The 72,089-nt window shown below is 34.0% G+C and overlaps 2 non-coding genes across 2 annotated transcripts; both read left to right on the top strand.

Annotated features, from left to right (window-relative positions):
- Positions 1 to 7,300: 7,300 nt before the first annotated feature.
- On the top strand, positions 7,301 to 7,407 carry LOC126026676 (U6 spliceosomal RNA). The gene has a single exon (XR_007501900.1). It is a non-coding gene; the product is annotated as a U6 spliceosomal RNA (small nuclear RNA).
- A 41,413-nt stretch (positions 7,408 to 48,820) lies between these two features.
- On the top strand, positions 48,821 to 48,927 carry LOC126026665 (U6 spliceosomal RNA). The gene has a single exon (XR_007501889.1). It is a non-coding gene; the product is annotated as a U6 spliceosomal RNA (small nuclear RNA).
- Positions 48,928 to 72,089: the final 23,162 nt, after the last annotated feature.

Below are 72,089 nucleotides of genomic sequence, written 5' to 3'. Positions count from 1 at the left end.
CCCCTGAGCATCACAGGGTGTGGCCAAAAAAAAAAAAAGCAAATAAAAACAGGTATCTCATTGTAAATCATTTTAAGTTTTTATAAATGAACATGCTGCAGTGAAGTTATATAATTTTCAGGAGGATATTTAGATAAAACTAACCTTGTAGAATTGAAGATATTGCATGAATCTGAGAGACTAGTCTTTAAAAAGTAACTATATACTCTGTCATTATATGTAGGCTAATAATAATACAAAAACAGGGAAGGTATTTTATTACTAGCTTGAGGATTTCTCCCTCTTTTGTGGTCCTAAATTAATAAGGCAAAACTCCAAAGCACAGAAAAATTCTATAAGTTAAAAGTGTAATTGGATTAATTTCATTAAAAAAAAAAATCCAGAAGACATTTAACTTAATGGGCTATAGGGACACTACAGCCGGTAGGACACTTGCCTTGCACATGGTCCACTGGATTGGATAGAGGTTAATTCCTGACTCAGAGCCCTAATCACCTCGGGCTGTGGCCAAATCCAAAACAAAATAAAAATAACTTATATTGAAAGGGAGTACTTAAACAAATTTAAGTATGCAGCAGGAATTTGGAAAATAATAGTGTCATTTATTATATTATTCTTTTTTTATTTGGGGGGGCATGTTGGGGTAGTGGAAATGGAACAAACCTGGATGATTTCAGAGCTTATTCATGACTGTACTCAGGGACCTCTCCTAACAATGCTCACGGGTCATGTGTGATGCCAGGCATTAAAATCAAAACCAGATGCATGCAAGGCGAGTGCTTTAAACCCTGTTCTAAATCTAGCCCCAATTATACTATTCTTAAGCTGTTCTTATGTTACAGTTTTACAATTAATAGGTAGATGTTTGCACTAAATATTCTTTGACAGTGGCAAGTAAAAGAGAAAGAGAAGAGGATACAAAATCTAAATTGGTCTTAGCTTACTTCCTCTCTACTTTGATAAGCAATGAATTCACAGGTTTCATTTGTTTTGCCATTGTAACTTAAGTGCTCCAAATTAACATAGGAAAATTAATAAGGGCAATGCAATTTTTGTTGTTGATTTTTTGGGCTACAACTGGTGTTGCTCAGGGGTTTCTTTTGGTTCTGCGCTCAGAAATCATTTCTGGCAGACTCGGGGGACCATATGGGATGCCAGGGATCAAACCTAGGTCTGCCATGGGTCAGAAACATACTAGGCAGAAGCCCTACAGTTGTGCTACCACCCTGAACCGGCTCAATCTCATCTTATCTTGGAAGCTAAGCAGGGTCAAGCCTGGTTAGTACTTGGATGGGAGGACAATGAAATATTGAGAAAAGCATTAGAGATAGAGCTACAGACTGAGAAAGGTTTATTTAAAGAAGGTGGAATGAAAAGATGGCTTGAAAACATGAAAGAGAGATGGAATAGAGAGGCTTAAAAAGCATGAAAAATTTAGAGTGATATTTGGGCTCAGTTCCACCTCACCATTATTAACTGTGCATACCCCATTAATTAACATCTGGATCTATTTCTTTTTTATAGTTATTGCTATATATGTATATTTTAATCTTGAAGAAAAGATAAAGAAAAATTATATCTGTGAATCACATAAAAACCTTCATCATAAATCATTAAAAGCCTATTCTTATTTCCTTTTCTAAAGTATAAGGGTTGATTGACACTAGATTCCAAATAACAATATCTCATTTCTAAGTATTCCTCTCCACAGTTAGATTATTTTCAATGAGAAGCATTAATGTTCTTCCCAAATTTACAGATACCATATGTTCTAGTTATTATTAAATGTGCATGCATGGAATATACCATTTTTAGTTTTCTCTCTGAGGTTTTCTTTAGGTTAGCTGGAATTTACAGAATTTAAAAACAGATGTTGTATATTTTTTTAAAAATGTAGCAGCATTCTTATTTTTCTCTTATGTCTGACTGTCTTCACTTTTGTTTACATAAGGAAATGAGTAAGCATATTTTAAAGAGGAATATTTTGGATTAGTTTCTGCACAAAGAATCTTTGGATATACAAACATCTGTGATGTAAAATGTCCTGTCATATCAGGGGAAAATAAAAACAACATTGTTTAAAGGCTGTATTTTGAAATAAAGTTTAAAAAGCTTGCTTGCTATATTATATTTGGCTGGAGCGATGGCGCAGCAGTAGGGCATTTGCCTTCCACGCGGCTGACTTAGGACAGACCGTGGTTTGATCTCCTGGATTCCACATGGTCCCCCAAGTTAGGAGCAATTTCCAAGGGCAGAGCCAGGAGTAACCCCTGAGCGTAACCAGGTAAGGCCCAAAAACCAAAAACCAGAAAAAAAAAAAAAAAACCCTCAAAAACTTGTAACCTGAAAAAAACAGTTATAGAACCATACAAACAAAATTTAGCAGAAAATGACATTATAGATGAGTGATTTCATCATTTTTAGTTTTTTTCTAATAAGGTAATCATTTAATAGTTAAATCTGGAAATAAGGTGTGTGTATCTTGATTTCCCCTTCAGAATATCTTTTTTTTGTATTATTGTAAAGTTTCTTATACAACTATGTCACTTTTACCCACTTTCAATTTGATTTAAATTATTTTTATTTTATCATCTTTTATTAATAGTTTTTATTTTGACCAAAGTGGTTTACAAATCACTCACAGTAGTATTTGAGGTACATAGTGACATTGAATCAGGGGCATTCCCACCACCAATGTTGTCCTCCCTCCACACCTGTATTTTATCATTTTTATAAGTTTAAAATATTAAGCAATTTTAGGAGCACACTTTGACTTTTGTATGGGTATATGCTTTATCAGACCCACTACCAAAGTTCTATTTTGTATTGATTTTTATTTTTGATGTTAAATTGTGAGTTTTCTTTCTTTCTTTCTTTCTTTCTTTCTTTCTTTCTTTCTTTCTTTCTTTCTTTCTTTCTTTCTTTCTTTCTTTCTTTCTTTCTTTCTTTCTTTCTTTCTTTCTTTCTTTCCTTCTTCTTCTTCTTCTTCCTTCCTTCCTTCCTTCCTTCCTTCCTTCCTTCCTTCCTTCCTTCCTTCCTTCCTTCCTTCCTTCCTTCCTTCCTTCCTTCCTTCCTTCCTTCCTTCCTTCCTTCCTTTCTTTCTTTCTTTCTTTCTCTTTCATTTCTTTGTTTTGTTTTGTTTTGTTTGTTTATTTTGGGGCCACACCCAGGGTTACCCATTGTTCTGCATTCAGAAATCGCTCCTGGCAGGCTCGGAGGACCATATGGGATGCTGGGGATAAAACACAGATTCTTCAATGGTTGGCCGCATGCAAGGCAAACAACCTACTGCTGTTTGTTGAAGTATTTTCTTTTTTTTTTTTTTTTTTTTTGGTTTTTCGGGCCACACCCGTTAGATGCTCAGGGGTTACTCCTGGCTACACGCTCAGAAATTGCCACTGGTTTGGGGGGACCATATGGGACACCTGGGGATCGAACCGTGGTCCTTTCCTTGGCTAGCGCTTGCAAGGCAGACACCTTACCTCTAGCGCCACCTCGCCGGCCCCTGAAGTATTTTCTTTAAAAAAGAAAATCTACTGTGGGCCAGAGTAATAGCACAATGGTAGAGCATTTGCCTTGCAAGAGGATCAATCTGGGTTTGATCCCCGACATTCCATATGGTTCCCTGAGCCTGCCAATCACAGAGCTAGAGTAACTCCTGAGAGCAGTAGGGTGTGGCCCAAAACAAAACAAAAAATCTAGTATATAGCACATTATTCTTAATTATTAAATATTCATATAAACTGTGAGTATTTTACTGATTTGTATGTGTGTTTTAGTTCCAATACCATATTATTTTGACTAATATTGTTTCAGCATAATTTGAAGTAAAGAAGTATGTTATTTCCATCTTCTCTCAGGATTGCTTTACTTATATGTGGTCTTTTGCTTTTCCATGCATATCTCACAATTGATTTCCCTATTATAAATGGAAATTTTTTCTTAATTTTGCTTTCCTCTAACTTGTTTTTATTTAGAAAATCAATTTCTTTTTTATGTTAACTTTATGCCCTGCCATTGTACTACATTCATTACAAATAGGGAAATAAATAAAAGTCCCCGGTATACAGTTTTAAATCAGAGACAATCATTATCTTTAAAAGGTTGCAAAATATAATTGTATTTTTTAATATTTCTCTTTGTTTAACTATGAATTCGTTACTTGAAAAAATCATAGATAACTTTTAATTTCTTTGATATTTTTAGTAAATAATTCATAGGTCATATCTGTGCAAAAGGTTCATATGGGATCATTTTGAAAAAAAAATTTTTTATGGTTTTTGGGTCACACCCAGAAGCTCTCAGGGGTTACTTCTGGCTCTACGCTCAGAAGAAGGCTCGGGGATCATATGGATTGCAGGGATATGAACCGGGATTTGTCCTGTGTTGGTCGCAGTGCAAGGCAAATGCCAAACCACTGTATTATCACTCTGGCCCCTAAATACTATTTTTTTATTGAGAGGTAAGTCAGAGATAGGTAGTTGAATTAATGAAGTAATCACTGTGAAATATCTAACTAATCTGAAGAAAGTGACTCTGTTCTGATCATCTTCATAATCTCATAAATATGATAAAGAACATGATAAGGAATTCATGCTATATTTCTTTAGAGACCTCGAGGAAGCCCATTTTGTCCCAGTTTTTATGTTCTCTAAGTTTCTGAGATCTAAGACTTAGGATCTGCAATTAATTTGGAAAAGTGTTGATCATTAATGCTTAAAATATTTCTACTTCATTTTCTTTCTTCTCCTAGAAGTCCAGTTATGCATATATTAGTATAACTGAGAGCATCCCACTGTTTTTGAGTATTCTGCTCTGTTTTTCTCATTATCTTATTTTTATTTTAGTTTGGTAAGTTTCTATTTACCTAAGCCAGACTGTTATTAAAGGCATTCTTTGTATCTAATACTGTTTTTTATTTTTTTATTCTTTCCTAGATTTTTTTCCACCCCACTGTTTTCATTTACCCATCAATTATTTCCTGTTCTTGACTTTTTCCATTACCGTACCTAATACATTAATCATAGTTATTTAAAATTTTATCTGAAAATTCCAACACTTGTGACTAGTCCTGATGTTTGCTTTGTCTCTTGAGACTGATATTTAGTGTTTTCAATGCTTTCAGCATGTCTTGTAAAAAAAATATTTTTTTGTTGCTTAAAACTGAACAGGATGACAAGCAAGAAGACCTCTGGTGAGAGCATTTGTGTTTATCTGGCCAATAGAACTCTTAGTTATATTGATTATTGGAGTATGGGTCAGAGTCCAAATTATTCCAATTTCCTTTGTTTTACTCTTCCTATTAACTTTGAACTGCCCAAATGACTTCCTCAGAGTTTATGTCTTGCTCTTTTCGTATCTATAAGCTACTTTACTAAAGTCTGTTTATATGGTTTTATAAAAGAATCTTTTTTAATTTTTTAAAATTAAACCCAATTGGTTTTAGTAGGCTATTGTCTTTTATTGTGATTCTTATCTCTTTTAGTTACTTAGTTTTCCTCTTTAGATTAGACAGTGAATTATGCTAGCGGGTAATAGACTAGGAAGAGTAATATACCTCAGAAGACATTAAGGTCTGGTAAAAATCTTTCCTCTGAAAATAGAACTTGCGGAAGGAAACCTTTGGATCTATTTTATAATGATGATTCTTATTAGGTTATGGCCAAATTATGATAATTTTTGAAAGACCACAAAATTGTGCCCTTCCCACTTATTCACATTTTAGGCCTTAGGTACTTTTTACTTTCATGCTCCACTAAGTTTCTGTCAATTTATCAAAATTACTACATGACTTTAACCAGTTCATGGCTCCAGTGGCTTCTATGCCAGATCATTCAGTTTGGAATGTGAGTCTCTGTATTTAAACATTTCATAGTAGAGGTTTGCCCTGTCTAGCAATTCTATCCAGAGTCCAGGAAATGCCATTTATTTTTAATTTGTTCTATTTCTTCTCCTAAGAACAAGAGCGACAACTTCTAAATTCTTTTCATGTTGAAGCCAAAACCAAAAGTCTTGGGGGGAAAATAGTTTGAATGTGAATTGTAAAAATAAGTTAATAAAACTATTCTAGACCCAGAAAAAGTATGAATAGAAACACAATTAAAATACTAAAAAGATTGAAATTTAGGACCAGCGAGATAACACTAAGATTAAAGTGCTTTCCTTGCATTTGCTGTCTCTTATTAGATCTCTGGCTGTACATGTAGTTCCCTAAGCATTTCCATGAGTGATTCGTGAGCACAGAGGTAGGAGTAAGCCTTGGGCACTGCCGGATGTGACAACCCACCTTTCTCGAAATACTGAGATTTAATCATGAAATTAATAATTATTCTATTGGGGCCAGAGAAATAGCACAGTGAATAGGGCATTTGCCTTGTATGTGGCCAACACAGGACCTGCCCCCAGCCCCGTTTGATCCCTCCCCCAAATCCCATATGGTTCCCCTAGGCTACCAGGAGCATTTTCTGAGTGCAGAGCCAAGAGTTATCCCTGAGCGCCACCAGGTGTGGCCCAAAAACCAAAAATGTAAAAAAATATTCTTTTTATTCTATGATTAAAATATAGCTGTCAAAATATTAACATGTATCATGTATATGTTAAATGCAGCTCCAAAGTTGATATAAAACTGCTTATTTGAACTTTATGGTATATTAAGAAAAAATAAGCTATTAAAGCTAATAAAACTAAGCTATGGGGGGCATTGATGACCAGAAGGTTGCACTGGTGAAGGGGGTGTTCTTTTTTATAACTAAAACTCAACTACAACATGTTTGTAATCATAGTGCTTAAATAAAAATATTATCAAAAATAAAAATATAATGATCATTCCACTAGGACAACAGGAATAAACCAAGGCTACAAAAAATAAGTAAATAACTATTTGCCTAGTGAAGGGGGGATCATTAAAATTATACACAAATTAAACCATTGATTTTTATCAATATAGATAGTAAGCATAAATGTAAAAAGAGATATGTACATCTGTAAACTCTTGGCATATAGAAAATGAATTTGCATGAAGTTTGAGTGGTACAAAATGTAATTTTTCCCAATTGAGTGTAACCTGAGAGATGCTGAGCAATGTTTATGTAAAAATTCAGGCTATCAATCTACTACAGTTGGTTTTCATTTGGTTTTTAAGTATAAGTACTAAAAAAATACTGTATTTCAAGCATTTTCATTGAATTCCATGAGAGTTATATCCATTACACAATTAATAGTCAAAGTATATATGATGCAGATTGTATTCAGTATTCCTTTATTAGGCATTAACTTTTTGTCTTTTAAGAATTTAGGAGCAGTGCTCGCTTTGGCAGCACATATACTAAAATTGGAACGATACAGAGAAGATTAGCATGGCCCCTGCGCAAGGATGACACGCAAATTCATGAAGCGTTCCAAAAAAAAAAAGAATTTAGGAGCAAAAGCTGGACTGATAGTATAGCAGAATCTTTGAAACTCTAGACTAGTAGGCAGAAAAATGTCATCATTGTTGGAGACTCACACTCCTGAACTTTTTTTGATGATACCATACCCCCCAAATTAAGAACCAAAACTCTCTACTATAAAAAGTGTAGTGTCTTCTGATTCCATCTTAATTTCCTTCATTACTTAAGAATAGGAGTCATACTTCATTTCGTAGGGGTGGAGTGTTTCACCTTCTTTTTCTCCTTCGTCTCTCAAACGGATGACGAGAGCCTCTAGAAGAATTTTGCTTATTTACGGCGTATTAGACTTTTACCCAGTTTATCACTTTTCTCCTCTTCAAACAAAACCACATAACTTGAACTACCTACTCCTGCCTCCCAATTAGAGGGGAAAATAAAGGAGGCATCAGGACAAAACAGGTGTAAGACTACGAAGTAATAGGATAGGTACAGAGGGGACCACATATTCTAGCAGCCCTGGGGGTGAGGGAAGAGGATATGGGTGGTAGGACAAAAATGGAGGAGTAGGGAAGACAAACCGGTGATGGGAATCCCCTTTGATTTTATGTAAATATGTACCTAAAATATTATTGTCAACAATATGTAAGCCACTATGATCAAAATAAAAATTATGTTAAAAAAAAAAGAATAGGAGTCATGTGAAAATAATCAAGTATTTTTGTTTGTTTTTAGAGGCACACCTGGCAGTGCTCAGGGGTTACTCCTGGCTCTGAGTTCAGAAATCACTCCTGGTGTTTTGGGGATCATATGGGATGCCAGCGATCGAACCCAGGTCATCTGCATGCAAGGGAAATGCCCTACCCATTGTGCAATTGCTCCGGCCCTGAAAAGAATCATGTCTTGAAGAAGTAGAATGAATAGCAGTTAAAACTTTCCACAGTGAATGATCTGGTCAGAATTACTAAATTTATCAAATTCATCTTTCAAACTTCATTTTACTATATTATTTCCTTGTGTCTGTATCTTTTTTTTTAACCAGAAAATTAAGGCTATTAGCCCTTAGTTTATCTAATAACTAGATTCACTTGGAAATTAGTATTCACATCTTCCCTGTTACAGAATGTTTTATTTGCTTGTCAATATTACGTACCCCATTTAGGTATGGGTGGAAAGAAATAGTTTTTAATTTATGCTGATAAAAATATTGAAATATTTCTAGCTCCATTTGTTAGCAAGGAACTGGCAGATAAAGTCAATGAATTGGTGCATTTTAAAGAACAATTTAAAGAACAATTTTAATGTCAATGAATTGGTGCATTTAGAGACATAACTACACTAAAAACTATAATGACAAAGGTAGTGAGAGAAGTCGTATACATGTCTCAAATACAGGCAGGTGGTGGGGGAGGAAGGAGAAGGGGAGCATTGGTGGTGAGAAGGTTGCATTGGTGAAGGGGGGGTGTTCTTTTTTATAACAAAACTCAACTACTATGTTTGTAATCATAGTGCTTAAATAAAAATATTATTTAAAAATAAAAAAATAATAATCATTCCACTAGGACAACAGGAATTAAAAAAGGCTACAAAAAATAAGTAAATAACTGTTTGCCTAATGAAAAGGGGATCATTAAAATTATACACAAAGTTAAGGTCAACACTAAGACAGAGATCAAAACTGAGACTAGAATAAGGATTAGTCCCAGGAGAGTCTCAGTTGTTTCCTGGAGTGGAATAGCATTCAAGTACTGAGAAAACAAGTATTATCCATATTTGGAGGTGACAATATTCATTAAATCAACCTGTTATAAAACAGACACATTTAAAGGACAAAGAATAACAATGGCTACTGAAATAGCTTTCCAAATAAATACCAGATGATGATTATAAGAAATAGATTAATAACACTCTTGAAAAAACACTCTGGTAAGTGTCCTAGAGACACAATTCTGTTTTATCTTCAGTTTGTCAAATAGAAAGAAAATAAATACTACTGAGAAGTTTGATTATTAATATTTACTGGAGCCTAAATTTAATGTAGAAAAATTTTGATAATAAATTGTTATTTCAAAATTATAGTATTTTTATTTTCTTCCCTATCACATTTATAGTCCTTAATTCTAATTACAGAGCAGAATATGCCTTTAGTAAATTCCATATATTTTTTGCCCAGTTGAATAAACATAGTATAAATTTTTGTGTCATAAATTGATTTTTCAAGAAGATTTCAATTATAAAAGAGGAGATGACAATGCCTGTCTTATAAAAAATATTGGACACTCTAAACTACTGTTCAATACTATATCCAACCATATGTATAAAATGTAAAGTAAAATTAAAAATAAAAGATCAAGGAGCTTGGTTAAGGAGTGTTTGGAAATAAACATGGGAAAAGGAGGGGCCACAGTAATGGAAATGGAGGTGAGAATATTGATGTTTTAAAACTCACTGTAAGCAGCCATGTAAACCTTGGTGTCTAAATAAGTTTAAAAAAAAGGAAATAAATCAAAGCAGAAAAAGATAAAAAAATAATATTGGAATAGTTAAAAAAAAATGTTGAGAGACCATAAAAGTCCTTTGTTCTGTGAACTTGTGGTTGTTTTACACTTTTTTCCATACAATTTGAAAACCAAATTCATTATATTCTTTCACTAAATAAGTGCTTTTTTAAAAATAAAACTTGACCAAAATTAGTTGCCAATAAAAAGTCTGTTCATATCAACCAACAAAGCAAGGAAGTTGACCTAAACATCAAAATTAGGAACCAAAAAATTACAGTTTTGAGTTATTAGGTCTGGGAGGAAATTGTGAAGATTTCTAAAAATTTATTGCCTGTGATCACTTCAAAACAGAATCAGCAAAGTCTAACTACTAAAGGAAAGCTGAATTTAATAGCTTCTAAGGGTTTGAAAAGATAGAGAAATACAAAGGAAATAAAATTATGTTTATATCATAGAATAAACTTTTGTTCCTCAAATTGCTTTTCACATAACACACATATTATATTGGTAGAATGTTTTTGTCCTTATTTGCACCCTTTCTAAGTAAAGAAAATTTTCTGCCATAGTTTTTTTAAAGCAAAGCAAAATTATGTTCTCTAACACTGAAAAGAAAAAGACTAGAACAGAAAATTATTTAAAACTATTATAAAACTGGAAATAAAATAGCCTAAATTAAAGAAAAAGTAATTTATGAAAGATATGTTAAAAAAGAGAGAGATAATCATTCATAAGGATATTTCAGGCTAATTTTTTTTTTTACCAAATTTCAAGTAGTTTCCTATGGTCTACAATAATGGGATTACAATCCTGAGTAACCCCAGTTAGAGGTCGAGCTTGTATCCACTAATTATTCCTTTTGTTCATCAAAGGCACAAAAAATTAGTATCTCTCTCCACCCCATTTGTCTTTTCCACTATCCCTGTTATTCTATCCCTTTATCGTTCTCTCCCTCTCTCCCTCTCCACAACAAATTTCTGAAGCATTGTTTAGGGCTCAGTGATAGAGGAAACAGCACTGAGTGGCTCCGCATTCACAGAATTTAGGGGCATAATGATGAGAAGAATAACAAACTCATCCACCATGAGTCACATGACACATGACAACTTCATGCTAAGGATATGCCAATGCTTTGGAAAACTGATGGTTAGATGAAAATTTAAAGTTTAAATAATAAGTTTAAAGTTAAATAATCTTCCAGTGATCAGATTCTAAACCCTATTGAATAAAATTATAAAATTACCTTCAAAATATTTGAAGACAGAATTATCTAGCTATAGCTAGCTATAATCAGACTTTCAACTAATCAACCTATTCATATAAACTACAAAAAACTTTAGAAGCAAAATCTAAAAGAAGAAAATAAGACTTTGTCCTATACATTTGGCAGCAGATTGTACAAATAATGAAAATACAGAGCATTAGTATTCAAACCCAAAGAACAAAAACAAAACAAAACAATCCCAAATAGCAAACATACAAGATAGAAAAAAAACAGATATCATTTGTTAGAAAGATATATCTATTATTTTTCTACTTAATGTATATTTTATTAATTTTATTGAATCACTGTGAATCACAATGTTATTTATAATTATAAACTCATTGTTTATATTTATTTATAAATATATTTATTTATATTATTTATTATTATAAAGTTATTTATAATTAATCTTCAAGCACACAATGTTCTAGCACCAATTCTTTCACCAGTGTCTAATTCCTTCCATTTGGCTCCCAGTTTTCCTAATATATAAACCAACCTGCCTCGTTGGCAGCCACTTCTCCCTTCCACAATTGTCTTAAATGTCTACATTCCTGACCACTTCCATCAGAGTGACAAGCAAGCCTTCTACTGAAAATCAATTCTCAAGCTCTTTGTTTCTCTTACCTCTAATCCTTTGTTATTCCCTATAGCATGTGTATTCTACATATGAGAGGGATCATTCTGTGTCTGTATCTGCCTAACTTCACTCAACAGGATTGAAATAGTAATATGGGAGAGCAGCTATCTATAGGAATTCAATTCCTAATTTTTTGGGAAAATGTCCATATTGTTTTCTTCAAAAGCTTGATCAGTTAAAATTCCCACTAGCAATGAAAAAGGGCTCCTTTATCACCACAGAATATTCAGTATTAATTAAATTGTTTGTACCCATGAATTGTGCTAGCTTGGGGAATGGTAGGAAACTGGGAACAACTGTCGAGGAAATTTTATTGTAGTGGTGGGATTGGTATTAGAGCATTAAGTACCAGAAACAATTGCACTATGAGTCAATTTGTAAACCACAGTTTTTAACTAAAATATCCAATTTTTTTAATAAAAACCAAAACTCAGCAAAAAATTTAATAATAACATCAAAAAGTATAGAAGTAGGTGAACAAATATATTCATAAAGAAGAAATATAAAGGTCAATATACAAATTAAAATATGTTTATTTTAATTTATTATTATGGAAAGTATATCAAAATAGTAATAAGATATCATTTCAGATGCCAGAAAATTGTTTAGTCAAAATGATTCAAAACTACCAGATATGGCCAGAGAGATAGCATGAAAGTAGGGCATTTGCCTTGCATGCAGAAGGATAGTGGTTCCAATCTCGTCATCCCATACGGTCCCCCGAGCCTACAGGAGCGATTTCTGAGCATAGAGTCAGAAAAAACCGCTGAGCACTGCCAGGTGTGACCCAAAAACCAAAAGAAAAACTACTAGGGAGTTGGCAGATATGTGATAAAAAGGAATCTTCATTTACATTTTGTTGTCTTGTAATGTTGTCTTGTTCAGCCTCTATTGAAAGCAATATGGAGCCTGCTCAAAAGATAGAGAATTTCTATGTAACAAAGTGGTTCTACTTCTTGTATATCCCCAAAATAAATAAATAAATATTACTCTTAAAAGACATTTAAAGACCTATATACACTGCACTTTACAGTAAAATTGCTTGGATATAAAAGCAACCAAAATGTTCAGCAACAGATGAACAGATGAAGAAGTTGTGGTATAAAAACATGATAAAATATTATGCAACTATTATAAATGATAAAATGATACTATTCACTATAACTGTATGGCATGTTTTGCAATATACATCAGAGACAGTAACAAAATATCAGATAATCTCTCACCTATTATGTATAAACAAACATAAAAAGATGTTTATCAAACAATATTAAACTGCCCTGAATTGCAACACGGAGAATGCCAAACAAATAGGAGAAAAAGTTAAAGGGAATTATGATATGGACTGTTAGTAGATCAGGAGATTATTGGTAGAGGAACTTGGGCACATTGAAGACAGTGAAGTACTCTATAGTACTAAATAGCATCCTGTACTATTTCTCCAGGCCCAGAGAAGATAATTTCTATCTACTGGAAAGTAAGTAAAGTACATGAACACAGTAAATAGTAAATTTAACTATTAAAGAGTTGAAAGTCCTAGTAAATAAACTACATGAACATAGTAAATAGTAAAATAAACATAGTAAAAAGAAATTTTAATTCAAATAATGAGTAAATACATTTTTAACGTCTCAGTTGAAAATGGTTAGAATAGTCAAGGATTATAAAAAAGATCTAATAAAAATGGTGATCAAAAATGCAAAAGAAAGTAGAGAAATTGGACATTTTTAGTTAGCAAAAGACCATAGAAGACTAGATAGAAGAAGCACTAAATTGCTAAATATAGAGAAAAACATCAATTAGTAAACCCTACAGAGAGAACATAGAAGAGGCTTCTGGGTTATATGATCAAAAGTGTATTTGATTCTTATAAGCAGAATTTTTAATTTTCTTTTGTGAAGTAAATAGTAGTATCATCAAGTGGAAATAAATATCTATGCATGAGGTTGAGAGATAAATCACAGTTTGAAGACAGAATGTAATTCTTGGAATAATCTTCGACAAAGAAAATTTTATCCTAAGAAAGGGTTAAGCTTGTGATTTCAAATAGATATCAATGGGTATGGTTAAAATAAGATGACTGAATTGATTCACTACTAGATTTTTCTGAGATAAAGGGACCAACAAACTCATACTTCTATTAGCATAATTGATCATTAGCATGAACTGATCGTGTCATCTGTCTTGAGGAGGGAAGAAAAAAATGCTAATGAGTAGGTAATTAAAAAATAAAAAAGATAAAATAACTTGAGAGTTCCAAAGGGTAGAATAGTGTCCATATATGAGTAAATTTAAAAGATTCAATATAAATGAGATATTACTTGAAAATCACTTTTCTTAAATATGGTATATATGTTTGCATATATGTGTGTGTGCAAATCACAGAAATATCTGTGATTCATATAGCTTGTCCTCATGAAATTTCAATGTGTTATAGAGGAATACTATGAACCTCAGATCAAAGTCTCAAACAATATAGGTTCATGCATAGATGATGGGTAAAATAAGTGAAAATAAAGTGAAGTCTATATAACATCTAGAATAGTCTTTACTAAAATAGAGAATTATCTGATCGAAATATATGCATGATGATTCTTTGGGTTATCCATTGCAATATATATTCCAAGAAAGCCTATGCAAAGAGGAATTTATCAACACAAATTAAATAGAAAATTTACATATAGATCAATGTATAAGCATGTGACTTCTGTACTACAAAGAATAAAATAAAAATCAAATATGTGCTTTTTTTAGTGATTTAATTTATTTGACATGTACAATATCCGTCTGGAGTCTTCTACTGGCTGGAAACAAGTATTCTGAAAGATTTTTTGTCCAGAAGAACTTGGCTTGAGAAAATTTTTGGCTGTGCTAGAAGTTGAGTAACTGGGACATGAAAGTAGGACTGTTCTAAAGAGGCCAAAGAGCCCAGCCTGCTGCCTTAGGCAATGTGTGTCCCAGTCAGCGTTCTACTCAAGAATTCATGTCATCAGACTTAAGTGGTTTGTTCTTATTGAAGAAGACATTGCTTACAAAAATTTGCCAAATAATGTCCAAAGAAATGAACCAAGGTATAAAATCTGGGCGATTCTTTGAGTTGATTTTGCACACAGGACAAAAGAAGCATTTGTGAGGTGGGAGAGAATATGTGAAGGGAATACTCTCTCCACCCCAATAGACATTTTGGCATTGGCAGAAAGATCACTCAGCAGCACTGGATTTTCATAGCCACATTTTATTTTTTAGTTTGGCCAGGAAATATTTATTCCATAGTCCAACACTGTCTGCTACTAAATTAGGGCAGACAGTTACCATAATTATATGGTATTAGTATTGAAGAAGAGGGGATAAGATTCTGAAGATATACTTTGAAGATATACTAAGCACTTAGTGTATATCCTCAAAAAATATCATACAAATGAGAAATGAGCCTGATCTTGAGATAGCCACAAAGAGCAGGAACCCAAATTCAATCACACAATGGATTCCACTTTGATTTTAAGAACTATCCTCCCCTATCCTAGATCTAAAACCATTTTTAAATTTTTAATCTTACTGATTGGGGGAATATGAGTAGGTTTGTTTGTTTATTTTTTACTGATGACAGGATAAGTTTTTATTCTTTTTATGTTATTTTATTTATTAAAAATAAAATTTTTATTTAAGCACCATAATTAAAAGCATGGTTGTAGTTGGGTTTCAGTCATAAGCACAGTTGAAGTTGGGTTCAGAATAACTAGTGCAACATTCCCATCACCAAGCTTCTTCAACAAGTGGTGTTGGCACAACTGGTTAGCCACTTGCAAAAATATGGACTAAGACTCCCATCTAACACCATGCACAAAGGTCAAATGCAAATGGATGAAAAGACCTTGATATCAGGCCTGAAACTATAATATATAGAGAACAAAACTTAGGTGAAACACTTCATTACATTGAAACAAAAGGCATTTTCAAGGAGGAAACAGCACTCTCCAAACAAGTGGAAACAGAGATAAACAGATGTGAATATATTAAACTGAGAAGCTTCTGCACCTCAAAAGGAAATAGTGCCCAGGATACAAAAGCCACCCACAGAATGGGAAACTATTCACAAATACCATCAGATAAGGGACTACTATCTAAAATATACAAGGTACTGACAGATTTAACAAGAAAAAGTATCTAACCCCAACAAAAAATGGGGAAAAGAAATGAAGACATTTCCTCAAAGAAGAAATACATAATGGCCAAAAGACACATGAAAAATGCTCCACATCACAAATCATCAGGGAGATGTAAATCAAAACAACGATGAGGTATCATCTCACACCACAGAGATTGACACATTATCACAAAGAACAAGAACAATCAGTGCCAATGGGGATGTGGGAAGGAAGGAAATCTGATTCACCGGTGGTGGGAATGTCACCTAGTCCAACCTTTATAGAAAACAATATCGAGATTCCTCAAAAAACTGGAAATTGAGTTACCATATGATCCAGCTGTAAAGCACTCCTCGGGATATACCCCAGGGACACAAAAATCCCTTCCTCACACTTATATTCATTGCAGCACTATTTACAATAGCCAGGCTCTGGAAACAACCAAGATGCCCTTTCACAGATGATTGCTAAAGAAACTGAAGTCATGAATTTTTCCTAGGCATGGATGTACATGGAATCTATTATGCTGAGTGAATTAAGTCAGAGAGAGAAAGAAACAGAAAAAAATTTAAGAAAAATTAAAGACATGATTGTATTAATGCCCAGAGACAATAAAGATGAGGACTGGAAGGACCAACTCACAACATGAAGCTCACCACAAAGAGTGGTGAGTGCAGTTAGGAAAATAACTACACTAACAACTAGCATGATAATGTTAATGAGTGAAAGATAGAATGCCTGTCTAGAATGCAGGGGCAGTTCTTAACCAAAACCAAGGATCAAAAATGATAGAGAGGAGTATCAGTTTGTATGTGTCAAGTTCCATGAACATGAATGTCAAAATGTATTTGTCAAAGCATTTATATTTTATATCACTTTATTATTTTACTATGGTAGTTTTTAATTTCATTTATTTACTTATTTATATTGCATTGGGGCCAACCCTAGTCATGGTCAATTTTATTCCTGACTTTGTGCTGAGGAATAACTCCTGGTAGTACTCAAGTGACCTCATGTAGCTTTGGGAATAGAATTGGGGTCAGCTGTTTGCAATGCAAGTGTTTTATCCCCTGTACTGTCTGGACACAAAATATTTTATTGGTAAATTCATATAGATATAAATTTAAATTTCCATTGCTTGGCTTCCTTTCACTTGATTTGTGTCATTTTACTAAACGTAAAGTTTTCATTATAATGTAGGCAAATCTATTAGTTTAATTTTATCATCTCTTCAATTATATCATCTTAAGTAAATATATTGGTGACAATATTTAGCAGACTTAAAAATCATAAACATATGTTTATCTGTCATAAGTTTTGGTTTTCTTTTCATCTTCAGAATTTTCAGATATTTGACTTATGTAATATTTATTGAAGTCAATTTTGTTATTAAATGTTTCATTTCTGAATCATCATTAGTGTCACGAGCAACCCTGTGTATGGCATCAAAACCAAAACTAAGCAGATAAAAAAATTAGTGTCAGTATACACTAGATTATATTCATCAGTAAATGTTTAATTCTACCAGAGATTTGACTCATTTTTACCCAATTTAACCTTGCCTTTCTTTATTTCTTATAACTGCTACTTCAATATAATAGTATGAGCATTTGTTCTTTTTTAAAATTTACTTTTGATGTTTTATTTTGTTTTGTTGATGTACTTACCCCCATGTGAATATAAGAACAATAAAAAATGTCTTATACCTTTGACTTACTTATAGGACTATGCTACCTTATAACAAATCTGTCTAGGGGCCCGAGAGATAGCATGGAGTTAGGGCGTTTACTTTGCATGCAGAAGGATGATGGTTTGAATCCTGGCATCCCATGTGGTCCCCTGAGCCCACCAGGAGCGATTTCTGAGCAAAGAGCCAGGAGTAACCTTTGAGCACTGTTGGGTGTGACACACAAAAACAAACAAACAAACAAGAATCCAATACCATTTATAGTCATTTTTATTTTGATTTACTTATAATTACTTCCCTCTCATCCATCAATACTTGTGTAATTATTTTTAGGCTTTCTCTTTTGACCATTTGTTTATTTGTTTACTTTGGCTCTTTTTTTTTAAACCCTCTCAATTACTCCAACAATAAACATATCTTGAAAGATGCTTTTCCTTTTATGTTTCCTCTACATATGACGATCTCTTCTTATATATTAATTTTAAAATGTTTGGTAGATTCCAGTAAACACACTTTTTCTGATATATTTTTTTAATTTGAGAAGAAATGGAGAATGAGTGAAATTTTAGCTATTGTCTATTTGTTATTAGGTCTTGCATATTCTTTCATAACATTTCTATTCAGTGTTTTAAAAGATTCAAATATATAGTTTTCAGCACCAATAATTTTTCATAGTTTTTGGACTTTTTTTTTTGGTTTTTGGTTTTTGGGTCACACCCGGCGGTGCTCAGGGGTTACTCCTGGCTGTCTACTCAGAAATAACTCCTGGCAGGCACAGGGGACCATATGGGACACCGGGATTCGAACCAACCACCTTTGGTCCTGGATCGGCTGCTTGCAAGGCAAACGCCGTTGTGCTATCTCTCCGGGCCCAGTTTTTGGACTTTTTATTACAATTAAGCTTACTCTTTTATTGCTATTGTTTCATTAGTTGGTGAATTCTTTCTATATAAGGGGGCAATTACTTTTATGGTTGGTACTTGTATCTATAAACTGCTAAATATTTTCTTATTAGTTAAAATAATTACATTTTTATAAATTTTAGAACCAATTCTTGATAAAGCAAATTTGCTATTGCTTTGTTCTTCTTGGGTGGGGTGTGTGTGGATACTTTTGGGCCACATCCAGCAATGCCCAGAGATTAGTTTGTCTCTTTGCTCAGGAATTACTCCTGAGAGTGTTTAGGGCTCAAATGTGGTGTCAGTGATCAAACCTTGGTCAGCTACATGCAAGATAACAGCCTTAACACCTTTCCTATTCCTCTGGGATTTTTGTACTTTTTTATACCTCAATAATTTAACATAAGTGTGGCTTAAATCTCTTGTGTAAAATTTGTCAAAACAATCATTGAAGGCATCATCATTTAAACACTGGGTTCCATGGTATGTTTCTGAAATTTGGTATTAAGTACAGTGTGTTGAAGAAAATATTCAGTTGTTATTATTACTTTAGTCCTAATTTAATGAATATTGTCATAAACTAATTTTAGTTTATTGAATATTTTGTGCCTATCTTCAGAATTTTCCATTTTTGGTATATATATGTCTGCTTTGACTACTTAAACATATTTTCCATCTAAAAGTAGTTGGGAAGTTTTCCTTCTATTTCCCAATCTTGAAAACATTTGTATATGGTTTGAATTATTTTTTCCTAGGTACTTTAGGTAAGGTAAGATTACATAAATTGCTAAATTTGCTTAATCTTATTATTTCTTCCTCAGGCAATTTTGCTAACATATTTGTCTGGAAGTTGTTCATTTCATCTAAACCTTTAATTATATTACCATAAATTTCTTCATTGTTTTTATTATATAAAGATTTTCCATGAAAAATAGAGTGAGATATCTTTTAATCATGTTCTTTCTCAATCATTTTAATTACCTTTCCCCTTATTTTTAACAATCATTCTCTTTTTATTAATAAAATCAGTGTACCTTATTTTTTTTACAAAAAGTCTTTATTGATTATCTTTATTATTTTCTCTTACCATCTTTAATATTTGTTTGCTTCTTTCATGTGGCCTATTTTTTTTTACTCTATTGAATTAAATCATTTTTTAGTAATTTGCTTTTGCCGTTCTTATTTTTTAAGGAAAAACAGATTTTATTTAAACGTACCGATGAATGGTAGAGAGAGGATAAGAAAGAGAGTAGAGTAAGGCATTCACGAGAGAGAGACTTCTCGGCACTGACTTCTCCAAAGGCAGAGAGAGCTCTGGTACACAACCAAGCATGAAAGTATGAAAATCTACTTTCAAGAGGGGAATTCCAAGGGACATGTACTTGGGGAGTAAGCAACATAAATCTGTATCACCGTTTTTTAATAAAGGCACTTATATTTATAAATCTTTCTTAATAATGCTATACTAGCATCTCATAGGTATTTATATGTAACAATTTTATATAATCACAAATATATTTTATTTATTTACATAGTTCTTGTTATATACAAAATTTAATATATGAAAATATTCTCTGTTAATAGAAAAACTTCATCAAATATGTTTTAGTTTTTATCAAATTATTACTTCACTGTAATCAGTAGATATAACTTAAAATGTATTATTTGTAAAAAAATTTTTCTTATTTAAAAATAAGTTTTGTGTCTATATTTTGGGGGTTTGTTTTTTGTTTGCATCTAATAGCACTGGTTACTTTGAACAAATAAAGCTTTCTGTAGTTGCTTCCTTTATCAGAAAAAGAAAAAATAAGGGGCGTGAGCCATAAGTCATCTGCCTGCACTCCCTAGCTTAGGACCACGATTCGATCCCCCTGCGTCCCATGTTTGGTCCCCTGAGCCAGGAGTGATTTCTGAGCTCATAGCCAGGAGTAACCCCTGAGCATCACCGGGTGTGGCCAAAACAACAACAGCAACAACAAATTCTGTATTATATATTTCCTGTGCCTCTTTGAATGCCATACGCAGTATTTCTGTTTTATTTTGGTTTTTATATCTGCTATCCTTGTTATATCACTATATTTCTAGCACAGTTGACTATTTCATGCTTTTCCTTTGAACATAATTTTTATTTAACTCTAAATATCCAAGTGTGAAGTTTATCACAAAGTGAGTGCTGTTAGGAAATAACTACACTAACAACTATCACGACAATGGTAATGTGTGAGAGAAGTAGAATGGCTGTCTCGCATACAGACAGGGTGGAGGGAGGACAGAAAAGGGGCATTGGTGGTGGGAAGGTTGCACTGTTGAATATGGGTGTTGTTTATTTTTAATGACTGAACCCCAACTACAAACATGTTTGTTAATCACGGTGCTTAAATAAAGATATTAATTAATTTTTAAATGACAAAAACATAAAAATAAATATTCAAGTTTGAGGCTCAGAAAGACAGTGCTGCAAATAAGACCTAGGTTTTCACTGCATATTGTCCTCTGAGAAGCTGAGGACTAATTTTGAAATAATTATAACTATTAGTAAATTTATGAGAAACCATGCAAAACATTTTGTTTTCTTATGCTCTTTCTGTTCAGTTTACTTTTCTTGATAAATAATCTCATTTAAGTAATTTTTATAGTTAAAGTTATGTATTCAAGACAGAATTTTTCTAATTCTTCAGGCAGAGTTCAATCTTTTTTCCACACTAATTTTTCTGTTTAATCTATCCTAAGATAATAGTGGAGTGCGGCTGTTAAAGTTTCCCAGTACTACATAGTTATTGTAGATGAACATACTCAGTTTTTTTTAGTAGTTGTTCTCATTATTTTGCAATTTTTTTCATTTGGCTTATTTATGTAAACAAGAGTTAAATCTTGGAGCCAGAGCATAGTACAGAGGATAGGGCATTTGCTTTGCACACAGCCAACCTAGGTTCACAGCTTGAATACCTAACACCCCAGAAAGTCCCCTAAGTCTACCAGAAATCATCCCTAAACACAGAGACAGTGGTAAGCCCTGAATACCTCAAGGTGTAACCCAAAAATAGAAACAGAAGTAAAAAGAATTAAATATTTACGCTCTATCAATTATCAATCTCTTAACTTGTATGTAATCCTAATATTTTATTACTTCTTTACTTTAAACACTATTTGTCCTAACAAAAGTATAAACATCTCTTATTTTTTTGAGGCTACCATAGATCGCTTTTCAATCTATTGCTCTTTAATTATCATGAAAATTCAAGTATATCTATTGTAAATAATAGAGGGTTGGATTTTGTTTCCTGGTGCAACCATCTACTTAGTGCTTTTTAACTAGAGAGTTCAAATTCATTAATAATTAGGAAAAAATGACATAAAGGAACCTATTGCCATTTTTCTATGAGGATTATAGAAATATTTATATTAAGACATGATTCCTTTGACTTTGTTTTCTCCAGTTGCATTTAATAATGGCCTTTCTATAATGATCCATTCCAATTTGCTTCTTTTTGCTACGTTCTTCTAAGTATTTTTGCTTTAAAGTTACTACCGTATTGGTTATAACTAAAATTCTATTTTCCCCTTTAAAAAAAGGAACATTAATTTTATAATTTGATCAGTAAATTTCATAACTCCTCTCCATTTTTCCCTTTTTATTTTTACATAGTTCTTTGTGCTTCGGAACTAGAGTTTTTTTTGTTTTTCATAATAAACCATTTACTATTTCTTGAGGTATTAAACCCCTTTATTACCTCAAACATGTGTTTATCTGTTAATGTTTTTGTCGTTTCCACATATTTGAGTAATAAACTGGCAGGATAAAAATTCTTGATTGGAGGGTCTTTTCATCCAGTACTTTAAATTGATAATGACATTCCTTTCTAGCTTATAGAGTTTCATATTTGATTCTTGCTCTTTTAATTACTATATATTGGCATTATTCTGTTTGGAAAAATTTGTTGTAGGTTTTGGGTTTTTGGTTCACATCTGGCAGTGCTCAGGGGCTACTTGTGCTTCTGCACTCAGAAATCACTCTTGGCAGACTTGGGGGACAAAATTGGATGCCAGGGATCGAACTTGGTTCAACCCATGCAAGGCAGACATTCCTCTCACTGTACTATCAATCCTGCCTCTGAGATTATTTTATTTGGGACTTTTAGGGCTTCTTTGATCTGTATATATATCCCTCAGTTTGAGGACAATGTTATCTAATATCTTTAATCGTTCTTCTTTTTCTATTTCTTCTCCTTGTTTCCCTACAAAAGTGAAGGTTTTCCCTTTTGATAAATGTGTGTGTGTGTGAGTATATGTGTGTGTGTGTGTGTGTGTGTGTGTGTGTGTGTGTATATATATATATATTTAAGTTCTTCATTCTTAAAATTCTTTTTTCTATTTCCCCTTCTTAACTGATAATGTCATGTCATCAAAGTCAATGTAATATCTGAAACTATCCAACTATAACAATCACTTGAGACTTTGACTACAGAACTGATATTACAAAATAGTGGAGTAAGAAGAGGTGAGATGGAAAAAGGCATAAAGATGTTGGAGGATGATATTTGATAATTTGTTGATTATGAAACAGAAACTTTGTACCTAAAAAGCATAGACAATCACCATGATAATTTTAACTCAACTACAATATAATAAGTAGCCTGTAATACAATTTTTATTTCATGTTTCCAAATAGATTTTTATTATTTATATTAGAAAGATAGTTTAATTAATTAGCTCTTGATTGAACTGTTGCCTCTATATTTATAATTAATAAATTGCTCAAAATTTTACTGAAAACTCTTCTTTCTTTAGAAATAAATTTAATTATTAATATTAATTTATTATAATTAATATTAATAAGTTTAATTATTAATTATTAATGAGCTTAATTATTACTCTGTGTAGATAATCTTTTCTCCAAGGTTTTTGGGCCACACCCTGTGACACTCAGGTGTTACTTCTGGCTATGCACTCAGAAATCACTTCTGGCTTGGGGGACCATATGAGATGCCAGGGGATCAAACTGCAGTCTGTCCTAGATTAGTGTGTGCAAGGCAAACACTTTAACACTTGTGCCACCATTCTTGCCCCTTCAAAGTCACTTTTAATTATTTTTACTTTATCTCTGATACTGTGAAGTTTAATTTCTGTGTGAAATAATATTTTATTACTTTTATGGCAGTAACATTACATTCTAACATTTAAAGAATTTCAGGTCAACTTCATTATGAATAAAAATTTGTGAATGCTATATTAAACTCAATATATAACTTTACAATAAATTTAATGATAAAATTTATAATAATAAAGTGTTAAAATAATTGTAATACTAAGAAGTCAAATTATGTTCTGGTATTTCAGTTTGAAGTTTTCTCATTTTTATTTTTAAATCTCCTTGAGTCTTGGTTGTGGTTTATTCATTTTGTTCTATACTTTCTTTGAGTCTTTTGAACATCTTCTATATTTCTTCTCTAAAGTCCTTAACTGTGAGAATGTATATGTGGTTGGTACTTGTCCAGTCTTCAGAACTACTATCTTCATTCTCTAAAATTGTGGAGGTCTGCATTGTTTCCCCATTGTCACCTTTACAGTGTAGTATCTTTCACATGTTGTGCTGGTGTTCTTGGCTTGGAGAAATGCATAGGCATAGAAGTTCATCTTTTTTAGCTGGTTCAGCCTCATTCCCTCTCATCTAGGAGGGCATGGCCACATTCTAAAATATCACATTTCATTTTCTACTCCTTTTATGAACTTTATTGGTTTGTTTTTCTTTAATTTAGTACATTATACTTTTGTGTACCATGAAAGTGGACTCTTTCAATGTTTGTCTTTATCTGGCTTATTTTGCTAAATATAATACCCTTTAGGTTTTTGCATATTACAACTGGCAAGATTTTATATTTTTAGTACTGAAAAATTTCCATTTGTATATAGGCACAGTATATCATATGCTGCCCAGGTATTCTAACATACTTTGACCTGATAACTCATTACTTTCTTCAGTTTGTAATATTTTCAACAAAACATTTTAATCAAAGTAACCTAATTTGAATCAAAGGTAAAGATCTAATTATAGAAACTCTAGGTTCTGTGACCTTAACCAAAACACCTAACTTTGAAAATTGAAATTCAGAGTTTTAATTTTCAATTAAAGTTTATGATAACAGACAAAATAAAAAGATAGCAGATCATAATAACAGTCAATACTAAGAATTTTAGTACCAATATGTCAGGTATTCTGATAATCTGTAACCACACAAATACTCACGATCTCATTAAACACTCAAAAACACTATATTATTGATGAAAAACTGAGATTGATGGATTAAAATATCTTATAAAGCACATGTAAATGCATAATACAAAATGAAAAGTTTTGAAGTTACTATTGTATTTTATTTTACAACACTGAAAATTACTTCAGAAAAAATCGTCTTATTTAAAGTATAGATTGTTATCAAATAAGAGAAGAAATGAATTACCTTGAATTTTAATTTTAAAAGATGAAACTACAATTTACACAAAAATTTAGCACTTTTATTGTTACATAATAAAAGCTATATTCTCATTTTAGCTTCTACATATCCATTTATATTATTTTTATTTTTAATCTTTAATTTGTAGCATATGAAAACTATTCAAAATGATAATAATTATGTAACTATAAATTATTTTACATAATTATAAAATAAAGTATTATATATAAAGAGTATATAATATACTTTCAATCATTATCAAGTTTAAATATCTAATACAATTCAAATTTTTGTCAAATTTTTATCGTGATATAAAGCACATAGCATAAAATTTGACATTTTATGCAGTTTTAAATTCACAACTCATTATTTTTGAGTTTATACATAATGTTGTATAATAGATCTTTTGAATGTTTTGTCTTGCTAAATAAAATGCTATACCCACTAACTAAACAACTTCTCATTCCTCTCTCTTTCTGTCCCAGAAAACCAGCATTTTATTTTCTTTTTGTGACTGTCTTTTTGTGGCTGTGACTTCTTCTGATGATTCATTATTATATTTTATAGTTTTTAATACTACTGAACTTTTTATACATGGTAAAAGAACTTTAGAGAAAGTATGCTTTAAAACAGATTTATGAACATTTCAGTGCCACCCAAACATACATGAGAGAAGAAGAGAAAGAATAACATTTTGTAGAAATCAGCAATGTAATTTTAAGCTAGCAATGTAATTTTTTCCTTGGATCACAATTAAAAAAAACTTTTTCTTTAGGATATAAGCTACCATCCAATAGACAATATGAGAGAATTTTTATATTTATTTGACTTAAAATTCTTTTATTGTGAAGGGTTGAAAATATAAACTTAATAAAAATATCAACTGTTGTTTCTTATTGGAGATTATTTTTAAAGACATTAGAGAGAATAAACTACAGAGTTTTCCTAAAAATTGAGAGAAGACCAAATAAAATGTGTTATTTTTTTTTTCATTGCTTCATTTATATGTTTGGTGGTCAAAATCATTTTATGTTAGTCATAAACAGATTACACTTTGCAAACCTAATTTAAGTGTTCTAACAAATCTCATACTGGATTAAGAAAATATCCAGGTATTCCAGAAGTACAATAAAATAATTTAGATTTAGAAGTCAAAATTTTCTCTTTGGGAGATTCTACATGAAATCTGGCAAAAGCACTGTTGGCCTGGCAAAAAACTTTAAAGTCTTAGGTATTCTAGAAAATTGCATACATTATTTAGAATACAGCTTTATTTTTAATATAATTTTTATTTTAATTATAGTGGCTTACATATCGTTGACAATAATATTTTAGGTACATATTAACATAAAATCAGGGGAATTCCCATCACCGAATTGTCCTCCGTCCACCTCCATTCCAGTCCTTCTTCCCATATCCTCTTCCCTTACCCCCGGGGCTGCTAGAATGAGTGGTCCCCTCTGTGCCTAACTTACTACTTAGTGGTCTTACACCTATTTGGTCTTGGTACTTCCCTTATTCCCCCGCCCCAATTGGGAGGCGAGACTAGATAGTTCAAGTAATGCGGTTTTGTTTGAAGAAGAGAAAAGTAATAATCTGGAGAAAAGAAAGAAAAAAAGAATCAGATACTCCGGAAATGGGCGGAGTCCTTCTAGGGGCTTTCATCCTTGGTTTGAGAGACGAAGGGGAAAAAGAAGGTGAAACACCACAACAGTACATAAAGAACTATCAAATAAAATATCCTGTGAGCGAAAACCGGCAAAGCTTTGCAAAAGCTGGCTCCCAATGTGTGTGACACCAGGCGGGGAAAATCCGCGAAAGTACACCGGCCCAGTGGGGCCCAACTGTGAAAAACTGTGAGTGTGACCTGTCTATGTCTGTCTACTGTCCTCTTGCATGAAACTCTTGCGAGTGGGGCAAAAAGAGGCTCCAGAAACCTCGCTCGCCCAGACGCCATTTTCAGGGAGGGACTACAGAGCATGAAAACCGGCTAAGCTTTGCAAAAGCTGGCTCCCTGTATGTGACACCAGGCAGGGAATATCCGCGAAAGTACACCAGCCCAGTAGGGTCCAACTGTGAAAAACTGTGAGTGTGACCTGTCTATGCCTGTCTACTATCCTCTTGCGTGAAACTCTTGCAAGTAGGGCAAAAAGAGGCTCCAGAAACCTCGCTCGCCCAGACGCCATTTTCAGGGAGGGACTACAGAGCATGAAAACCGGCAAAGCTTTGCAAAAGCTGGCTCCCTGTGTGTGACACCAGGCGGGGAAAATCCGCGAAAGTACACCGGCCCAGTGGGGCCCAACTGTGAAAAACTGTGAGTGTGACCTGTCTATGTCTGTCTACTGTCCTCTTGCGTGAAACTCTTGCGAGTGGGGCAAAAAGAGGCTCCAGCGGAGCAAGGCTGCTCCGCTTCGCTACGCGGCCATTCACTCTTTCTAAGGAAAGAACTCCATTGCAACAAGAAGGAAAAATCACACTAAGAACTGTGCTATATCACAGAAGCAAGCATTTCTCTCCGGACTGTCTTCTCTGTTGCATGCTCGGGCCTAAGATTTGACCCAGTGTGAGGCTTTATCCACGGAGGACTCCCCTCCCTTAGAGGCAAGTCAGCCCATCCAGAAAGGGAGGAGCCAGAGGAGTGTGCTGCCTGCATCATATAGACAATGAATACAACCACAACACGTAGAAAAACCCACAATACAAGTGTGACAATGGGGAAACAACGCAGGCCAGCATCAGACATAGAGAATGAAGATGACAATTCTGAGGACCAGATAATGACCAACCAACTAATCAACCTCTCAGATAAGGACTTTAGACTAGCAATATGGAAGATGCTCAACGGACTCCAAGAAACCATGGATCGAGTTGAACAGAACACTAATAAGAACCAAGAAAATATGAAGACAGAAATCACAAAACTCCAAACTGAAATAACATGTCAACTAACAGGACTGAAAAAGTCAGTAAACGAAGTGAATGACAAAATGGATAAGCTCTGGGACAGGGTATCAGAAGCTGAGAATAGACTTGGTGCTGTGGAAGATGAGATACATAACAATTCCATACAGCAGGAGAGATTGGACAAAAAACTTAAAGCAAATGAACAGACAATGGAAAAATTAGTCAAAGAATGGGAACAGATGAAAATAGAAGTCTATGATAAGATCAACAGAAACAACTTAAGAATCATTGGAGTCCCAGAGACCCAGGAAGAAAATTTCCAGGAAGAATCAACTGTCAAGAACATCATTAAAGAGAAACTTCCAGAGCTAAAGAATATATGTGATCAAATCCTGCATGCCCAAAGAGTATCAACCCAGAAAAACCACTCCAAGACACATCCTAGTCACAATGACAAATCCCACAGATAGACACAGAATTCTAAAAACAGCAAGATCAAAAGGGGAAATCACGTTCAAGCAAGCTTCCCTGAGATTTACAGCAGACCTGTCACCAGAAACACTCAATGCCAGAAAGCAGTGGTGGGATATTGTGACAAGACTGAATGAAATGAATGCTTCACCCAGAATACTATACCCAGCAAAACTCACTTTCCGGTTTGACGGAAGAATACATGGTTTCACAGACAAACAACAGCTCAGAAACTTCACAGACACAAAACCAGTCTTAAGAGAAAAACTGAAAGACCTAATTTAAGACAAGACTACCCAAAAGACACACCAAATTTTGAAATAAAGATGGCGTTAAATCCCAGGACAATTCTTTCTCTCAACGTCAATGGACTAAATGCACCAGTTAAGAGACACAGAGTGGCTAAATGGAACAAAAAACTCAATCCAACCTTCTGCTGCCTACAAGAAACGCACCTGAATAGTCAGAACAAACATAGACTCAAAATAAAAGGCTGGAGAAAAATTATCCAAGCAAACAACACCCATAAAAAAGCTGGAGTGGCCATACTAATATCAGATAATGCAAACTTTATACTCAGGAAGGTTGTAAGGGACAAAGATGGACATTTTATATTAATCAAGGGGTACGTAGAGCAGGAAGAATTCACTCTCCTAAACATATATGCACCGAATGAGGGGCCAGCAAAATATTTAATACAACTGTTGACAAATCTGAAAAATAATATCAACAACAACACAATAATTGTGGGGGACCTTAACACGGCTTTGTCAATACTGGATAGGTCAACTAGACTGAAACCCAACAAGAATATACTAGACCTGAGGAGAGAAATGGAAGAAAGAGGCCTAGTGGATATATATAGGACACTCCATCCCGAGAAACCTGGATACACATTCTTCTCCAATGTACATGGGACATTCTCCAGGATAGAGTACATGCTGGCACATAAAACATACCTCCATAAGATCAAGAGGATAGAAATTTTGCAGACTACCTTCGCTGACCACAAGGCTCTGAAATTTTTTGTGAACTCCAAAGGGACTCAGAAGAAACACTTTAACACCTGGAAGTTAAACAGCCTCATGCTCAATAAACAGTGGGTCCGAGATGAAATCAAGGAGGAAATCAAAAGGTTCCTGGAAACAAATGACAATAAAGACACAAATTATCAGAACTTATGGGACACAGCAAAAGCAGTACTGAGAGGAAAATTTATAGCTTTGCAAGCACACATCAGGAAGGAAGAAGGAGCTTACCTGAGTAGCTTAATGACACAGCTAATAGAACTAGAAAGTGCTCAACAAAAGGACCCAAGAATAGGAAGACAGAAGGAAATAACAAAGCTGAGAGCAGAAATCAAAGAATTGGAAACTCAAAAAACAATCCGAAAGATCAACGAAAGCAGAAGTTGGTTCTTTGAAAAAAATAAACAAGATTGATAGACCACTGGCAAACCTAACAAAGAAAGAGAGAGAGAGAAACTTGATAACTCGTATTAGGAATGAAAAAGGAGAGATCACTACTGATATGACAGAGATTCAAAGGGTAATCAGAAACTACTTTGAAAAACTCTACGCCACTAAAAATGAGAACCTGGAAGAAATGGATAAATTCTTGTACTCTTATAATCTTCCACGGTTGAAGGAAGAGGATGTAGCATATCTAAACCCCTCCATCATCATTGATGAAATTAAAACAGTAATCAAATGTCTGCCGAAAAACAAAAGCCCAGGTCCAGATGGATTCACTAATGAATTCTATCAAACTTTCCAAGAGGAACTACTGCCAATCTTGGCAAGACTCTTTCATGAAATTGAACAAACAGAAACACTCCCAAATAGCTTTTATGAAGCCAACATCACCTTGATACCTAAACCAGACAGAGACGCTACCAAAAAAGAAAATTACAGACCAATATCACTGATGAATGCAGATGCAAAGATCCTCAACAAAATCCTGGCAAATAGGATTCAATGCATCGTTAAAAAGATCATCCACTACGATCAAGTAGGTTTCATCCCAGGAATGCAAGGCTGGTTTAACATCCGTAAATCTATCAACATAATACACAACATCAATAACAAGAAAAATAAAAACCACATGATCATATCAATAGATGCAGAGAAAGCATTTGATAAGGTCCAACACCCATTCTTAATCAAAACTCTCAGCAAGATGGGAATGGAGGGAACCTTTCTCAATATAGTGAAGGCCATCTACCACAAGCCAGTGGCAAATATTATCCTCAATGGAGAAAAACTGAAAGCCTTCCCTCTAAATTCTGGCACAAGACAAGGCTGTCCTCTCTCAACACTCCTATTCAACATAGCACTGGAAGTACTTGCTATAGCGATTAGGCAAGAAAAGGATATCAAGGGAATCCAGATAGGAAAGGAAGAAGTCAAGCTCTCACTGTTTGCAGATGACATGATACTCTACTTAGAAAACCCTAAAGACTCTATCAAAAAGCTTCTGGAAACAATAGACTCATATAGCAAGGTGGCAGGCTACAAAATTAACACACCTTTCTATACACCAATAGTAATAAGGAAGAAATGGACATTAAGAAAACAACCCCATTCACAATAGTGCCACACAAACTCAAATATCTTGGAATCAACTTGACTAAATATGTGAAGGACCTATACAAAGAAAATTATAAAACTCTGCTCAGAGAAATAAGAGAGGACACACGGAAATGGAAACGCATACCCTGCTCATGGATTGGCAGGATTAACATCATCAAAATGGCAATACTCCCCAAGGCATTATACAGATTTAATGCCATCCCTCTAAAGATACCCATGGCATTCTTCAAAGAAGTGGATCAGACACTTTTGAAATTCATTTGGAACAATAAACACCCTCGAATAGCTAAAGCAATCATTGGGAAAAAGAATATGGGAGGAATTACTTTCCCCAACTTTAAACTGTACTACAAAGCAACAGTTATCAAAACAGCATGGTATTGGAATATGGATAGGTCCTCAGATCAGTGGAATAGGCTTGAATACTCAGAAAATGTTCCCCAGACATACAACCACCTAATTTTTTATAAAGGAGCAGGAAATCCTAAATGGAGCAGGGAAAGCCTCTTCAACAAGTGGTGTTGGCACAATTGGATAGCCACTTGCAAAAAATTGAACTTAGACCCCCAGCTAACATCATGTACGAAGGTAAAATCCAAATGGATTAAAGACCTCGATATCAGCCCCAAAACCATAAGATATATTGAACAGCACATAGGCAAAACACTCCAGGACATTACAGGCATCTTCAAGGAGCAAACTGCACTCTCCAAGCAAGTGAAAGCAGAGATTAACAGATGGGAATATATTAAGCTGAGAAGCTTCTGCACCTCAAAGGAAATAGTGCCCAGGATACAAGAACCACCCACTGAGTGGGAGAAACTATTCACCCAATACCCATCAGATAAGGGGCTAATCTCCAAAATATACAAGGCACTGACAGAACTTTACAAGAAAAAAACATCTAACCCCATCAAAAAATGGGGAGAAGAAATGAACAGACACTTTGACAAAGAAGAAATACACATGGCCTAAAGACACATGAAAAAATGTTCCACATCACTAATCATCAGGGAGATGCAAATCAAAACAACGATGAGAGACCACCTCACACCCCAGAGAATGGCACACATCACAAAGAATGAGAATAAACAGTGTTGGCGGGGATGTGGAGAGAAAGGAACTCTTATCCACTGCTGGTGGGAATGCCGTCTAGTTCAAGCTTTATGGAAAGCAATATGGAGATTCCTCCAAAAACTGGAAATCGAGCTCCCATATGATCCAGCTATACCACTCCTAGGAATATACCCTAGGAACACAAAAATACAATACAAAAACCCCTTCCTTACACCTATATTCATTGCAGCACTATTTACCATAGCAAGACTCTGGAAACAACCAAGATGCCCTTCAACAGATGAATGGCTAAAGAAACTGTGGTACATATACACAATGGAGTATTATGCAGCTGTCAGGAGAGATGAAGTCATGAAATTTTCCTATACATGGATGTACACGGAATCTATTATGCTGAGTGAAATAAGTCAGAGAGAGAGAGAAAAACGCAGAATGGTCTCACTCATCTATGGGTTTTAAGAAAAATGAAAGACACCCTTGTAATAATAATTTTCAGACACAAAAGAGAAAAGAGCTGGAAGTTCCAGCTCACCTCAGGAAGCTCACCACAAAGAGTGATGAGTTTAGTTAGGGAAATAACTACATTTTGAACTGTCCTAATAATGAGAATGTATGAGGAAAATGGAGAGCCTGTCTAGAGTACAGGCGGGGGTCAGTTGGGGAGGAGGGAGACTTGGGACATTGGTGGTGGGAATGTTGCACTGGTGATGGGTGGTGTTCTTTACATGACTGAAACCCAAACACAATCATGTATGTAATTAAGGTGTTTAAATAAATTAAAAAAATACCTTGCAAAAAAAATATCCTGTGAGCATTCCAAACAAACAAACAAACAAAACAAAACAAAAAACTCAAGGGTAAGCACCATATAAAAACCATGGTATTGAGATAAAAAAAAAATGTGGCAGAGCACATAAGAAAAGAAAAGAAGAAAATAAATAAATAAATATAAATGGAGACATCCACTTCAATAGCCAAACCACAACAATGAAATCAACAAAAAAATAGATAAGTAAATCATAATAAAAAATTGTTTTGTGCTTTTTTTTCCCCTCCTGCACAGCACAGTAAATATTGGGGTCATTCGAAAAGGAATTTCCTTGGCCTAAGAGAACCAGGGTTTCTCCACTCTTGTAGTATATTGTCATGGGATTAACTATAGACTCCTTTCCGGTTCATTTACTCTCTCCCCTTGGTGCTTTTGTGGTGTATGAAAGACTTCTGCTCCGTCCTGGGTGATAACATTAGACCTCTGTATCTAGAGGTCTCAGTATCTGCACGAGTCAAGGAGTTGAACTTATGATTATGTCTTTCTTTGTGGATCTAGAAGTTCTGTTCCCTCAGTATCATTTTAATCCATCTTCTATGTTTGGCGGTCCTGGTCTTTGCGCTGATCCTAGGAAGGGGCCTGGGATAGTCTTCCGTTATGTTTCCAGAGGTCCCCTTCCGTTGCAATAGTCTCAGACAGACCTCTGGAACTAGGGATCATAGTTGTTAGTTAGGTCATAGCTCACACCCTAGACTAGGGCTTTTTTATTGGTCCCAGGATACATACAGTCTGGCCGTGGTTCTGTCAGCCAGTCAGTCATCTGTAAATCGCGATCTTGGCATTTGGATAGACCAAAGGGTGACAGGTCTTCTGATTTTGTCTTATCGTTAGCTGGTGAGGTAGGATAACTTGCTGTTAGGTCAAGTTGTTCCCATTTTCCTCGTTGTCAGGGTATCATGTTAGGGCTGGCACTTGTTGGTGTCCGAGCACTATTAAGGATGTTCCGGTTGGGATTTGTTTCCTGTGGCTGTTGTGAAGAAGTGTGTCGTTTCTATGTCTGTGGTCCAGGCTTCAAGGCTGGACGGTTGGTGTCTAATCACCTGGGGTCTAAGTTGGGTCCATGTGACATATTTTCAAAGTGGAAGATACCCCTTAGAATACAGCTTTAATCATGCATATTTAAAATGTTGCGATGAAGGACCTACGTGGTCTTTTGTTCTGGGGTCATAATGAAAAACAATGCACGGTCTAATTTTATATTATTTCTGAAATTAACATGTCTCAAACGACTTTTCTTATTTATTCATCTTTTACCCTATTTATTTACTAAATGTCTACAAAGTTAGTACTTTGTTATGTTGCATTGCTGGCACTGAGAAGACACACATCTCTGCTTTCTTGGAGTTTTGGAGAACTTATTATTTAATAACCATGTAATTCTGTGCCTGAAAACATGAGATTGAATAGGGTTCCCAGAAGTCATTTAAGCCATTCCCTAAACTCAATAATAGATATAGAAAATATTTACATAACAGATGTGATTGGTCATTATATCTGGTGATTTTCAGAAGGACAATTTCTAATATCTTTCAAATAAGAATCAATGTTCTTGTATACAATATAAATAGTTAAATTTTAATTTTTAATCTAAATATGTCTGCAATGTTACTTAAATAATGTATTTACTGTTTAAGTGAAATACAAATTAAATTTGACATCCTTTTCCTTACTTTATATACTGTCTAGTGACTCATAGCAGTAGGGAATAAAAGGAAGGTCAGGAAAAATGTTTGTGGAATATTTAATGATATAACCAAAAACCATGTGATCAGCAAATGCTAATAACTTGGATTATGGCACTGTTGTCAATGTATTTGTTTTGGAACTCCCTGTGACCAATTCTTTTTATATAGGGTATTGAGATCAGCTATGTGTTACTGGGCCTGGTAGTTTAACTGTGGATTCTCATGGCTAAAATAAATTATTTGTGCTGTTTATTTTTTGAAGAACCATATGTTTTAATGAGGTTTTCTTTGAGGACTCCTGTATCCTTTTATATCTCCATTAAACTACCCCTGTGAGAATAGGTAATAACACTGTGGAATTTATGTAATATACTACTGGACTTGAAATTTTTATCATGCCACTTCAAAAGTGAGGCAAAACATGCTCAGATTTTCCTAATATCTTTATGGTTTATGTTCTATATTATAGAAGTCTACCAAAACATTATGTGGTAGATGTGTAGGAGAAAGAATGAACTAGAGAGTGCTGAATTTTTGTGGCATGACATTTCATTCATCAACATCAACCAAGTTCCCAGGACAGTTCTCTCAGTTCTGGATTTTAAACAAATTCTACGTCCCAATTTTTCTATGCCTTTCAACCCCAAAGGAAAATTACAAATTATATTATTTTCATAAGGATCATTATTTTCTGGCACATAAAATGCAAATTTTCTGGTACGTAAAACGCAAGTTTAAGATAATTCATTTTCAAAGTAAAAGAATTACTTACTGTTAACTTTTTTAATAATTATTGTTATTTCTTCCTGGAAATTGCATGCCCCAATATGTATTTGTATTATTCCTCCAGATAAAGAATTTTTAGTTATAATTTCAAATTAGTTAACAATACTACTTAAGATAACAAAAAAATTCAAATTGGACCTCTAATATTGTTAAAGATAAACTGAGAAATATTTAAATTTTTACTTAACTATTTAAAAATTGAACAAAGATTTGTATAAATCAGAATTAGGTGAGGGTCCTTCACCAATCGATTCAAGACTTTTCTAGAGAAAATGAAGAAGCAAAGAAATAAGTATCTAGCTAGATCCTTTTGACTGTCTCTAATTTTATAAACTTAAGACACTGATAAGCTTCTGCTTTGTTTGCTTATATAGGTTAACATGGCATTAAAAACAGTTCAGTCATTAGTCTAGTGTTTAATATGACAGTATCTTGCTTCTTCATTTAACAAGTAATATTTATTATGACATCTATTACATAAAAAGATAAATTTTACTATAATTAAAAATAATATAAAGTAACCTAAATATAAATTTTCTTCAGATTGTTACACAATACCGACGTTTTTAAAAAAATAAAAGAAGAAATGAGTACTTGTAGCGAATAAGTAGTTTCAGAAAATCTGGAGAGAATTAGAATGTTTAAACCTATTTGTCTTTCTTTGGATTTTTGGATTTCTCTATCAATTCTGGATGGGTGGGAGGTAGGCCACACCCAGTGACACTCAGGGGTTGTTCCTGGCTATGCGTTCAGAAATTACTCCTGGCTTGGGGGGACCATACGGGATGCCGGGGTATTGAAAGGTGATCCCTCCTATACTAACGCTCTCAAGCAGAACCCTTACCGCTTGCACCATGGCTCCGCCCCCTCTCTATCAGTTTTATCTTTGTGGTTTTATTTCTTTATTTTCTTTCTTTCTTTCTTTCTTTCTTTCTTTCTTTCTTTCTTTCTTTCTTTCTTTCTTTCTTTCTTTCTTTCTTTCTTTCTTTCTTTCTTTCTTTCTTTCTTTCTTTCTTTCTTTCTTTCTTTCTTTCTTTTTTGGTGCATTGAATACTTCAGAGTTAATATGAAAAGATGTAAATGTATTCAGAAATAAGAAACTGTCAAGGTGAAAATTCCCATATTCCCCCATTTTTAAATACATTTTAGCATTTAAATCAGTGATTGAAAATTGTTTATTTTCTTTCTAGCAATCACATAAAGGCTTTAAGGATACATGCACTTTCTTACAAGTTGAACATTATTCCTTATTTCTTTGTATTGATTTACATATTGCATAAGGACATGAGGTGAGAACAATGAAGGTTTTCAATTTGATAGTCTGTTTAGCATACCATGTGAGTTACCTCTGAAAATTCTGAAACTACAACTTTTAAACTGACTTCAGTACATAATCTCAAGCTTAAAAATATCAAAGGGAGTTACAGAAGCCTGAGGAGATGGAGTAAGTCCAGCTAGGCCATGCACAGTCACGCTCTGTACATCACATTATATATCAATTCCAGCTTTTATACTCCTTTGCCAGAATAGTAATAAACTTATTTTTTCCCACACTGCCTCCTCACCCAAATGGCCTGCCTTTTTCCAGATTCTTTCTAGATCTATCTTAGTTCTAGTTTCAAACAAATTTCTTCTCCTGATTTTTTTTAAAAAAGTTTTAGTTTATTAATGCTCTTTTTCTTTTTCTTTTTTTTCTTTTGGAGGGGGAACACATCCAGTGGGTCTCAGGGGTTACTTCTGCCACTGCATTTAGAAATCACTCCTGGTAGGAATGGAATGATAGCACAGAGGTATTGTGTTTGCTTTGCACGTGGCCGACCCAGGACAGATGGTAGTTTGAATCCTGGCATCCTATCTGGTCCCCCCAGCCTGACAGGGGTGATTTCAGAGCTCAGAGCTAGGAGTAACCCCTGAGCACCACCGAGAGTGACCAAAAAGACAAAAATAAATAAACAAACAAACAAACAAATAAAAAGAAATCACTCCTGGTGAGCTTGAGAGACCATATGGGATGCCAGGGATGAAACTTGGGTTTGCAAGGCAAATACAAGGCAAATGCCCTACCCACGGTGCTCTTGATTTGGCCACCTATAACTGCTCTTTATAGCTGACTTAAAAAAAAAAAAAGCTTCAAGTGTTTAAATTGGATTAGTACTAACTTTTGGTTGAGTAATTCTGCAAGAGAGCAAAATAGTCTGTCACACCAAATTATGCCTTTGGCAAGGGGTTAAAATCTGGATGGAAGCTACCTTTGAAAAGTGCTTGTTGGGTGAGAGAGATAGGTAGGGCATTGCCTTGCTGAAAAGAAAAGAAGAAAGGAAGAAAGGAAAGAAGGGAGAGAGGGAGGAATGAAAGGAAGGAGGGAGAAATGGAGGGAATGAGGGGAAGGAAGGAAGGAAGGAAGGAAGGAAGGAAGGAAGGAAGGAAGGAAGGAAGGAAGGAAGGAAGGAAGGAAGGAAGGAAGGAAGGAAGGAAGGAAGGAAGAAGGAAGGGAAGGAAGGAAGGAAGGGAGGGAGGGAGGAAGGAAGGAAGGAAGGAAGGAAGGGAGGGAGGGAGGGAGAGAGGGAGGCAGGGAGGGAGGGAGGCAGGGAGGGAGGGAGGCAGGGAGGGAGGGAGGGAGGGAGGAGGAAGGAAGGAAGGGAGAGAGAGAGAAAGAAAAAGAAGAAAGAAAGAAAGAAAGAAAGAAAGAAAGAAAGAAAGAAAGAAAGAAAGAAAGAAAGAAAGAAAGAAAGAAAGAAAGAAAGAAAGAAAGAAAGAAAGAAAGAAAAAGAAAGAAAGAAAGAAAGAAAGAAAGAAAGAAAGAAAGAAAGAAAGAAAGAAAGAAAGAAAGAAAGAAGAAAGAAAAAGAAAGAAAGAAAGAAAGAAAGAAAGAAAGAAAGAAAGAAAGAAAGAGAGAGAAAGAGAGAGAAAATGAGAGAGAAAGAAAGAAAGAAAATAGAAAGAAAGGAAAGATAAAGAAAGAAGGAAAGAAAAAAGAAGAAAGATGTACAAAGGAAGAGAGTTTAATCTTTGTTTCATGCTGAAGTGATCATGATTTGTAATATTTGGTTACAAAGACTACAATTTGGAAACTAATTGTTGTAAATATATTTATATATAGTTTGAATCTCACTTTATATATTTGAGTTTATATATATACTGTTTATATATATACTGTTATATATATTTTATATATATATTGTTTATATATACTGTTTATTTGGGTTCCACATCCAGTGGTGCTCAGGGTTTACTCCTGACTTTGTAATTGGGGATCATTCCTGGTAGTGCTCAGCAGATTCTAGGGAGTACAGGAAATGAAATATTCAAGGTAAGTGTCCTATCAACTGTATTATCTCTCCAGCCCATCATTGTAAAATTGGAAATTGGTACAAGGCTTTGGGCAGAAGAACCAAACAAAGAATGAACAAAACTATATTCCACATTCTATTTACAAATTTTCAAAACATCATCATCCTTAAGCTTATTATTTTCTTGTAAAATGATATTTTAATGTAGGATTATATTTAGCAATACTTTCAGCCATATATGACTAGTTTCTTAAAGTTTTTAAGTAGTTAACAGAAAGAACAAAAGGTCAATCAAATAAGCTAATTGTAACATAAAATGATTAAAATTTAATTCTAATTAAAATTTTATCTTTTAGTACAGCTATTGGGTGAAGACATCATATTTTATATCTGAATATATTTTTGAACTTTAGGAGAAAGCCTCTAATTAAAAACCTTAAGATTGCCCATTCTAGATAATAAAAAAAAACTATTTCTTCTCTTAAAATATATAGTTAATACTGGCTTGAAATTGAGCATATATCAATGCTGTCAGAAAAACACTGTTCTAGGTATTCCCTAAAATGCTGATCTTAACAGGTAGGCAAAATATTTTGAGTTGTCCACAATAAAAACTCACGCTGGCAAAGAGGTTCATTTAAGGTGAATCAACAGTAGAATTCTTCCACTTTGAGTTAAGTAGAAAATAAGGCTATTACATTGGTCTCCAAAACAGCCTCAATACCATTCTTGTACATCATTAGGCTGCACCCATCACTAAAATGCTCTTTAAAACCGCTAAACTGCAGGTCAAGCTGAAAAGTAGTGAAAACTTTTAACAAAACATTTATAAACAAGTCATTTAAGAAAAGAAAGTATATATTTTAATTAGCAAGCAAGCCCATTTAAAATACTTTTTTTGCAAATGAGTGGAGAAAAATTAACAATAAATACCTCTTTATTAAAAAATACTCATTAAGGAAGAATTTTAATATAACTCAGCATTGATTTCCTTCAATCTGATTTTAAGACATTAGTATTATCTTTTTTTTTTCTCCCTTTGCACATATCGGTGCTCAGAACTTAATTCCTGGCAGTTCTTTGAAGGATCATATCTGGTACCAGGTACCAACCAGGGTTGGTGAAATGCAAGTCAAATGCCTTAATGCTATCTTTCCAGATCTTGGTGATATCTTTTAATCATGAGAATTTTACATCTATAGAGTTAGAGTGTCCTTAATCACCTTTTATTAGATTGTGAATAGCAGACATGGATAGTGAAAAGAAAATTCATTTCACTGATCACACCAAACCTGAACTTTTGGTATGCAATGCAACACGGTGTAAATTCCAACCAATGAATGATACGTCACTGTTGAGTCACAGTGAAGAAGGCACAGCTTCTGAAATCACCACCAAATCTCTAGTGACAGTGTGTCCAATGGTTCAAAAGCACCTAGACACATTTCTCTGGATGCAAAGTGAAGATATATCTGTTTACTTGCAACTCCTTGGAAATATGTTTGAACCTTTAAAATATCAGTGATTTAAAATAGCCAAAACAGATGCCACTTTTCAATGATAGTGAAATTTTAAAGGACAACATAAATTAAATTTTATTCTTGGTCTGATTTTTGGCACAGAGAAATCACTGCACTTCATAGACAAGAGGCTCTGGCTATGTGAATCACTGTTTTTCCTAATTTGTATAGATGCCCCTTTTAGTATAAGAATAATGACAAAGGGAGAAAGAAATGGCAATATTAACTCCTTGACAATTTTGCAAGAGAAGACAAGATGTATGCTATTGTGAAAGATAGGGGGGAAAAGAAATTAAAAAAAGGAACTTTTAAATAAGAAATTTATAGTATATTTCCCAGGAATTTACCACTGGTCTTGCTCATGTACAGCATTTTAGAGTGAGGGCACTATGGTTTAGGAAGGAAATAGAAGCTTGCCCATTCTCCAATGATTTACATGAATAAATCATCCAAAATAAACTAGCAATTTAAAAAAATAGCCAAAAGCCACACTCGCAATTTGTCTGGAAATTCATGTTGGAGAATGGCCTTCTGGAATTATAACAATGAAATAAATGCTAGCATTTTTATATTTTAATCATCATTCATAAATCTCCAATATTTTAGCCAAAATAAATAAATTTGCTGCAGGTTAAAACATACCAATTTTGTTCTTTGAAATACTTGTTTTTCTTTTGAAAAAAAAAGAAAGAAAAAAACCAACAAATTCTCAACATACTGGAATTTGAACACAGAAAAAAGTGCAACCCTAAACTGGAGGTCCAAAATTATTTGCTATTTAAAATGATGGATTTTATTTTCTCCAAATGTAATGAATGTTAACATATTGCTTTATTTGCTTCCGTGTTAAGAGAATTCAAATGTGTAGCTATAACTGATGTCTCCCTTCGTGTGTCATTGCCAGATACTCCCTTCCTGAAGAAAATAGTGAGGCTATCAGATATGTGCTGAAGAGCTATGGTTATGCAAGAAAGCAGAATAATAACCACCATGCAACAATCCCATCTTATTGTTCACCCTGACTTTATGATTAAAATAAATAAAATCCACCTTTGTTAAAGGATTATTCATGACTCTGCTCAGTGATCACTCTTGGTCATGTCTGAGGGTCTACATACAGTACTAGAGATGAAAAATGACTGGTTGTGTGTATGTATGGAAGCACCTTTAACTATTGTACTATCTCTACAGTCCCTGCATTTCTGTTGTATCTTGATCACATTTTTATTTTCAAGAAAATACTTCTTTTAATGTTGTTAAATTTTGTGTTCTATTTCTGGAACAATTTTTGGAAACTATAATAGTTCAACTCTATGATGTTTTAATTATTCTATTCTTACTGAGAGCTTAAACCATTTTAAGCATTTACTATTTTCAACAGTGTTGAAACAACAGCATAAATCCCCACTCATGTGTTTTTATGTACACCCTACATATGGAACATTAGGCCACAACATATGCTAGATATATTTTCACTTGTATTAATTTCATAATTATTCCTCAAAGAGCTTGAAACACATATATCTTCAAAAATACATAAATTATCATTTATTCCTCTAAATCAAAATCATTGCCATTCCAGGCAAAACTCGACACATTTAGATTTTTTCACTTGCTTTTATCATAATTTTTCAATTTTACAGCTATTTTAATTTGCATACAAGGAAGTTAAAACTTTTACTGTTTTGCCATTTAAGTTTTCTCTTGCTTTCTATGATTTTTGAGAACTTTTAATTTTGTTGAGTTGGGTTTTGGTTATAATTTTATAATAATTTTAATGTTTTGTCAATTTATGTGTCACAAATATCTCTCAGAGCATTTTAATTAATGCATGGTATCTTTTATGACATGGCATTCTATATTTGAATTGTGATAAATTTATTGCCTTCTTATAATAACATTTTTTTCTCAGGGGATAGGCCACACTTGGCATTCCTGCCTCATTGTCTAGCAGTATTCCCAAAGGTGCTCAGAACCCTATGTGTTACCAGAATTGAATTAGGGTAGGTGGCATGCAAGGTGTATGCCTTATCCCCTATTTTCTATATTCTATTTCACTGAAATTCTTTATAATTATAGTTTTATTAAAACTATATTATATATTATGTATAATTATATATTATATATCATAAAACTAATATATCTATTCATCTTTTGTTGATCTTATCTTTAACAAGGTGTAAACTTCCAAAGTTTCTATTGTCTAAATCAAGTTATATCAATTTAGATACACTTTGAAAACAGAAATCATGTTTCATATTTCAAGAAAGGCAGCACCATATGAGTTCATTATATATGTGCTGAAGGAGTGAAAGAACAAAAGAACACTATATGTAAATATATTTTCCTTTTTTGTTAAGGATTTAAGTACCTTACTTGCAATACTATTAGTCATAACTTTATACATACATTATCCCAACGCACATATTTTAACCCACAGGATATAAGGAAGCAGCCTCCAGCCTGTCTAAGAGAGCAGAGAAGAGTTATGTCTCTTTGATTCAATTTATCAAATTCAGTTAATAAATGGCCTAATTGCTAATGCTATGCAATCTTAACACCAAAACAAGGAGAAAAACTTATCTTATTTTCCTGAATTCCAATCTGTTTCTTTTACTTCCCTACTGTAGAACCTGAAAAGAAACCAGGTAGCAAAGAAATCTTGAAACTGCAGGCTGCATTCTTCTAGTTATGGTTTTATTTAGCTATTTAATTAGGATCTTAGAAAAGCATAATGACACAGAGAGTCCATCAGTGGTGTTTATAGTAGTCATACACATAGTAGGCTATAGGCACTATATAGAACAGACAACCTGATTTATTGCACGGATAGGGGATTTATACTAATGCTTTGGCCAGAGATTAGCACAGGCATTGGAGTATTTGTTTTGCATTTGGCCAATCTAGAAACCATATTAGGAACACTATATGAGTCCTGAGTCCTGCTATGAGCGATCTCAGAGCACAAAGCCAGGAGTAAGCTCTGTTCACAACTGGTGTTGCCCAACAATCCACAGACTCCCAAAATTAATTATAATAATTAACAAGAAGATTTTATGTTATAACTATACTTACATTTTATGTATGCATGTAATAAAAGTGAACATATATGTATACATATACAAAAGAGACATGTATTTATAAAAGTGAAAGATTGGGGCTGGAGCGATAGTGCAGCTGTAGGGCATTTGCCTTGCATGCAGCAGACACAGGATGGACCTCGGTTCCATCCCCTGCATCCCATATGGTCTCCCAAGCAGGAGCAATTTCTGAGTGCAGAGCCAGGAGTAACCCCTGAGCATCAGTGTGGCCCACAAACAAACAAAAACAAACAAACAAACAAATGAAAACCCACCAAAAAATCCACAAAAAGTAAAAGATATTTTCTTGAAAATACACACCATTATTTCAAAACATCAAGGTATAGAAATAAAGTACAGCAATAAACAAGAAAGAGTCATCTTTTTAAATGAAAACTTTTAAAAACTTGGTAGAAAAAATTTATTTTAATTTAATTTGTTGGCAATTTTGTTATATGTTCTAACGTATATGAAGTCTAAGTTCACTAAGATTATGTAAGATTCTAAAATTAAAACACCATTTAGCAGAATTGAGTTCAGAATTGAGTTCATGTATTTTTATGATTATTTTCATTTTTGTTTTTAAGTAGCCATTCAGGCAAAAGTGAATCTATTTAATAGACTCAGGTCTACATATTGGTAAAAGGAAGGAGTTGATAGATTGGATCTTTCAATCTTTAACTTTTTTATACAAGATAAAAAGTAATCAAGAATAATATTTTTTTTATATTTTCAGAATTCCAGTGAGCTTATTTTAGTTCTAGTATCAGGCAATATTTCTAAAGCCTACAAATAATGCAGACTTTTTTATGGCCCCGTTAGAAGAAACTCTAAAGCAAGAAGACATAGTGGTGTGTTTCTGGCTGTTGGAAGCACCCACAAGACTGTTCTATGTGTCTAGAAGAATTATTTTGAATCTCTAAAATTTAATCTGGATCAAGTAGAATTTAGCTCTTCTTTGTATCTTGCAGTTTGTGTTGGCTTCTGTCTTAAGAGACTCTTTTAATCATCATTGCACCTTTTTTTTTATTGTACCTTTTTTTCTCTCCATAGGGGCTGACTCTGGTTTTAAGATTTGTACATTGAAGGTTATAGATTTTTTTTCTTCCTGCCTTTTTCCCTCAGACTAACCCCTAAGGGTTCCTTGAAAGAAAAACAACATGGCCATTTGGGATATGTTTGTTTTGTGTCTGCTCCACCAGCAGCCAGCACTGCCCAATCCTGCAAGGAGATTTTAGAGTCTAAGGCATAAAACACAGCCCATAAGAATTTCAAAAACTCATAAAGTTTGTAAACTAATGATCTAGGCCTTTCATTTTCTTTGGAAAAGTGGCAATCCAGTGCTACATGGAGCCAAGAGGATTTTTAAGACATCAGAACATGCCTTTAAATTTTTATTCCTTGAAATGTTAGACAACTTGTCAGTTGCCAATAAAATAATAAAAAATTAAAAATACTCCCCAGATATGGGACAAAGTGGCACCAGGGGAACAAAAATAAGACAAATTGAAATATTGTATGGGTAGAATGACATGACCAGGCAGCTATGGCAAGCAGGGGGATACAGGGAATACAGGATTTAATGGGGACAAAGACAAAAAGACAAAAATGAAGCAATCTTCTGGAGAGTGGTTAGGGATTCTTTTTTGTTAAATACAGTGGAGAAAAATAATCAATAAGCTCAGGAGAGATATTTAGATGGAAAAATCTATACAATAAATAAAGAAAAGACAACCAGTCCTCAGCTTCGGAGCATCTTTGGTGATAAGCAATGGTAAGATCCTAAATAGTTTAACTACTAAGATTTTAGTACATGAGGCCGGCGAGGTGGCGCTAGAAGTAAGGTGTCTGCCTTGCAAGCACTAGCCAAGGAAGGACTGTGGTTCGATCCCCCGACATCCCATATGGTCCCCCCCAAGCCAGGGGCAATTTCTGAGCACTTAGCCAGGAGTAACCCCTGAGCATCAAATGGGTGTGGCCCGAAAAACAAAAAAATTATTTTAGTACGGAAATGTCTATTCTGAGTCACCAGTTTTGGTGGTGACATTAGACCACAAACATTAAAATAACATTGTTAAGAGGTAAGAAAGGAAGTTTTTAATAAAAAAAATTATGTACTAATCTTTTGAATATTTAATATTTAAAAATAAAGATTCAAGTCCTAGGAAAATCTAGAAACATGTTTACTTAGTAAAACATGCTATTCTGTCCTCCCTATTTTTAGGAGAACATTCTAGACCCTTTATCTTTCTTTCATTCTAGACCCTTTTCATTTGTATAGAATAGAAACACAGATAGAATCACAAAAGTTGGTCTATAATCCCTCCACTGCTCAATTTGACTGGCTTTGAAAATAAAAACAGAAACACAGAAACATATTTTGTCTATCACACTATACCGAGTGCCTGCCACATTGCTAAAACTTGGTAAACTTTTGGGGACCAGGAAGAAAAATCCAGTGCCAATATTACGCACTGCATAATAAAGGCCTGAAATCCAATCTCAGGATTCCATGTTTCAAGCATTGCTAGGTATAATGTTGGTGGTTCCCAGTTCCTCTATTTCTGAGGGAGGGAGGGAGGGAGGGAGGGAGGGAGGGAGGGAGGGAGGAAGGAAGGAAGGGAGGAAGGAAGGAAGGGAGGGAGGAAGGGAGGGAGGGAGGGAGGAAGGGAGGAAGGAAGGAAGGAAGGAAGGAAGGAAGGAAGGAAGGAAGGAAGGAAGGAAGGAAGGAAGGAAGGAAGGAAGGAAGGAAGGGAGGGAGGGAGGGAGGGAGGGAGGGAGGGAGGGAGGGAGGGAGGGAGGGAGGGAGGGAGGGAGGGAGGAAGGGAGGAAGGGAGGGAGGAAGGAAGGAAGGGAGGGAGGGAGGGAAGGAGGAGGGAAGAAGGAGGGAGGGAGGAGGGAAGGAAGGAAGGAAGGAAAGAAAAAAGAAAAAGGAAAAGGCAATATTTGCTAAATGACTATTTAATAAATGAGTGATGGATGGATGAATGGATGAAGAAATCAATGATGGAAAAGAAAAATAATACAATATACATAGATATATATTGTAGATTTTAAAATGATAATGTTATGTAAGAATATAAACTTCAGGAAAGATGAAAAAAGAAGGGAAAAATGAGGACTTTCAATAAATGGGCACTTAAAGTCAGAACAAAACAGATTATTATTTCTAGTAATCCAGAGCCCTAGAAATATACATGCTCACTTCATCTTAATCCAAAGAAGTAAAAATAAAAGTTTTAACTATATTTCAGAACTATTCAAAAACTTTGAAATGAAGAATGAGCAGCACTGCTCATTCTTGGGCCTCTACAAAAATATCCCACGTGCTTCAGAAAAAATGTTACAGAACTGGGTGCTCTTAAATGCCTGTTTTTAATTTGAAGAAATAATAAGCATTTTGCTCAACTCCATGGTGGTCCTTATTAGGCAAGCTCAAAAAACTGGACTCTAGTGAAATCCTGTCTGTGAACTTTGGTGGTACTATTCGCTATGACTTTAAAGTTCTTATATAGAAAATAGGCAAATAGAACCCTTGAGAAATTCAAATTTTAATAATAATACCATTATTCACTTTAGTCTGCAAGTAATGACAGGAATGAAAGACTGGCCTGGGAACCCTTTTGCCTATCTTACCTCTTAAGAAGTAGTCTGCTAAAGGAGTAAATATTACTTAAATTGTCCTAATTTTTCCCAATCTTCCATAGAATTATTTGCTCTTTGAATCACTGCTTTTTATTTTCTCTTCCTCTCCGATATCCCTTTTGGTTCTGATTTGTACATTGGTAGAAATCTAGGATTACCTAAAAGCAATATGAAGACCTAACACATTATATTTTACATCTTTCTATGAATACAATTAACTTTCCAGAATCTAATCCTTATTATTGTTTCACAACTGACCTGTCACACTTCGTTTTTTTGAAATGGAGTAACCAGCCAGGAACACTACCTGGTATTTTGAGGAAGAATAATATATAAATGATAGAACAGTATCCCTGCATTTGAAGGCAAGATGAGCAAAACAAGAAGACCTAATTAACTTTGAATTTTCCTTTCTGCAAAAGTTCTCAAGTGACATCTCTAATATAAGGGACTACCTAATGACCAGGCTCTTTTTGTGTGTATTGTGATCAAACTACCCTGACTTATCTGAGGATATTATTATCATTGTGAAAAGATGAAGCATCACCAACCATGTAGTACACACTTCAAAAATAATATTGTTCTTCAAAGACAAAGTATATCTTTCTTCTTTGAAGACTCATGACTTAGTCCAGTAACATATTAATCATAAGTCATATTAATCATAACTCTTTATTAGAATGGATACTAACTATGGAAAGTAAAATAGAAATAACTGTGATTATTTTGTTTCAAATTTTGGCGCAATTTAATGAGCAAATAATTCTATAGAAGACTGAGAAAAATTAGGATAATATAAGTAATATGTACCCCTTAACAGACTCTACCTCTTAAGAGGTAAGATAGGGAAGTTAAAGTGTTCCCAGGCCAGTCTTTCATTCCTATTACTCACAGGACTGAAGAAAATAATGGTATTATTGTTAAAATTTAAATTTCTCTAGGGTTGTATTTGCCTATTTTTTATACAAATATCAGAAATTTAAACAAAACAAAATCAGAAATCACATCAAAAATTTAAACAAAAAGAATCACAGTTATTTATATTTATTCTCCATAATTAATTGGTATAGTACTTATACTATATTAATTAATGTCCCAATTGCTTATTATTTTTTGGCAGGCACATCAGTGGTGCTCAGCAGTTACTCCTGACTCTGCACTCAGAAATCGCTCCTGGCAGGCTTGAGGGACAATATGGAATGCTGAGTATTGAACCCAGACCTATCCTGGGTTGCTGTGTGCAAGGCAAATGCCCTACAGCTATGCCATCACTCCAGCCCCAGCCAATTGTTTATTCTAAGAGAATAGTAGTCTCTATTATACTCAACCTAATGCATGTTTTGAACATTGTTTATTACCCAAGTTCTGATGCACTACCATTCCTGATTTTCAGAAATACCATCCCCTGTTCTACCTCTTATTTAAATAGCTGCTCCTTTGCTGGAGGTTAAATTTCTTTACTGGGTTCTTCCCATATTCTTGTCCAGCACAGTCTTAAAATATTAATTTTTCTTCATGATAATTATTTATTTTCTATTCTATCCGAATTATATCTTTCAGTTTCACTGTTTCAGAGTCATATACCTGTAAATGTTTCTCTGAGCTTCACATTTAGAAACCACCTAACTCTTCAAAATACCATTTAAAGGTTTTTTTTGCCATCTCAAGTTATCATGTCCAAATTGGACCTTCCGATCTCCCTGAATATAAATAACATTTATATAACATTTTTCTATTTGTTAAGGGCAAAATCCCTTAATAATCTTCTAATCCTCTTTTTTCTAATTATCCGCATTTAATCTTTAAGTATATTCTATCAATGTTTTGATTCTTTCACCCAAGTTCAAGTTTCATTCTTACTTATCTGAATTCTATCAGTGGCATTCATACAAGTGCCCTTCGGTTCATTCTTGAGTTTTGACCCAGATTGTCCAGATTGTCAATAAAAAGTTTCAAAAACAAGCTAAAATCAGTGCTTGCTTCGGCAGCACATATACAAAAATTGGAACGATACAGAGAAGATTAACATGGCCCCTGCGCAAGAATGACATGCAAATTTGTGAAGCATTCCATATTTTTTTAAAAAAAAAAGGTAAAATTATATTTTTCATAATACTAATGGCTTTTAAACTCAGTGTGAAAGTTCTTGTAATGCCATATCAATTCCCAGTCATGAACATGACTATCAACATCCAAAACAATCTTACTCCCTGAAAATTGCTGTCATTCTAACCCATCTAGAGTCACACACTGCTCCTCTCTCTCCTTTGCTTTCTAGCTGACCCCTTTCTGTCTTCTCTAAATCCACTTGTTTCTGCACAACTTTTGTAACATATCATATTGGTTCTATGTTACTTTTCGTTCTTTGGGACTATATGGATTAGATATTTTTCTACCAGATATACTGATGATTCACTATCATATCCTTCATACAGCTTTTCAAATTATTAGAAAAGAAGTCCTTTTCCCCTACTTAAAAGTATTATAAACATCCCTTGTTTTATTTATTTTTTTTGTCATTATTTTAATTTTATATTGAATCTATTCTCTGGAAATAGATGTGTTGTGTATTTATAATTGGTTTAAATAGTCTTTCATGGAGTGTAGCTTTTTACCTGAAGATCTGTGTAAGACACACTACATCTTCTACCACATTTCTAGTGCCATCCTATCAAAAAAAAACATCCTCATTCTTCCCACTACTCTTCCTTTCATCTCCACTAAGCACTAGAGTTTTCACTAAGCCTAGAATTTTATTTTTTCCTGTTTGCTTAATTGTTTCATTTATTAATATTTAACATATATACTACTATTGTAGGATTGTCTTTCAATTTCTTATTTCTCTACGCATAATAATCTAAGTTTTTTCATGCTGTCAAAAAAGCAAAAAGTATGGCTTCATCATTTAAGCCATTGTTTAGTCACCTATTGGAAAGTGTTTGGTTGATAGATTAAGGCTATTGAAGTCTAATGAACATTGATGAATACCTATGTTTGCTGCATTTATGACTTCAGCACTATAGTGGGTATGAATTGGCCCCTAAATATTCTTTGACAGGTGATAATTTTTAGTGGAATTTCTACCTATATCATAATTAAGGAATGTCTATTGAAGCTTCCAGGACTGTAATGATCTCAGTGGTCTTGTTATTATAAAGTTTGCCTCTCATTATTATTTATCTTGCATTTCAGTTGCAGCAGTGTTTTGAAGAATGTAAATTTAAAATAATTTTCTAAAATCTGTGTTGCTTAACTTTTAGAGAGTTACTTGCCTCTTGTGTGACTTAAGAGAAACTGTAACTACCATTAATATTACTATTATCAATAACTTTTATTCATTGTCATTTTTATTACTTATACATTTTTTGCTTTGGGTCCATTTCTCAAACATTCAGGGCTTGCTCTTAATTTGTGACACACTCAGAGTACCTTACAAGTTCAGAAAACCATGATGAGTGTAAGGATTAGGCCCTGGTCTGCAGTGTGGAAGTCAAGCCCCCTACTCACTGTACTATCACTTTTGTCTTTCCCTTGCAAATATTAAATAAACATATTTAATTTTCAATATCCATGTTTGTATTTATAACAAATAAAAAACCTAGGCTTTAAAACATAAGTAACTTTTCAAATGTCTTAAGTTGTTAATAATAGATATATGCAAATTTGAGCCCCAGTTTGTACATGCTAAAGATGTAAAAATAATTGTACTCACACTTTGAACTTAAAATTTTATTTTTAATAAAACTATATGTATAGTTTATATATTTAATTTAAAATTTAATATATATTTATATAATGTATAATATAAATATATTAAATATAAAATTTAATACTATATCAAATATTTTTAAGTGCCAGGTATATGTCATGTTGTTTTAATAGCATTGTTGAAATGAGCATAAATTTTTTATCTTGAGTGCATGTTTTTTATTTGTTTGGTTTTGGGGTCACACTCGGCAGCACTCAGGGGCCACTCCTGGCTCTATGCTCAGAAAGTGTTCCTGGCAGGCTCAGGAGATCATATGGGATGCCGGGATTTGAACCACCAACATTCTGCATGCAAGGCAAACACTTTATCTTCGTGCTATCTCTCTGACTCCGAGTGCATGTTTTTTTATTAAAAATTTTGTCTACAGTGAGGGGAAACAGAAAATGAACAAATTATCTATAAAGTTTCCAGAATATTAAACATTTACTTATGTCAAAAGTACTTAATAAATTAGAAGTCAAAGTATATAAGGATATACTTCAAGATAATAAAGACCATATGTGATAAACTTTCAATGTCATATATGATGAACTAACATGTGAACAGTGAAAAACAGTGATAACTTTCCCCTATCTCTTTAATAAGATGAGAAATTCTATTTTTAGCTCCACTAATTTTAATTTTTTGAAATTATGGAAAACAGAAAATGATATAAAAGGAATCCAAATTAGAAAGAAGAAAGTAAACTAACTACTTGAAATTGATATAATAACTTCTTAGAGTACTCTAAGATACTCTAAAAAGACCAAAAAGTACTAAACATAATTTTAGTAAACTGGCATGTGAAAAAGTCTATATACATAAAATCACTCTGTATGTGCATATCTGATCAGCAAGATAGGCATCAATAGTGTACAATATAGATCATAATTTTTATAAATTAAAAATAAAAGTGTTAGAAAAACTAAAAATATGAAAATTAATAAAACAAAAAACAATCAAACTCCTTAAACAAAATAAAAAATGTATCACTAGTTGTATTAATCACGGTGTTTAAATAAAGATAATTAAAAATGTATCACTATGATTACCCCACTTAATACAAAATGAATTCAAGTTTTCTATAAAATATCTACAGTAATAAATTTCAAGAAGAAAATGCAGGTCACAATCTCCTCAGATATAATCTGAAAAATTTTGAAACTCGACTACACAAAGGTGAGGAAAACATAAGCAAAATATAACAAATGTGTATACATCAAATTAAAATCTTTATGTGTTGAAATAAAATACCACAAAGAAAAACCAATCTAACTATTGGGAGGTGGTAGTTTCATATATTATATACAACAGGTGTTGTTACCTAGAATTAAAAAATGCTTACACAAAAATTTATGCAACAATTTAAAATCCAGGCAAAGGATCTGATTAAATACTTCTCTTAAGAAGAAAACAATTGCCTTACTAAGACATGAAAAATTCTCATTATTACTTAATATTATGGAAATGAAAAAATCACAGTAGAATCTTTGCATTCCAGTGGAATGGCCTATAAATTTTTTTTAAGTAAGTGAGAGTGTTAAGAAAAGTTAATAATAGTGTTATGTTTAGTGGGTATATAAATTGGTGTTGTTTCTTAAAAACATAGTTTCTTTAAAAACGAATTCAAATGTCCAAAAACAGAGGAGTGAATAAGAAGTTGTCGTTGGGGCCGGAGATGTGGCGCTAGAGGTAAGGTGCCTGCTTTGCAAGCGCTAGCCAAGGAAGGACCACAGTTCGATTCCCCAGCGTCCTATATGGTCCCCCCAAGCCAGGGGCAATCTGAGCGCTTAGCCAGGAGTAACCCCTAAGCATCAAATGGGTGTGGCCCGAAAAACAAAACAAAAAAGAAGTTGTCGTTTATACACACAATGGAATACTAGTCATGATTAACAATATTGTTAATGATATTTTATGTATACAATGTTCTAATACCACAACCAACACCATAATATCAGCTTCCCTCCATCAATGTACCAAAGACCCTTTCCATTTACCCCTCTCCTCATCCATGTTGGTAAATTCAGTTCTGTAGTTTTCTTCTCAGGATCTGTTGCCTTTGCCACCAGTTATTCCATTATTATGTTTTCTTATACCACACACATGACAGAAATAATTTTGTGGTTGTTACCATACTTCTGACTGACTTGTCTTAACATTATACCCTCTAGTTCACCCATGATTCCACGTGCTAGGAAATATACCACAGAGCATCTGAAACAGAAAGGGGAAAAGTTCTTTTTTTAATATAATTTTTATTTTAATCATAGTGGCCTACATATCATTAACAATAATATTTTAGGTACATATTAACATAAAATCAGGGGAATTCCCAACACCGAATTGTCCTCCCTCCACCTCCGTTCTTGTCCTACTCCCCATATCCTTCTCCTTCACCCCCGGCTCTCCCAGAATAAGTGGTCCCCTCTGTGCCTAGCTAACTTACTTAGTGGTCCTACACCTGTTTGGTCTTGGTACCCCCCTTAATTCCCCCTCTAGTTGGGAGGTGGGACTAAATAGTTCAAGTTATGTGGTTTTGTTTGAAGAAGAGAAAAGTAATAAACTGGGGGGGAAAATCAAATACACCGAAAATGGGCGGAGTCCTTCTGAAAGCTCTCATCCTAGATTTGAGAGACAAAGAAGAAAAAGGAGGTGGAACACCACAACAGTACAAAAAGAAGTGTCAAATAAAACATCCGGTGAACACTCCAACAATAAAGATAAGCACCACATAAAGGCCATGGTCTTGAGATAAAAAACATGGCAGAGCACATAAAGGAAGAAAAGAAAAAAATAAAAAAATAAATATGAACCGAGATAACAACTTCAATAACCACAATAAAACAAATAAATCGGCAAAAACTAGATAAATAATTTAAAAAAATGTTGTGCTTTTTGCCTTTTTTTTTTCTTTTTTCTTCCCTCCTGCACAGCACAGTAAATATTGGGGTCATTTGAAAAGGAATTCCCTTGGCCTAAGAGAACCAGGGTTTCTCCACCCTTGTATATTGTCATGGGATTAACTATAGACTCCTTTCAGGTTCATTTACTCTCCCCTTGGTGCTTTTGTGGTATATGGAAGACTTCTGTTCCATCCTGGGTGATAAAATCAGACCTCTGTATCTAGAGATCTAGTTATCTGCATAGGTCAGGGAGTGGAACTTATGATGAAGTCTTTCTTTGTGGTTCTAGAAGTTCTGTTCCCTCTGTGTCATTTTAATCCTTCTTCTGTGATTGGTGGTCTTGGTCTTTGCGCTGATCCTAGGATGAGGCCTGGGATACCATCTTTCGTTGTTTCCAGAAGACCCATTCCATTGCAATTGTCTCAGACAGACCTCTGGAACTAGAGGTCATGGTTGTTGTGCAGGTCGTAGCTCAAACCCTAGACTAGGGCTTTTTTTATTGGTCCCAGGATACATACAGTCTAGTCATGGTTCTATTAGCCAGTCATCTGTAAATCGCGATCTTGGCATTTGGACAGACTAAAGAGTGACAAGTCTTCTGATATTGTCTTATCGTTAGCTGGTGAGGTAGGATAACCTGCTCTTAGGTTAAGTTGTTTCCAGTTTCTTCATTGTCAGGATATCATATTAGAGTTGGCACTTACTGATGTCCGAGCAGTACTAAGGATGTCCCGGATGGGATTTGTTTCCTGTGGCTGTTGTGAAGAACTGTGTCATTTCTATGTCTGGGATCCAGGGTTCAAGGCTGGACGGTTGGTGTCTAATCACCTGGGGTCTAAGTTGGGTCCACGTGACATATTTTCAAGGTGGGAGATGCCCCTATATTGTAAAGAAGTATGAGTTCTTATCTCTAGTAGATAAGAGCTCATTTTTATAGGAAAGATTTCCCCCTTTTTTAGTGTGCCTTTGCAGGGAGAAATGGTGTTACATTATATTGCCGGTGCATTTGAGGGTGGAAAGAGAAGAAAATAGAAATAGGTCACACACCCAAAAACATAAAAATAGAAATAAAAATATATGTGCTTATATATATACATATATATATATATAAGATTTAAAAACGAAATAAAAAGTGATTAAAGGAACAAAGTGTTGCAAGAGACTACCTTACATTTGGGGAAAAGCAGGTAAGGAGGTGGCGTAATACAGGTCTTATACCTGTATAGGTATAGGTATAGGTATACCTGTATAGGTATAGTATAGGTTTCCTCATTGTCTTTTGAGATTTTCTTGTAGTGTGTGAGTTCCCGGGCACCTTTTCATCACACAACCTGACCCTCTTGAGAATGGCAAAAGATTTGCAGCAGGGAGGTCTTGGGAAGAGTTCTTGCATTGGGGATACTTTTATAGCTAAGTCCGGTTTCAAGGAACAGTCCACGTTGGGAAGAGTTGGTAAGGAGGACCACGCAGCATGAGTCAGCAGGGGAATTGTTTGCCCTTTCTTGCAGCGGACGAGGTGTGGGCTTGACTGCTTGTCCCTTCACTTGGGTGCTGGGTACTGGTTCATTGGGGTAGGAGGTCAGTCTTGTTGCCTAATGGATTAAGAACTCAGGGTAAAGAGTTTTAATGAGGTAGGAAATCTGGGTGGGATTAAGGGGTGAAGGGATAGTCGGATTTCCAAATGGGGGAAAGGGGAAGGTATATGGAAGGGGCAGGAGAGAAGAAAAGAAAAAATCAATTAAAAGGAAAAGGAGAAGGAAAAAAAGGAAGTAGTGAGAAGAGAGAAGAAAAGGGCAAGGGATTGCTAATTTGCTTGACTGTGTTCAATGAGTAGGGCCTGTAGTATAAGTCTGTAGGTCACAGTTGCTGCTTCGGTGGTCTGGCTGGCACGTGTTTCAGGTCCTAAAAGAAGGTATAACCTAGAGATAAAGGGTTTGTCAAAGAGTTTTATCAGGACATTCTCATAGTGCAAGCTGGGTATGGTATCTCATGTGAGTGAACCCCAAGATGCATCTTAGTTTGTTCACCCTTTGTATCCTTTGTATTCTGCCTGTGGACAGAAAAGCTGAGAGGTTATTTTAAATATAGTAAGATTAAGGCATTAAAAAATTGTTATGAAATGCTTTCGTTGGAGTCAGTGATTTCCCATGGTATCCTTTACCTGTAATCCTGTATAAGATCCCTAAGGGATTATTATGGGCCTTTGTAGTAGAAGGCTGATTACATACCTGTTTTTTCTATGCTGCTGTTTCTGTTGTTGCTAATTTCTTTGTGGTATAATGTGTAGTCAATAGTTTGTGTTGTACCTCTTTCATGGGTTTTGGGCACTGCTCTCCGATATATATTGACTGTTACAGTGTTTGAAGTTTCTACCCTGTTAAGCCCTGTAATTTGATTGTTGAGTATTAGTTGTATATAAGGTGTATGTTCTATTTGCTTCAGAATAGTGCTATCATTCTGTGTTTGTCTTTCATCTTTTGGCTTACTTCGTTTAACATAATATGTTCTAGGTCCATCCATGTTGCTGCAAAGTCTGTGATTGTATCATTTCTGACTGCCATGTAGTATGCCATTGTGTATAGATACCACATCTTAATAATCCATTCATCTGTTGTTGGACATCGAGGTTGGTTCCAAGACCTGGCTATTATACTGAGTGCTGTGATAAATAGTGGGGTGCACACATACTTTGGAATGAATGTCCTTCCAACTTGGGGGTAGATACCTAGGAGAGCAATTGCTGGACAAATGGCAGCTCAATTCTGAGATCTTTGAGCACTCTTCAGACTGTTCTCCATTGGTGTTGGACTAGGGGGCATTCTCACCAGCAGTGGATGAGAGTGCCTTTCCTACCACATCCCCGCCAACAGAGATTGTTCCCATTATTTTTGAGGTGAGTCATCCTCACTGGTGTAAGGTGGTACCTTGTCTTGATTTGGATTTTCCTAATGATGAGTGAAGGTGAGCATGCTTTCATGTGTTTGTTGACCATCTTTCGGTCTTCCTCAGAGAAGTGTCTATTCACTTCATCTCCCCATTTTAGAAAGGGGAAAAGTTCTAATCTGGTTCTCAAATGCCTCTCAAGATCCTGAATTATACTCAAGTAACATAAGTTGATAAAATAAACAAAATGTATGCTATGTATGGGAAACAATGTTTCCAATAAGTATATATTAAAAGACAATTTATAAAGGCTACTGAATCCAAACTGAACAAATTGTATTACATCAAACTAAAACGTTTCTGTATGGCAAAAATAAATACAGCTAAAACTAAGAGAGCTAACTGGGTGGGATATTTATACCCAACATATTAGATAAAGGGTTGATACAAAAGATATACAAATTACTCACAAATATTAATCCCTTTATATCTAAAATCCCATCAAAATGGGGAGAGGAAAATAACTGACACTTCTCTGATGGGATTTTAGGGAAAGGTAACTATGCGATATTATCTTACAGTAGTGTGAATGACAAATATCAAAAATTCAGGAAACAATCTGTGTTGGAGGGGATGTGGGGTAAAAGGCATTATCATTCATTGCTGTGGGAATGCTGTCTGGTTCAACCCCTATGAAAAACAGATGAGAAGGATCTCATTAAATACAAATCAAGCTGCCATATGACCTAGCATTTCTACTTTTCAGTATCTATCTCTAGGACAGAAAAACATTTATTCAAAGGGATGAAAAGGATGTAGCACCCCCACTATTCATCACAGCATTCAGTACAATAGCTAAGAATTGTAATCAGGGCCCGGAGAGATAGCACAGTGGCGTTTGCTTTGCAAGCAGCTGATCCAGGACCAAAGGTGGTTGGTTCGAATCCCGGTGTCCCATATGGTCCCCCGTGCCTGCCAGGAGCTACTTCTGAGCAGATAGCCAGGAGTAACCCCTGAGCTCTGCCGGATGTGGCCCAAAAACCAAAAACCAAAAAAAAAAAAAAAAAAAAGAATTGGAATCAACCTGGATATACAACTGCAGATAGGTGGAGCATGAAGATGTGGAATATACATGCACAATGAATTAGGCATGGCTATAGACTTTAAATATGTACAAATTGCAATTGTAACAGGTCTTTCTATGAAGAAAAAAAAACAGAGAATTTCAGAAAATAGTAAAATATAAAGAATTCTTCTCTTTCCTTGACCTTTTCTATTCCCTGGAACAAAGCATCAACTTTAGTCAATAAATGCTGATCTGTTTGAAGGGGAAGTCCAGAAGAGTTCCAAGGTAACCTTATAAAACTCCAACTATTCAGAGAAATAGGGCAGAGACATAGGTGTAATTTTATTTGTTTTAGATGGGATTTAGGTGACTGGGTGTGGAATAAGTCATTGGGCAGAGCTCAGGAACCATTTCATTGAATATAAATAACTTTGGCAAAGGTCACAAGAACTCTTTGGAAGTACTTACCAATGCCGCCTTCCATTCCAAAGCCAAGTCCTTTAATTTTTTTTGAAATAAAAAAAAATACACAACTGTGATTATAAATTTATAACTTACTGAGAGGCTTTATCCAGTCATTTTTACCTTACTGAGCCAGTCATCAGAGTGCCAAAAGTATTCTGTCTCCAAGGCTATGTGTGATTGTGCTTTAGGCTCCACAGGACTACCCAGGATCACCCTTGTCCAGAAGCCAGACCAAAACTTCACCTGGCCAGAATCTCATAAGAATTAATGGTTTTTAAGAGAAGGTCACTGGCAGGACCTTAGGAAATGAGATCCCAAGACATGGAACTAATTGTCCAACAAAAAAGGTTTCACATAGAGAAAGAGGTACTTCCTTGTCTGGCTGGTAGGATACGTAGAGGGAACAGAGCCCAGGAATTCTCAGATGTCTTTAAAATCCTTTATGTGGTTTGAGTTAGGTGAAAGAGTTTTTTGTCTTCCATCACTTAGGATTAAATAAATTACTACATAAATTTCTTTTTTTTTCTTCCAAAGGGGTTTGTATGTTGACTGGAACTTTTATTTACCAAGAAAATATAAAAGAAAAATCATATGAAAAATTCACTGTAATTTTTTGGCTGGATAGGGTAACATCATTTAATGAATGGTATAATTTGTTGTGTGTGTATATTTTTTGATTATTCCATCTTATTAGATCTTAAATGACAAATGGCTTTTATCAATAAGAATATCAGAATTACTAATTTGATAACAATATTGTTGAAGGTGGGACAACCATCATCTGATTTTCATTCATTGTCTGTCACAATTCATGGACATAGTAGACACCACTATATATGTATATATGTATATATATGTATATTTAAACAAATTGCTTAGAAGGTACACTAAATTGAAGTACATTAGATTTGTTTTTTTCCTGCTATATTGTTACCCAAACTAAGAGGAAGTTTTCTGCATTTCTTTGTTGCTGTTGTTTATTTCTTCAACAGGAGTATGTATGGAGTCCACATTGCATCATATAGGATTATTTTTGAGGGAACAAGAAGGGAATAAAAGATATTTATGTCTTCCCCTTTATTATTTTCTTAATTGTCATCACTCATTCAATAATTTATATGTAAAATTAACTATCCTATGTAAATTTATTAGCATAGAATTATTATTATTTAATTTATATATCTGTAAAAATGTTATCATTGGTTTAAAATTTTGCAAAATTTCAGGAATTTAGCATTTTCATCAATGTAGGTGTAAATGTCAACATCTCCCCAATCAAAAATAAAGTTCTCTTTCATGTTGTATATAAAAATAAACATTGTAAGAGAACAACTAAAAGTCAAAGGGATAAGAACTGGAGAAGTAGGCCTACCTGGGGGGGTGGACTAGGAGGGTCTCTTGGAACTATTGTGAATGGAAATAGGTACTTTAATAATGAGTGCAGATTTCTAATTAAAAGTGTAGTTAAAGGGCTGGAGCAGTGGCACAGCAGTAGGGCATTTGCCTCGCATGCAGCTGACCTAGGATGGACTATGGTTCTATTCCCCCAGAGACCCATATGGTTCCCCCAAGCCAGGAGCGGTTTCTGAGCACATAGCCAAGAGTAACCCCTGAGTATCACTGGGTATGACCCAACCCCCTCCCAAAAGTATGATTAAGAGTATTTTAAATCCTGGTACTTCAATAAAATGACTGAAAATATATAAAGAAAACCAAAACAAAATTTTCTGGTTTTGAAGTTAGTGCTTTGTCGATATGGCAAAAAGAATGATTGAGATGGAGAAATAATATATTGTTACCATTTTTTTTAATTTTGGGCTACACCAAGTGCTTCTTACTCCTGTTAGCATTGATGAGTTACTGCCAGTAGTATTTAAGGGATAATGAAGTGCCAGGAATCAAATCTTACATGCATGCAAGACCTTTGAACTATCTTCCCAACCTTCACCAAAAATTATAAAACAACAGAAGAAATACTGATATAAATATGTTAAAAAAAATGCCATGTACTTTCTCTTCCTAGAGAAAGTGTAGAATTCTTCATAAGGCAGTCACCTTAGACAAAATTTAAGAGTTTTTAAAGTTTTTATAACATTTAGTGAAGTTTTTAGTTAATCACTTACTGTTCCCTTTAATGGTTTCTTAGTAAAAAGGCAAAATATAGTGAATAGCTTTTCAGAAACTTGTAATTATCAATTGATAGATAACCAGGTATAAAATAAGGCATTTTATTCTATTGTAAATTGTAATATATTAAACATAATAATAGCATTATAAAAATAAATTATTCGTTAACATTATCAAATAATATTTAATAAACTATCTATCATATTAAATTTAAATTTCAAAATACTGTTTCCAAATTGTGTAACATTTAAAGTACTTATTAAATTAATTATTTGGTATAAAATGTTATGCAACATAATGATAATGTTTATAGGAAAATTGTAAGATTTATCACTAATATTTATCCATATAATGCTATAAATTTTAGGCATAGTAATGAGCATAAATTAATATTCAATGCTAAGAGAATTTATTATTTCATTTACAGATTACCTAATAGTATACATTTCAAATGTTTTATAAGTAAGTATAAGGTTCCAGGCACTGAATTTATCATTATAGTAATTGCAAAATATAGAGTGCTGTTTGAAAAAAATTACTTTAAGACAAGAAACCAAATAAAAATATTATTAACATAAGCTCCAATATAAATCTAAAATTTACAAAGCCTTAAATACCATATGGTAACAAATAGAACAAGAGGTCCTGAGAGAGAGGACATGTGCCTTATATAAAGCTTACTTGTTTCAGTCCCCAAAACCCCATATGGTCTCCTGAACACTGTCAAGAGTGATCACTGAGCACAGAATAACAAAGAAGTCCTGAGATCACTGATGTGTGGTCCCACCAAAATAAAGAAAGAAGAAATAGAGTGGAATTACTGAGTAAAAGACACTGGGTTAGTGTATTTGTTTATAGAATGATTCCCACTACCCTTATCTTTGGTTTTACTTTAGATTTCCTCAATTATGCATAGACAAATAAAGTCTGAAAGTACTATATACAATTAGCTATTTAGAGAGATTAAGGAAAAATCAAGCCACATTCACACAAATTATAGTATAATTAAAAAGTAGTATTAATTTTATTAGGTATTGTTACTTCTTACTGTGCTATTTATCAACTAAGCTATCATAGGAATAAAAGTTACAAGGAATTGGGGCTGGAGAGGTGGCACTAGGTTCTGCCTTGCAAGCGCTAGCCTAGGATGGACCACAATATGGTCCCCCACCGCCCCCCAAGCCAGGGGCGATTTTTGAGCACATAGCCAGAGACAGGTGTGTCCAAAACAAAACAAAACAAAACAGCTACAAGGAATATGTGACATATAGACATGTGTTATTTTATTGCACTAAACTTTATTTAATTTTTTTACAAATGAAAGATTGTGACAACCCTATATTGAACCAATTTATGAGCCACACTTTTTCATCAACATATGCTCAGTTTATGACTTAGTGTAAGTTTTGCTAAAGCTCTACAATATTTCTGCGTTTTACATATGTATAAAATATTTTGCTTTATATAGAAAGCTTTATATACGGATAAAAGCTTCTGAGTATTATATATTTGTTGTGGTAATATATAATAAACATTATTTAAATTACTCTTGCTTACTATTATTAAACACTCTGTTGAAAGTATTAGTCATTGCAATTGACAAAAATAAACTAAATTCAAATTGATTAAAAAAAGCTAACAAAATTCTTATTTATATAACAATGTATGTATAAAACGCTAAAGACTCCATTAAAAACTTTTAGAAATAATAAAGTGCTGTAAAACAGTGAGCTATAAAATGAATGCATAAAAATCATTGCATTATTTTATGTAAATATCAAAAAGAAAAATGATATTCCTTTTGCAATCAAGTCAAAAACTTTCTTCAAGTACTTAGAAATTAATTAAATAGGATATTACAAACCTATTTAATGAAATTATATATCATTTCTGAAAAAAGATACAAGGCAATGAAAATATAATCCTTGTTCATTAATTTGAAAAATATGTTTTAAATGATTACCTTACCCAAAGTAATTTATAGGTGCAAGTGATATAATCAAAATTCTTCTGGAATTCTTCAAGGACAAATAGTTCAAAATTCTATGGAGCCATAAAACTCCCCAAGTAGCCAGAGAATTCTGTAAAAAAAAAATCAGCTAAAAGGCATAGTAATCTAAAACATTCAACTACATTACAAACTTAAACTAATCACATCTGTATGAAATTGTAAAAGTACTCTCAGGTCAATGGAATAGAACTGGAAAAACAGAGGCACACACTCCAATGTATGGACAGTTATCATAAAACAAGGAGAAATTCTTTAATAAATGGTGCTGGGAAATTGGATAGTTGCATGCCAAAACTGAAATTAGATGCTTACCTCATGCCATACATAAAGGTTAATTCAAAATAATTTCTATAAGACATTGAAGAACACATAGACAGGACTTTTGAATATCCTGACCTGTCAAAGAAACCTTCAGTCAAACCCCAGAAGAAGAAAAAAAATGTGACTCCATGAAACTAAATAAAAATTGTTATCATAAATAAGTGAAGCCAATATATTATAAATTAGAAGAAAACACTTGCACATCATATATCAGAGGTCTAATATCCAAGTTATATAAAGTATTCTCAAAGCTCAACAACAAAAAGCAACCTCATCAAGTAATGGAGATGAGATAAAAGATGCTATAGACTATAGGTGACCAGTAGACATGAAAAAAACAATTATTAGCATCTATTATCAGAGAAATGCAAAGTAAACATGAAAACAAGTCATCATTAATGAGAATAATCTATATCAAAAAGTGTGAAAACAGGGGCCCGGAGAGATAGCATGGAGGTAAGGCATTTGCCTTGCATGCAGAAGGACAGTAGTTCAAATCCCAGCATCCCATATGGTCCCCCAAGCCTGCCAGGAACGATTTCTGAGCATAGAGCCAGAAATAACCCCTGAGTGCTGCTGGGTGTGACCCAAAAAACAAAATAAATAAATAAATAAATAAATAAATAAATAAATAAATAAATAAATAAATAAATGTGTGAAAACAAATGCTGATATGTATGTGGTGGAAAAAGAATTCTCACTACTGAAGAAGATTGTTGCTTACTTCAACCTCTGGAAAAGAATTTGGAGACGTCTCAAAAATTATGACTAGAAATACCACAGGTGATTCTACTCCTGGTTATTTAGGAGTAAATAAATCCAAATAAAATACAAAAGCATTAATTTCAAAGAAATATATTCACACCTATATTCATTGAAGCATTATTTACAGTAACTAAGATCTAGAAACAATCAAAATTTTCCCAATAGCAGATGACTGAATAAATAATTTGTGATAATTGCATTTATTTCTTAGATATAGTAGCTAGAGGGCTCTTAAGGGAAAAGGCTTATATCAAGTTGTTGTCATCTGTAAAATTATAGACACCTGTAAAATCACGTTTTACTTTTTACTGTCATCTTTCCTGAGTTAACTAGTACACGTACCCTTAATTACATTAAACCATTAATCAGGGATTTATGTTAAATTTTGGATAATAAAAATAGCTCAGGGGGAGAAGTAGAAGGAGAACAGCAAGAGACCAGCAACTAGATCAAAAAGTAGAACAGAAGACAGCAAGAGAGCAACAGCAATCTGTAGATAAGCAAGCTAGAAGACAGCTAGATCCTAAGGGATGCTCAACCCCCTGGGGCTTTTAGCCCCTTCTCTTATGCTGGTCTGTTTCTTTTTCATGCAACATCCCTTGCTGCTCACCTGACCATGCCTGGGTCAGTGCAAATGACAAGGCATGTAAGGTCAATATTGTGTCTGAACTAAATCTATGTTCCATGCCCGTGAAACAGTTGTGGAAAGCATTGAAATTATTCAGTAATTTAGCAATTCTGATGTTTCTTAATGTACATGAGAATTTTAAGAAAACTTAGACAATTTAGATGACCTGTTTAATGTATCTTGGATAGAGACTGATAATATCTTGGCTCACACTGGTCATTCATTCTTTTAAATCTCTGTATTCATGGGAAGTTACAACTTACTTTAAAACAATATGTGGAATATAAATAAACTTTGTAGGTGAATATTAATTTCCCAAAGATAGTCAAGACAAAGAGTATAAGTATTAGTCTTCAGTAAGATGCTAGCTGTTGGGACAGGGTTTTGTGCTGTGAGTAAATTATGGAAGGAACACACTGAGGGAAAAAGTTTGCCTGATAAAGTCATGCTGATGTATGGGAGGGAAGCTGGGGAACTTAGTGGAGGCAGTAGACAATGACAAAGGGATTGAAGTTGGAATGTTATATGCCTGAAACTCAAACATAAATATCTTTGTAACCATAATGCACTATGTTTTAATTTTAAAAAGTTAACTTATTTTTTTAGTATTAAGAAAGTAAAAGGCATAAAACCATTAGAATATTCTTTTTTTTTAAATATTTTTATTTATTTAAACATCTTGATTACAAATAGATTGTGATTAGGTTTCAGTCATGTAAATAACACCTCCCATCTCCAGTGCAACATTCCCACCACCAATGTCCCAAATCTCCTTCCATCCCACCCCCCACCTGTACTCTAGACAGATTTTCCAGTCCCCTCATTCATTCTTTTTTTTTTTAATATATCTTTTAAGTAACATGATCATATTTGGGTTACAGTCTTAACCAGAACACCCCCCTTCACCAGTGTAACATTACCCCCTTCCCATCCCCTGCCTGTATTCGAGACAGGTATTCTACTACAATTGTTTTTAAGTTCAGTAAGTTGTATTTTCTTTTCCTTAAAGGAAAAAAGTAAAAAAAAAAAAAAGTAAAGGTGTGATAGTAGCAATCGTCGTTGTTTGCATAGGTCCAGAAAAATGGAGAAAATGGAAAAAAATCCTTTACCTGATTACTAAAAAGGCCTCATCTCAGTTTTATTGGCATAAGACAGACTCTGGGTTCCAGGCAAACCAGTCCGTCCAACTCCAGTCATTCTCAAGGTCCTAGTGAAACTTTTTTAAGATAATAGTACAACCAGTATTTGAAATAAAACTTTTTCTTTCCTTGGACAGAAAGAGATTTAAAAATATGTCTCCATCCTATTGCTATTCAAGTTGCTTCTATTACTCATAACTATACATAAGACAAGAGGGCTAATATGAGGTTTTAGATGATCGGATAAGGGCTATGATGTTTTAGGAACAGTACACTATTTGCTTTGCTCACAGTTTATTTTTCATGGGGATCTCATCACTTCTAGCACAGAAAATAAAGTGTTAAATAGTTATTTATCTGTGCTACTTAAGTTTGAGTTTGAGTTTTACTATCAACTATTTGTGCTAATTTTACACTTAACAGGATGTAATTATCTGAAACCTTCTAGCCACTAGGAAGTTCTTCCTGTGTCCACATTTGACTTTGACCTTTTACCCTCTTGAATATTTAAGAGGTATAGTTAGTTCTGTTTCCTAGAATTGTTTTTCTCACTCTTCAGATAGATTGCCAATCTGAAATTATTTTTCTCTAATAATCATATCTTTTATCATTCCTTTAGTTTTCCAAATCTCTTTTAAATTTCTGAAGGTGAAACAATAGAAGCTGTTACATATGCATTTTTAAAGATAAAATATATTTTAGATATTCCCGATGGAGGCCAAGTATTCTATCTTGTCAATAGTATTTTTCAGGCAGATTATTCAGCCAAGCCACAGGCAAGCCCTCCCCTATAGGCTTCACCTCATTAAATCTGGATTTATTCGAAGTAGAATAAATGAGGTTGAAATATCCAAAATGTTATGTGAGCCAGTGGCAACAAAAGAAAATGCATCTTAAATTAGCTCAATTATCCAAATTCAAGCATAGCCTTTGCTTTTATTTTCATAGTAGATTATGTTATTGGTCAGTATATAATGCCAAATGTATTTAGTCTTGAACTATGAAACTTTAATAAAGAATACCCCACAGTGATTAGATGCATTGTGAATACATAACTAATTTCAAGTCAGACTTCACTGCTCAAGAAATTTTATTTTTAAAATACCGCTGTATTGAATTACCTACACATAACAATTGCTCCAAGTGTTTTACATACTCTAGAGGCCCTCGCATAATCATATATTCACAGCAGCTTACCCAGGCATATACTTTATTCTAAGGCTCACAATTTAATATAAATATTCATACTGTAGCATTAATTGTAATCTCTTTACATTTCTTTGGGCAATGATTTTTGTTTAAAAATATTCAGTTTCTTTTTCTATTCACCCAGTAGGAATGTACATTCCCATTCCTTTGAAATCATGCCTGGCCAGGCTTTGACTATAGAAATATAAATGGATATCTTCCAGTTGGGAGCTTGAAGAGTCAGTGAATGATGTGAAACATTCTGTTATCCTCAGCCACAGGTCTTGTCACAGCTCCAGATAGAGGCTGCCTTAAAGTGTGAGAAATATTCTGCAGAGTTTCCATTAGATTATGAATACACAGATGAACAATGAAGTAAAAATTTGTGTGACTGTGGAAATTATTACTTTCATAAAATGCGTTGTAGTGAAATCAGGGAAAACTATGGAGTAGCTAATCTAAACATTTTAGCTACATAAAAATAATGAATAGTGACGGGAGTGATAGTACAGTGGGTAAGACACTTGATTTGCATGTGGCTGATAGGAATAACTCCTGTAATTCCTGTGTGCAGAGCCTGTGCATCGTTTTGTGTGACCCAAACTCCTCTATGAGTAATCTGTTAGGGAAAAATGAATAAACTTGAATTACAGAAGGCAGAAAAGAACCTATATTCAAGGAACTATGGCTCCTTTTTTGATCTACCTGGTGGCTTCTTCAAAAGCACATCTCAAAGGGTTCCCTTTATTAGTCTGATTCTGCTCTATCTAAAGTTGAAGTGATATGATTCAACTTTAAAAGCTTATGCACCAAACGTTACATAATAAAGTAAAAGTATATATGATAGAAAGGGAGTAAAATATTTTTTTAATTTTATACATGTATGCATATATAAGGATTGCATCCAAAAATTAGAAGTAATTCTTATACCTCACCAACAAAGATGTTTCAAAGATATTTCTTTAAAGGACATCTATTAGAAGAAATACCTATCATACTGTCTCAGAACCCTAATTCCCTGCCAAAACTTTCTATTACTTTGGTGAAACATCTCTGCTCATCACATGTGCCTGCTCCCTTTGTGAGACTTCAGAAGTTTAATATGGTTTTAGCTGGACCCCTCTCATGTTAGAATTCAGGAGCTTACTCTGTCTTCACTAATTCTCTAAGAAATCCTTTCTTACAAGGCAGTGGTGGCTTCCAAAAATCATCAAGTTATAAGAACTCATGAAATATGAATTCTAGTAGGAGCACCAGATCACTTTCCACCTGAAGTTCAGAGCACCCGTTTTAGCATCCACAAAGCACCAAGAATAAGAAAAAGAAATAAAAAGGAAGTTGACTGCTTCAAAATCGAGGTAAGTCTTCAAGTACATTAAAATTTTGAACAACCTTGTAAGCCACAGTGTTTAAATAATTTTTACAAATTCTAAATGACCTTTATTGACATCAGAGATAGATATTGGGATCAAGTTGGTGAATTGAGAAAATCATTGAATATGAATTAAATAATCTTAAGAGAATTACTAGATAACAATTATTCATTCAAACATCATTAAATACTAAAAATATAGTAGCAATTCTGGGGCCGGAGCAATAGCACAGCAGAAGGGTGTTTACCTTGCATGTGGCTGTCCTGGAATGGACCCGCTTCAATCCCTGGCATCCAAATGGTCCCCTAGTTTGCCAGGAGCAATTTCTGAGCACAGAGCCAGGAATAACACCTACCACTGCTGGGTGTGGCCCCAAAACCAATATACACAGGTATATATATAGTAGCAATTTTTGAAATAAAGATAAAGAAGCTAAAATGTCAATCAACTCCCTTTAAGACAAAGCACACACCCTTTAAGACAAAGCACACAATATAACCAGTATAGAAGAGGTAGTAATAAAGGTATTTTATTAGATAAATAAAATTTAAGATCATTAATGGACAATTTCAAGACAATCTCCAATTTTGAGAATTTCAGAAGGAGAAGGAAACAAAGGAAAAAAGTGATTATTCAAAGAGATTATAGTTGAGAATTTATCCAGCCTGAGTAGGTAGACTTGTACACTGATCCAAGAGACCCAAATAATGCCAAACTAAACTGAAACAGAATAACACAGGACACATTGTAATTAAATGCCAAAATCCATAAAGAGAAATGGATTTCTTAAAGAAAGACAAATCCTCAATTACAAGGAGTTAACAAAATTCAACTCAGATGTCAGAAAGTCTATGTACCAAAATAAATAAAAAACCTAAATAATGCACTCAAAGATTAAAAATACAGTAATGAAATAATATATTTATTGAATGAGCAAAAATTACTTTTACTAAGAATCCTAATAAACAGGGCTGGAGAGATAGCACATCGGTAGGGCGTTTGCATTGAACGCCACCAACCCAGGACTCACCTGGGTTTGATTCCCAGCATCCCATATGGTCCCCTGAGCCTGCCAGGAGCGATTTCTGAGCGCAGAGCCAGGAGTAACTCCTGAGCACTGCCGGATGTGGCCCAAAAATTGCAAAACAAACAAACAAACAAACAAACAAACAAACAAAAAAGAACCTTAATAAACCCTACAAGTTTATCACTCCATTGCAGGAAAGGATAAAGGCATTGTCAGACAAGAAATAGCTGAAGGAATTTTTTGCATCCAGCAAATATTCCTTCAAGAAATACTGAATAATCTTCTATAACAAATAAATGTAGATTTGGCAGAAAGTGACCTAGATATTCATTTTAAATAGCAATAAATTCCTCACACAAATAAACCTTCCTAAATGTCAATAGGCTAAACTCTCCTATCAACGGTCACAGTGACTGAATGGATCAGGAAATAAATTTTCTTCTGCTTACAGGAAACACATTTGAATTCAAAGAATGAACATACTAGGAGTACATGAATGAGAAACAATCATGAAAATTAAGTTTGTAGTTTAAAAAGGACAGTCATACATGTATCAAAATAAAAATATATAAGATAATGGAAGTAATATTAGAGAATTGCATCACAAAATAGTTAAGAAATCAGTAACCATGGGTGGCTTCATCAATATATATGTAAATCAAGAGGACTGAATTTATCAATATATATGTACCAAATAGAGAGGTAGCAAAGTTAATATTACAACTGCTATTAGTTCCAGAAAGGTACATAAATTACAACCTACAGTAGTGAAAGACTAATACCTTACTTTTATTTATTTATTTATTTATTTATTTATTTGTTTATTTATTTATTTTTAGAGGTTGTTGTGTCTCATCATCATGGTTTCTAGTTCCACTACACATTCAGAGGAACTTCTCTAGTCAAGAACTATAAAATTATCCCCGAAAGTATAGTCTTCCTTACTTTTAGCACTGGTCAGGCCAACAAGATACCAGATAAAGCACTAGAAGGGCAACAGGAGCCTAAAATGAAGAATTGCAATACTTGGATTAAGAGACATGCATAGGACTCTTCACTCTCACAAAAGATGAATACACATCTTTCTACTATGTACATGAACATTCTTCTGGATAGACCATGTTTGGGGGGGAAAACTTAAGCATCCATAAAATTACAAAATAGAAATAATACCAATAAATAAAATTATCATGAGAGACTTGGTAAAATTGTCACCAGGGCAAATTTTTATCAGATCATGACCCCATGAAGGTTAAAAATTAACCACAAAAAGTTTGTACATGAATGTGTGTGTTGGGGATGGAGCTTTAGGGGAACTACCAATATTTAAAACTAAACAAATTCCTGTTAAGTAAACTGAATCAAAGCAGAAATCAAACAAGAAACAAAATTATTCTGGAAAATGAAATTTAATAAAGATAAGATACACACTATCAGAATCTATAGAATGAAGCAAGAGTAATAATAATAAGAAAGTCCAGGCAATACAGTATTTACACCAGTAAAAAAAAAAATAAGTAAATAAAATAACCTAACCTCAAAGCTGGGGAAACTTTAAAAAGCACAACAAATAAAACTGATTAAGTAGAAAGAATGAAATAAAAATTAGAACAGATATAAATATTGTAGGAAGTAAAAAAAAGTTAGTAAATGCATGTGGCAAATAAAATTTAAAAAACACGAGAAAACTCAAATAAATTAGACCAGAGGTTAAAGGGGAAAAAATCATTAACAGGTGTCTCACAAATACAAACGATTATAAGAGGTTACTATAAACAACTCTGTGCCACTATGCTGAATAACCTAAAAGAAATGAGTTCATTTTTAAAATCATATCATCTTCAAAGAATGGATCAGGAGGAAGCAGAAAACTGTTAGACCTAATGTTATCAAGAAAATGAAAATAATCAAAGAACATCCACCAGGCCTCTCAAACACAGCCGCCATGTCTACAATCAGTCAGGTCCATAGACTCACTCTATTCACAAAAAAAGGTTGTAGACTGAGACGTGAAAAACAGTGATTTCAGGAGGATAGGGTGGGCCAGATCCCCACCTACTGAAGCCACACCAGCTGTACCCACCACTGTCATTTTGCTAATGCCCAATTTCATCATTCAACCTCGAAGCTTTGCAGAGAAGCCAAAGCTACCAAAACTTATATATGCCATATTTGGGCAAATATCATAAAGTCACCAAGACTTTTTTGTAGTGAGTGTAGGCACCCTCCCCCAATCTTAACTTCTTAAGTTCTGGAAGCCTTGACAGCCAAAATCACACCCTACAAAAGTCATTAGCATCAGCCATAGAGTTTGGAATTCCTGGACTGCATGGCCATATATACAGCCACACCACAAGACCAATTTTTTTCGATACTGTCATCCCAATTTAGACATCAACATAAATTTAACACCCCTAATGTTCAGGAATAAAGCAAATAATAGATAATCAACTAGCAACAAATCTCTTAGCAAATCTTCTGACAATGACTTAATGACCTCATGCAAGAAATAGTCACAAATTTATTACTGCTGTACTTAAAAAAATTGATTTCATTATCACTTACCTGTAAGCAAGCAATATAAAACATATTTTTTTCAGGCCTGCCAAGGAGGTAAGCTTAGGAATAGGTGAGAATCTAGGAATTAATGGCTGAGGAAATTTTACATTAGTGGTGAGATTGGTCTTGGAACAAATGTATTATGAGCTACTACATAATGCATGGTCTTTAAATAAAGCAATTTTAAAAAAAGAACAAATAACCAAATAACCAATTAGGACACAACACTCTCAACATTATTAAATGTAGGCAAATGCAGATCAAAGTCACAAGAGATAACTTTATATTCACTAGAAGAGTAATGATAATAATTATTTTTAATGAGGTAAAATAAATTATTTGTGGGATAAAAGAAAATTTGTATCCTTATACATTATTGACAGGAATATGAAAGAATAAGGCCATTCTAAAAAGCCTTGGTGGTTTTAAAAAAATTTAAACTAAAATAATATATGAGCCAGAAATTCCACTTAAGAATAATGTAAAAGAACTAAACATAGGTGTTCAAAATAAAAGTTATACATGAAGATTCACCACCTGTTTCATAGTAGCCAAATATATATGGAGAGAGAGAGAAAGAGAGAGAGAGAGATAGATAGATAGATAGATAGATAGATAGATAGATAGATAGATAGATAGATAGATAGATAGATTTTTATTGAGACCAGTGTGAATTACAAGTCTTTCACAGTAATATTTAAAGTACATAGTGACAGTGAGTTTGGGGAATTCCCACCACCAGTGTTGACCTCCCTCTGACCCTATTCCCAGCATGATTCCCTGTCTCCACCATTAGCTCCCTGGACTGCCAGCATAACAGGTCCCTTATGTGTACATATTGTTGTAGTTTGGGTCTCTTGATTCTACTGTCATTGACTTTGTGTATTTAGGTCTGTATTTATGATCATGATGTCTTTTTTAAGTCTATAGCAGTTTTGTTTAAGTATTTTGCTGGCCCCTCATAGAATGCATATATGTTTAGGAGTGTGATTTCTTCCTGATATATATATCCCTTGATTATTTGGAAATGACCCTCTT

This window comes from Suncus etruscus, chromosome 13 (assembly GCF_024139225.1).
Source record: "Suncus etruscus isolate mSunEtr1 chromosome 13, mSunEtr1.pri.cur, whole genome shotgun sequence".
Classification (NCBI taxonomy): domain Eukaryota; kingdom Metazoa; phylum Chordata; class Mammalia; order Eulipotyphla; family Soricidae; genus Suncus; species Suncus etruscus.
This window is presented reverse-complemented; position numbering and strand designations above follow the sequence as displayed.